Consider the following 72089-nt stretch of genomic DNA (forward strand, 5'->3'; position numbering starts at 1 on the left):
TATCTGAATGTATGAATTTTATATTTCTATACTTCTCTTGGCACCCTTTTTAGACTTATTAGTCTGCTTTCCCTTGATGCAGTCCACAAAAGTCTCAAAATCATTAAAATCTAAAGTACTGAGTACTCCATCATTTATTAATCTTTTAATTCTCTCTATGGAGATGTGTCCCAATCTCCTATGCCACAATATAGATGAATCTTCATTTATAACACATCTTTTAATACCTCTCTGAACATGCATAGTGGTGTTATTATTTTGTAAAGAAATAGAGAAAAGACCATCAACCATTGTACCATTCTCAATAAGATTTGATTTATAAAACAAATTTATTGATTTATCCAAAAACTGAAATGAATAATCAAGATGTACAAGTTTTGAAACTGAAATTAAATTCCTAGAAAAACTAGGAACATAAAATGTCTTTTCCAATTTTAAAATAAAACCACTATCCAATATAAGGCAGCAAGTCCCAATAGCTTCCACATGCGAAGACATCTTGTTTCCTGAATAGATGCTCCGTTTATTTTCTATTGGCTTCCTTAGGTTTTGCATACCCTGCAACGTATTTGTAACATAGATTGTAGAACCAGAATCAATCCACCATGTGTTATAAATTATATCAATCATATTAGATTCATAACAGACAAATGAAGTAGGAATACCTTTTTTTTCAAGCCAGTCCTTAAATTTAATGCAATCCTTCTTCATGTGTCCCGTCTTTTTACAGAAGAAACACTTGGATTCTTTCTTGATGTAAGGTTGGGGTGAAATTATTTCTTTCTATTTTCCCTTGACTTTGGCCTGCTTCTTATACTTTCCTTGTGTAGTCATAAATACATTATCACTCGTTTCTCTTAACAACCTTCCTTCCTCTTGAACACACATGATCATTAATTCATTGATTGACAATTTATCCTTATGTGTGTTGTGAAATTTTGAAGGGTCCATATTGTTGTGGAAGAGTGCATAAACTGTAGTGCACAAGAAAAGTTTCAGACATTTCCACTTCAAGTGTCTTTAGTCGAGCCGCTATGTCCCGCATTTTCATTATGTGCTCTCGCACACCTCTCACACTGATGAGCCTTAATGAAGAGAATTCCATAATTAGGGTGCTAGCAAGTTCCTTATCTGAAGACTGAAATTGTTCATCAATAGCCTTCAGTAATTCTTTGACATTATTATGCTGATCGACAGAACCACGCATACCAGCAGAGATTTTGGTCTTTATGAACATTACGCAGAGTCGATTAGATCGCTCCCATTTTTCATAAAGATCAACATCATCCAGAATGTTGTTTTCAGTAATAGTAGATGGTTCGTCTTTCCGTATAGCATAATCAATATCCATCCACACCAATTGAAGAAGAATTCTTTCTTTCAATATTTTATAGTTATCGCCCTTTAGTTCAAGAATGTTACATTTCATATCAGAAAAACTCGCAGGTTGCATAACTGCACAAAATATCAGATGCTTAAAATTTTGAGACAATATCATGTTTTACCAATTTAATTCATGTTTTAAAAATCTAGAGACATAAAATTTGCATGTGGGTTAAAATTTTAATTCAATAAGATTTTTCTGTAACTTTATGATAAAACTATCAAAATATATTTTCCTTAACTCCTGTGGGTAAATTAAGAAAAATATAATTTGATATTTTAACCTAATTAGTTATATAAATATAATAAAAATCCATGTGAGTAAAATTTATTATGTTTATATAATTAATTACAATTGATGTCCATTATGTGATCCAAATCCAGTTAATGCATAATTTTCCATAATTAAAGATGTTGTGACTATTCCTCAATTATTTAAAATTATATGGTTCACTGGACAAAATTTTGGCTTTACTTTAATAATTTATATAATAATTATTTAGTAACATAATCAACATTTTTCAAGAGTGCTCCCAAGAAAGATAGGTAGTGCTAAGACCCTTTAAATATCTAACTCCTAGTCAGAGCAACATTCCTCGGGAGACCAGTGGCAAGTCAAGTCAATTTAAACTGATCTATGAAGAACTCCCCCAGATCATGTTTTCTCATGTCACCTTATAATTATTAGTCAACTTAATTATCCACATTTATGTGAATCTTTATAAGCCAAAATTTTTCAATAAATAACTTTATATTCACATTTTTACTTAATATAAACAAATACGTTCCCCGTCAGTTTTTCTCTTCAATCAGAGTAGTGATAAAGTGAGGATCACATTTATGTGAAAATGTGGGCTCATCATCAGTTTTTCACTTTTATCAGAGTAGTGATAAAGTGATGATTATTTGTTCATTTGTGAACATCTGAAATATTTTATAATATTATATTCACATCTTATTTGATATGTTCATTTCAAATTATAAACAACTTAATATAATTTAATATGAACACAATGTGAATATTGATGTACAAATTATTTTTCAATATTATTTGCATTTTAAATTTCAAGAATAAATGCAAACATAATAATAAATTTGCATGTACACATCAAACATTTATCCATAATATTTGACATTATATCTAGCATGCAAAAATAATTTCTAAACATGTATTAGAAATTACGTCGAACTTAATTATTTTAATGTGTACAAATTATTTGACCAAATACTATATGTATACCGAATTATACATATAACTTAATAACACATTAATCATTATTTACTTATTTATTATTATTTTTATTTAAAAATAATAATAATAAACAACCGACAATATACACCAAATTTTTTTATTTTTTATTTTATTAAATTAGTGTGGGTCCTGCAATAATTAATTTGTTTTTTTAAAAAAGGGAAAATTTGAGTACAGTCCCTAAACCAAACCACGTATTGCCCCAACTCCCTGGTAAGAGAAAACTTTTCAAAATAAACTAAAAGTACCCTTATTCCTATTTTATTTAAATTGATCCTCGCGCTTTCGAAATAGTATCAGAGCCTAGGTAAATTTATTTCAAACACAAGATTAATTATTATAAAGTAACTAAATGTTTAAGGAGGAGAATTTTGAAAAAATTATGAATCCGAACTTATGTTCAAGAAAAATAATTTACAAGGATTATTCCAATATTTTGGAATATACACAAGAGCATCTAACTATTGTTAGATATCAGGAGCAGAAAGGGAAGTATCAGCACCCTCAGGTAAACTTATGATTCAAACAAATAAGTTTCTGTAGATAGTACCAGATTCATCTAAGCTCTCTCTAGACCTTAGAGAAATCCCAAAAACGGTACAAAATTATGGCAATAAGCTATACTTTGTACCCCAACAAGTTGAAAAATCCCTTGAAAACCAAGAAGAAACTCTTGGAATATTAAAGATATTCAAACAAGAATTCAAAAATTAGAACAACAACAAAATTCTAGTAAAAGAACTTCAGGAGGATGGTTACCACCATCATTCGGTACTGAACCCTTGTTACATCAACAAAGAAAGGCCAGAGTGGTGTCAAAACCTTTGACTGAAGAAAAAAAGATGATCAATCTAATTAAATCTGTCTCAGAAAAGAAATTAATCTGATGACAACTTTAGAAATGATTGGTCTGGAGGATCTACAAGAACTTGCGGAATCTTTCGCAAATCTCAAAATTGTAGATCTGAAGATGAACACGACAGGAGATGATCCACCTGCTATCACCTGGTCATCTTCTCAGGAACCACCAAGGAAAAGTGTGGGATCTCAGAATGTAAACATGAGAGAATCCCAATCTAATTTCCATACTGGTGGAGGATAACACACAGCGGGAACAAGGACAAGGAGAAATCAAATTCCCTTGCACCAAACACCTTATGGAAAAACTGTTTTAGATCATATGCATCCTTAAGGGGTTATGCTTAACCTTGATGTATTAGATTTCAAAAACAGAGAAGACCTCATAGATAACTGGACATCTGCTATGAGAATCGCAGCAGGAACACTTGATCTCAACAAAGAAGGATTCATTAAACTCTTAGAAATGAGTCTTATGGGATCAGTGAAAATTGCTTGGGACATAACTTCATTGGAAATGAAAGAGTCAGTCCTAGCTAGTGAATCTCTCAGTGAGATCGCTGGAAAAATGGCTACCCTATTTAAAGCACAATTTATAGGGGCAGACTATTTTAACAGTCAAGATACAGAGAAGAGGAAGAAATATTCTCAAGCTCTGTATAGTCTTGAATTACATGACATATGTTTGGTGGATGAATACATTATGTAATTCAGGAGTGGAAGAAGATATAGCTATGCAGCTTTTCTTTGCAAAAATGCCAAGTCCCTGGAGGGAAATGCTCATAAGGGAATACATACCTGGAAATTCAGATACGTTGGCACGAAAAGCCTCTTTTCTCAAAGGAAAATTGGCAGAATGGTGTCATATGGCAGCATTACAAAAGAATTACAAACGCTTAAGGGGTATCAACAAAAGAACTCATTTGTGTTGTAAGGAAAATGATCTTCCAACAATTATTGGAAGTAAACCACAGAAGCATAAGAGGAAAGGTTTCAGGACGCATCCTTATGCCCGAAGTGGAAGAAGTTCTTGGAAACCAAGAACAATATGGTCTAGACAGAAAGCCAGATCTTATAAATCTGGACAAAGAAGCGGACCATCAAGAAGTAGGATATCATCCCAAGCATCGAGTACATCTCAAAGCACAAGAAGAACACCTACGAAGAAAACTTTCAGAAGAGCTCATACTCGAGCAAATGAAAGTTTCAAGGATTGTAATTGCTGGACATGTGGAGCAAGGGGTCATATTTCGACCAACTGTCCAGAAAATGAAAAAAGAGGTATTAAATGCTTCGATCCAACCCCAGACATTGAAGAAGCAGTTTATTACCAAGATCTTATTCAGGTATACAGATTCGAGGACATTGCCTCAGATGAAAGTATATATGAAGAAGAAGAAGTCTTCAGTCAGGGAGAATCTGATGGATCAGAATCGGAATCTGACTGAGGATGAGGTGTTTCGACACGAAACACATGAAGATTTGTCTGGATTTTTTAGTCAGACAACATTATCTCATAACATGGTCGAAAGGATCATGAGAGAAAATCCTAGTCTACAAAGATATCAAGGATTCTCTGCAGGACATGTAGAAAAGTTCTTAGGAAGTCTTGGCCTAAGAAACATAAAGCATCATCTAATCTATAAAGTTTCTAGAAGGGAAATGGCAATCCCAATGGAACTTACATGAAATAGAATGGAGATGCAGCTAATTCCTTCCGAAGAAATTAAGGAGGAATGACAAAAAATCAAGATAGAAGTAGCAAGAACCATGCCCTGGATTCATATCGGGCAATCCAGATTATGATAAAAACTACTTTCAAAGAAGGAATAGATTCACCCATCGATATTGCTATATGCGATAAAAGAATGGAGAACCTTCAAGATTCAGTACTGGGAAATATCTCAGGAAATCTCTGTGCAGGAAAGATTGTTGGAGTAATATATCCAAGGATAGCCTACAACTAGGCAGATCGAGATTTTAGCCGAGTTTTGACATTGCATCAAAATTTCAAGGAAAAAGTCTGATGAAAGAAGGTAATAGACATATTCTATTACTTACCAGATTTCATATGCTCTATCTAATACACATCATTCCGAGTTACTTATTAGAAACGAGTTTATTGAAATACCTGAGATATTTGGAAAAGTTGCCCAGGCAATTTATCCAAAACGAGTTGAGTTTCCTTTAATACAGGAAACAGATATCCAAATACAAGACAAACCGATTCTACAAAGGAATCAAAGTCTTAGATTGGAATCAAGAAGACTATCTTTTCATGGAGATAGAATTACAAGTTACAGGTGAGGAAAAACACCTATCCAAGAAACCCAACAGGAGCCGAAAAGTTTTTCAACCATGGGAAAGCTTAGATGCCCAGAAGGATGGAAGGAAGTAGAAATAGTATTTGATATTACGAAGCAAATGAATCAATTTCCTTGTAATACAATATACTATTTGGAACAACCTATGATAGGAACTTAACAAGGACTGATTAATATCGGAGAATTGGAAGTTCATATTCAAGGAATTCCAGGGAAAGAATCAGATCGACTGATTCTTGGACTAGAGTTTCTCGAGGAACACAAATCTTGGAAACGACTAGAGTATGGAATAGAGTTTATGGCCGAAGATAGAATGTGGAAAATCCAATGACCACAAGTCCATTCTCCATATACATTCTAGTAGGAATGTTATATGAACAATATAAGGCAGGATATTTTGCCGCTTATATTGATTCAGGTGCTGGAATCTGTACAACAAAACGAGGAGTTTCTCCAAATAATTTGGAAGAAAAACAACCAAAGATTGCTGGAAGAGATTTTTCCAGAAGAATCTTAATCTTATGCAAAGAGATTAAGATGACTGAAATCATGATTGGCGGTGCTGGACAAACCCCTTGGTACAAGGTAAAAACACCACCAAATTATTTTCATGAGACAGGAGCTGACATATTGTTATGAAATAATTTCCTTCAAATGTTCAAATCCTATACTCAAGAAAATGAGACTAGAAGATTAGTGTTCAGCACACTGTGTGACCACAAAATCATAGTCCAGAGACTAAGAGAGGCATTTTACAGAAAATTACCGATCCAGTTTCGCAGCAAGCGTGGTGATGAAGGAAAAATTCTGAACCAAAAAATGAAAATTTCTAGACAGTTTGGAGAAACAATGCTCCAGTTAAGAGCAGATAAAGAACTCCAACCAGAAGATATAGAATGCCTTATGATAACTCTACATAGAAATGAAATAGAGTTTGAATCTAAGGTATCATATGAAGATGTCAAGAAGAGGATGAAAGAAAATTACAATGAAGATCCCTTGGCATGGTGGGACAGAAATCAACTCAAAGCTTGCCTTAAAATTAAGGAAGTCAAAGAGTATGAATTTGTCCGTTGCAGGTCTTTCCCAATGAATATCATTGATAAAAGGGATATGCAGATTATAATCAAGGAACATTTGGACCTTGGACTAATCAAAGCAAGAATGTCACCATATAGCAGTCCAGGCTTTCTGGTAAGAAATCATCGTGAGATAAAACGACGAAAACTCAAATTGGTTATTAATTATCAAGAAATTAATAAGATTCTGGAATTTGATAGGTATTTTATACTTAGTAGAGAACACTTGATTAGTTACATACGCAACGCCAAGATATTCTCTAAGTTTGACTGCAAGTCCGGATTTTATCAAATTTGGATGCATGAAGAAAGCAAGAAATTCACAGCTTTCTCCACACCTCAAGGACATTATATCTGGAAAGTATTACCAATGGGATTGGCTAATTCACCTAAGATATTTCAAAAAAAGATGGATAATATTTTTAAAGATTATTTTAAATTTATGTTTCTCTATATTGATGATGTTTTAATAGCATCTAAAAATATGTAAGAACATATCAAGTATTTAGAAATTGTAATGCCCGAGATTTTATTCTGTTAATCTGAGATTATTGATTATGAATTGATGTAATTATAGAAGGACCACTCCGAGGCACGATTTGAGATAGCATGTGATATTGTGTTGTGCGAGGACAGAAGGTCTCGCGCATATGCGCGACACGAGCCGCGCATATGCGCGAGCGAGGCAGAAAACCTCGCTCATATGTGCGGGAAGATACGCGCATATGCACGAGCATGTGAAAAAGCCAAGTGCCAAGACAGTAGGTCTCGCGCATATGCGCGGGGATAGGGCGCGCATATGCGCGAGCTGATGAATTCAGAATTGTCGAGACAGAGAGTCTCGCGCATATGCGTCGGTGATGGTCGCGCATATGCGCGAGACGTGCAGCATGAAGAAATGAGCCACATGTCTTTGCCATGCATATAAGATATAAAAATTCTTCATTTCCCCTTCAGATTCAGCAGCAAAAACCGAGAGAGCTCCAGGGAAGCTTTAAGTTTCTTCATGTGCTAGAATTGTGATTTTGCAAGATCCGACCGTCAGAATTTCAATCCGAGTTGAGTGCTGTGTTTCTCTCGTCAAAGACGTAAGTTTTACTACTTTCTTTTATGATTTTAAAAATTGATGTTGGGGAATCATAATTTGATCTATATTATGTGTTCATGAGATTGTGATAATCGTATAATCGAAACCAGATCGAAGAACGGATACCGTATGAAATTGTTATCACTTTCCAGATTTGAATTGATTGAGAATATACATATTTGGTATGGGAATTGTTTTTATCGATTGATTATCAATTGTTGAGATTGGTATCTATTGATATTGTATTGTCGGTATCTCGAGATTGTGCCGTTATGCCGTCGAGAGTTGATTAGATTGAGAATTCTTGTGTTGGGTTGTATATTGATATTGTACTTCTCGATACTATTATTCCAGAGTTGGTATTGAAGACTTCGAAGATTGAACAGAGCCAGATTGATATTTGATTTCGTTGACCAGAATGATCTACGAATAGAAATGTATAAATCAATGTTAAACCGGGAAGATACAACTCGAGTAAGAGATAGCTTGAGTTTCCCAAAACTACATACTTTATTGTAATTGCTTTGATGTTTGCAATTCATGAGATTGATATGCTTAGTCTATTGATTTATAGCAAAGCATGAGTTAGAGTCTTTGGCAGATGTGCCATGTCTTTGGCAGAGGTGCCAAGTCACTGGACATTTGGTTTATATCAATGTTGCTTAGGAGTAGATCGACTCCTATTGTAGAGATTCGATATAGAAGGCCAAAGTCTGGGAATAAGAACGTACGACCATCTAGCTGAGAAGAGTAGGTGGGAGACTGTTGCGTTCTTATTCGAATCGGGATCCCTAGATAAGAGTCGAGTCAGAGATTAAGAGTCAAAGAGTTTGATTTACAGTTTTATATTGATTCATGTTTTTCAGATTATGATACATGTTATTGATAACTGTTCTATGCTTTTATATATGTTTATATGAAATGCATGTATACGTTGTTTATACTGAGAATATATTTCTCATCGGAGTTATCCGGCTGTTGTTGTGTTTCCATGTGTGCATGACAATAGGTGGGACATGATCAGGGTCGAGAAGAGGATAGAAGATCGAGATTAGAGTGGAGATTCGGACCTAGATGTAGAATTGGTTTTCAACACTTGATATGTAGTTGTTGAACCTTAGTTTGTTATGATTTACTTTTGTACAAGACTTGTACTTTGGATCACGTTGAAGATATTAACTTGATCTTGTGTTTGAATGAGATGGGACCTAATTGTTGTAGAAATTGTACACTTGTTATAAGATGTTCATCAATTAAAAAAAAAATTACGACCCAGTTTATTTAATTGATCCATTTAATCCTTATGATGATTAAGAAGATGAATTAGCGTCCGGGTCCCCACAGAAATTTTCTCTAATGTGCAAAAAAGAACGACTGGTTTTATCTGAAAAGAAAGCAGTCATTGCTACAAGAAATATCGAATTTCTAGGAATAGAAATCTATGAGTTTGGAATAATTTTTCAAGATCATATTGTAGAAAAAAGTGCAAAATTTTCCAAACGAGCTAAAAAAAATAAACAACTTCAAAGTTTTCTGGGAGTTGTTAATTTTGCTGGGATGTTTATAAAAAACCTAGCAAAACACAGGAAAGTGTTTAGTCCATTATTGAAAAAAGATGCAAGATTTATATGGACAAAAGAATACACAGAAGGACTTGTCTATTTAAAAAAGATTTGTAAGAATCTTCAAAAAATGGCTATTCCTCAAGATGAAGATGATCTGGTATTGTATACCGATGCCAGTGATCATTCGTAGGTTGCAGTTTTAACAAAGCTCACACCAGATGGAGAACAATCATGCAGGTATTGTAGTGGTTTATTCTCAGATGCAGAAGCCATCAGATGACATATCAACGAGAAGGAATTTTATGCAGTAAAAAAAGCTTTTGAAAAATGGCCATTATTTTTACTTGCAAAAAAATTCACTTTGAAAGTTGATAACACACAGGTGAAAGCTTTTTTAAGGAATAGATTAGAATCTAAACCTGAGAAGGCAAGATTATTAAGATGGCAAGCTTTATGTCAAAATTATATTTTTGATATAATTATTATAAAATCTCATGAAAACATTCTTGCAGATTTTTTAACAAGAGATGGACAACATTGATATTGATGCTATTATCAAGATGCAGAGGCATTTAAGGGAACACCTTGAAATGCTTCAAACCGAGTTCAACAAGTTAGCACTAAACGCAGAGATTGCAGGAAGGCTTCAACAAGCGGATAAGAGAATTGTCTCTGACCGAATTACAGGATGTTTACAGGCATATACTCAGTTATGGTCTGTGACACAAAGGCCTATCCTCCAAGATATCGAGATGCCATTGGTTTCCCGTATGGAGAGTTTTCGAGTACAGGACTCTATACCTGGAGCAGGGGATTCAAATACCTTTGGCACAAGTGTTAAGACGGGATCATCTTCTAATGAGTTGTCCAAAACAAAAATTGAAACTCCAGATTTTAATCTGAGTCTTCAAGTTAACCCTTCACCTCGGAGATTGAAGAGGGAGAGATCAACCTTAGACCCAATACTGACAGGGGCAAAACTAAGGTTGGTACTAATGAAGCTACAATTTCTCCATTTCAGGTTTACCAATGGACTTGGGAGAAATTAAACACAAGAATTGGAATCAACCCAGTCATGATTCGAGTTGATGTTGCAGGAAAATATCCTAGGGTATGGATGAAACAAAATTCATATCCCAAGGAGGTTAAAGCCTGGTATGAATTTGGGGCTCTTGCCTTAGTTTATACTACCTCACCTAGCTTCCCGGAGATTTCAGCCTTACCAAAATGGATACAGGAAGCACTACATGAAACTTGGACAAATAATGATCATTTGTCCAGAGGAAATATTTTGGAGCTGTATTTTTTTAGTACAGCACCAGAACCAGCAGGGAAAGGCTCGCACGAAGCCTTTCATTTTATCAAGCTAAGGAGGCCAGACATGAATGTCCAGAAATTTATCAAGGATCCTCCTACAAATGAAACACCCCTGATCTCTTCATTTAATGAAGATGATATAGCTACCAGAAGAGCATGGGGAATTTGGGTCTGTCTAACCGAGATGGACAAAGTCAAGTATCCATTTAAATTCTATAAGAATTCTGTAAATGGATCTTTCTTGTTAAATGCTATGACAGAAAAACAACAAGCTTTGCAGAAGACCTGTTCGAAAAGAAAAGAAATCTTCTGTGGAACAGCAAGCTGCCGGCAAGTAAAGAGACTCGCCGAAAATTCTGTAATATGGCACATGTAGGAAGATGGTCGGAGAACATCTGTCCAGAATGCCAGAACCAGAAAGAGCCAGAGTTTGGTAAAGGGTTCAAGCCGAGATCATTTTCGTCTCCTATTTTTTCTTTCCGAAAGGTTTGTTCTCATATATCAAATTTCGGAAACTTCATACTCCGATCAAGAAGAAAATTCTCCGAAGAAATTTTTAGGTAAATTTCTTATGATATCTAAACTTCAATTTTTACGTAAAATTTCAGAAATAAATTTTTTTAAAAAAAATTATCATGATATCGGATTTTAAGAAAATTAAAACAAATTTTCAAGGTAGAGGTATCACTGCTCTGATACCAAATGTTAGAATTTTTTCTAAAAATCATGTTTCTGTATGAACATGATAAACAATATGCGGAAGCGAAACGAGAATTACTTCCTGCCATTGAAAATTTTTTGATTTCTCTGCTTTTCCTCCGATTGATGCCTTCTAAGCACTCCACCCTCTCGATAGATGGTGTATAATTTTCTTATGAGGTGTGTGCTTAGGGACCTCAATCGCTTCTATTTATAGACGTTTCTCGTACCATCAACGAGAAAAATCGGGAGTCTGAATGTCAAAAGAAGAGGCGCATGCCATTTCAATTGTCAAAAATTTGAGGCTGCATGTTCGTAAAAAATGGTAGGTTTCTTGGCCATCGCCAATTCCTACACGCTACGTCTTTTAACATGTATGTGTCATATTTCTTACATTTTGAGCATGTTTTTGGGCATTGGTATTTGCATCAAAAGTGTGGCTGCTCTGAACGCTTCTGTAATTTTTTTTACCGTCATTAAACATTAATTTTTGTCTGCGTATCCTTGTCATTCTCGTATTGTTATAAAAAAAAATAAATTAGTTTTTTCGTATATATAAATAATCTTTTAATAATTTATTTTATAAATAAATTCTTGCCTAGTAACGCTAGCTTTAATTATTACTATGTTCACAAAATAATCAAAATAAGTCTATTTACCCACGTCTTCAAGCTCACAAAATTTGGTGAATCTCAAGTTCGAGATTCATGTGCACGTAGATTCAAATATAGGAAAATTATAATAGTAATAATAATTCTATTTTAAAAGGAAAACTCCTTTTGTTTTTTCCCTCCCGTAGGGTTCCTCCTGCCGCCTGTAGGTTTTTCGTTTGATCAATGCAGCACCCATTGATCTGAACGCCATTACAGAGTTTTCTCATCTATGGACCCGAATGATATCATTCGACTGGTGGAAGAAATCAAAATATCAGATAAAGAGAAACCAAATATCACTTTGGATGACGAAAATATACGGATTGGAAAACAGCGAATTGCCAATTGCTTGGCTGTCAAGATTATTTCTACCAAATCGGTGGACAGGGAGACTTTCAAAAACAAATTGCTCGAATCTTACAAGCAACCCGCAATATCGAGACGAAATCATTGGGAGAAAATACCTTTGTGCTTGAATTTTCCTCTGTTCTAGATCGGCGTAGGGCTCTGGTGGATGGCCCTTGGAACTTCTTTTAGGACCTCATGATTTTTAAGTAAATCCAAGGTATGCAAAACCCTAGAATGCTTGAATTTAAAGAGATTTCAATATGGGTGCAATGTCACAATCTACCAATTGAACTTATGCAACGAAAGATTCTAGAGAAAATTGGCGCTCAGATTGGTCAAATTGAGGAATTGGATGGTGATGAGAACGGGAACTTTCTGGGCAGTTTTGTCAGGATCAAAGTGAGAATTGACATTACACAACCCTAAAAAAATTCGTTCGTATTGGTATGGAGGCACCAGAGGAGGACATGTTCATTATCCTTGTCTATGAAAGGCTACCAGACTTTTGCTATGCATGTGGTCGTATTGGCCACACATTCCGACATTGTGACATGGTACCAGTACAGGGGGAGAAAATGGAATATGGACCTTGGCTACGTTCATCCTTAACTAATGGAGCGAGGAAGAATAAACCAAATATCTCCCAAAACATGAATGGCGACTATCGTGATACTACTCACCTCGAAGAGCATGATCAGGATGGACTACCAAGGAAAACACCTGTCCACATTGAGGAAGAGAGGAAAGATAGCACAACCATGATTCAGGAGCAAAGAGACATATCACAAGATCAATATGAACTTATAAGTTGTGACATGCCTCTAACCAACCAGTATCTGAATATGGAGGTAGTAAAATCACCATCGATCATATTAAATCCTACCACTTTGACCTCAGTGGAAGGGAAGCAGAAAAGTAACCCAATGACATGGAAGAGGAGGGCACGAGGTAGTCCGAATAAAAAAAGATCTGAGACACTGGATAAATATCAAGTTGCGGGGAAGAAGAGGAAAGGCGGTGATGATGAAACAGGACTTTACTCAATTGATACCAGTTCCCCTAAAAAGCTGCTGATGTCAAAAACAAATCCAACGGCGGTGGTTGCTCAGCAACCCCGCCGACAACAATGAATTGCGTAGTATGGAATACCCGATGTCTTGGGAACCCATGGGCATTCCGAGAACTAAAGCGGCTGGTAGCCGAAAAAAAGCCCACCATTCTCTTCCTAAGCGAAACAAGGAGGAGAAATATAAATGCCACACAATAGAGATTTCTGCTTGACTTCTTTGGATGCTTTACAGTGGATTGTGAGGGACGCAGAGGAGGGTTGTGTCTATTATGGAAGGAGTCGGTGAATATTTCAATCACTTCGTGGTCTTCTGGTCATATACATTGCACAGTTTTGGATGGGGATAAACATTGGAGCTTTACGGGCTTCTATGGTCACCCTGATCATTCTTGTCGTTCTCAATCTTGGGCCTTACTGCGCTGTCTTGCTGGAATTCCAGAACTTAAAAGCTTGCCTTGGTTAATAGGGGGTGATTTTAATGAGATTTGTTTTGAAAATGAAAGATGGGGGGGCAACATTCGACCCCCACAACAGATGCATGATTTCCGGAATGCTCAATCTGATTGTTATCTACAAGACATACATTGCACAGGTGAATTATTTACATGGGCAAATCGAAGAGCTGGAGACAAACTAATCCTGGAACATCTAGATTGCTTTGTTGGAACGTTTGAGTGGAGGTTACTATACCCAACTGCTTCAGTTCATGCTTTGGAATTTTTCCACTCAGATCATAGAGCCCTCTACATCCAACTGAGTGACCCAAAGATCCAAGAGCAACAGGTTGGTTCCAAATCGGGTTTCATCCCTCGATTTAAATTAGTTTGGTTACGGGAACCAGAGTGCACTGCGGCAGTGAATGAAGGATGGAGACCTTTTGATGAAACAATGAGTTTAACAGAAAATATTGCAAATTGTTCACGGACACTTCATCAATGGGCAAGGCACAAGCTACGTGCACTGCCAAGAAAAATTAAAGAGACAAGATCCAAACTCAATGCACTAAAGCAGTCTCATAATTGGGCCTACTCTACAGTGCAAATCAATGAATTTGAATCTGAACTGGAGAAACTATGCACACAAGAGGAAGAATACTGGAGGCAGCGCAGTCGTGTAACTTGGCTCCAATCGAGAGATAGAAATTCCAAGTTTTTCCATATGCAAGCGTCTTCCCGAAAGCAGAGAAATATGATGCGGGGACTGGTGACGGCTCATGGGGATTTCTATACGGAGCCCCAAGGTATGTCTGAAATTATTATTGATTATTTTGCTAAGCTGTCTGAATCTACCAATCCATCTCTAGAAGATCTAACCCCAATTGTAAGCTGTGTAGAGCCTAAAGTTACTAATCAGATGAATATGTTACTTTGTGCTCCTTTTACGGCGGGCGAGGTGAAGAAAGCATTATTTGACCTGCCCCCGGAAAAATCATCGGGGTCAGATGGAATGTCAGCCATATTTTATCAAAAATTTTGGTCCATCGTTGAAAAAGATGTTACTAATGCAGCTTTAGGTGTCCTAAATGAGGGAGCTCCCCTCAATTATTGGAACAAAATAGTGATTACTCTCATTCCTAAAGTTGCAAATCCGTTAACGGTGAAGGAGTTTAGACCAATTAGTCTATGTAATGTCTGCTACAAAATTATTGCCAGAGCCTTGACAAACAGAATGCGTCCTATTATGGGTAGGGTCATTGATGATTCCCAAAGCGCCTTTGTTCTGAAACAGCTGATTTCTGACAATATAATTTTGGGCTTTGAGGCAATCCACTGGATGCGGAGTAGGAAAGTGGGAAAATTATTGGTATGCTGCATTGAAACTGGATATGAGCAAGGCTTATGATAGGGTTGAATGGCAATTTCTGGAGACAATGATGCAAAAATTGGGCTTTGATTCGATAGGGATTGAAAAAATCATGCGATGTATCACTTTTGTTTCTTATTCTTTCCGAGTTGATCAAGACACTTTTAGGCCAGTTGATTCCTAAGAGAGGAATCAGACAGGGTGACCCACTTTCCCTATATTTATTTGTGCTTTGTGCGCATGGGTTCTCGTCAATTCTATCTGCATTCCAAGAGAGAAATTTTTTCAGAGGTATTAGAATTGCCACAACGAGCCCAGTTCTAACTCACTTGTTCTTTGCGGATGACAGTTTAATTTTCTTTAAAGCAACTGAAGAGGATGGATCACCGGTCAAACTATGCATCGAACTCTATGAAAAGGCCTCGGGGCAACTGATCAACTTTGAAAAATCAGCTCTATCTTTCAACCCGAACACATGACAAGATGTGGTGAACTGCATTAAATCAGTTCTTACAATTCCGGTAGTTCAAGGAAATGATATTTTTATCTTGGAATGCCAACTTTCTCTCATCGCAATAAAAGAATACAATTTGCATACCTTCTGGAAAGAGTTGTGGGGAAGATTAATGGCTGGGGTAATAAATTCTTCTCAATGGGGGGAAAAGAGGTTCTCATAAAATCAGTCATTCAAGCAATTCCAACTTATGCAAAGTCATGCTTCCGGATTCCTCACTCCATATGAGAAAGTATTGAAAGAGAATGTGCGAAATTTTGGTGAGGATCGGATTCGAGAAACAGAAAGCTGTATTGGAAGAAATGGGATTAATTGTGTAAGCCGAAATTTCAAGGAGGGATGGGATTTAGGAAACATGAAATATTCAATAAATCGCTACTCGCGAAACAAATTTGGAGAATTATCTGAAATCCCCAATCCCTAGTCGCCTGGGTCCTAAAATCTCGCTACTTCAAAGATGTAGACGTAATGAGTGCAACTATGGGAAACAATCCATCTTATATCTGGCGCTCCCTCTTGTGGAGCTGAAGTATGTTGGATGAAGGATTATGCTAGAGGGTAGGTAACAGTACTTCAATAAAAATATTTCAAGACAAGTGGGTGCCAAAATTTCGTAGTCATGTAGATAACCACGGGGATCCGGAACTAAACCAGCTCATTGTTAGTAATTTGATTAAGGATGGGAAATGGGATGACCAGAAGGTGAAAGAAACTGTCCTTCCGTATGTGGCGGATGGGGTGCTCTGTATTCTTCTACCGCTGTGGGGACCCGGACGCTAACTCATTCTTTTCAGTCATCATTAGGATTTATTGGATCAATTAAATAAACTGGGTCATAGAATTTTTTTTTAATGTTGAACACCTTATAAATAAGTATACAAATTTCTACAATAAATTAGGTCCCATCTTATTCAAATCACAAGATCAAGTTAAATATCTACAACAAGATCTAAAGTACAAGTCTTGTACAAAAGAAAGTTGTAACAAACTAATGTTCATCCACTACATATCAAGTGCTGAAAATCAGTTCTACATCTAGGCCCGGATCTCCACTCTAATCTCTATATATAAAGCTCTTCTTGACCCTGATCTTGTCCCACCTGTTGTCATGCACACATACAAACACAACAACAGCCGGATAACTCCGGTGAGAAATATATTCCCAGTATAAACAACGTATACATGTATTTCATATAAACATATACAAAAGCATATAACATTTTTAATACAATATCTATCGTAATCTATGAAAGCATAAATTGATAAAATGCTGTAAATCAAACTCTTAAACTCTTAATCTTTGACTCGACTCTTATCTAGAGATCCCGGTTGAATAAGAACGCAACAGTCTCTCACCTACTCTCTCAGCTAGATGGTGGTACGTTCTTATTCCCAGACATTGGCTCTCTATATCGAATCTCTACAATAGGAGTCGATATACTCCTAAGCACATCGATCTACACCAAATGTCCAGTGACTTGGCACCTCTGCCACAAACTCAAATAACATTCTTTGCTATAACTCAATAGACTAAGCATATCAATCTCATGAATTGCAAATATCAAAGCAATAACAATAAAGTATGTGGTTTTGGGAAACTCAAGCTATCTCTTACTCGAGTTGTATCTTCCCGGTTTAACATTGATTTATACCTTTCTTTTCGTAGTTTTGGTTGAATCAAACCTCAAACTGGATTTGTTCAGTCTTCAATACCAAATGTCCTTTTGAAGTCTTTGACGAGAGAAACACAGGTACTAAACCCAGATTGAAAATCGGACAGTCAGATCTTGCGCAAATCAAATTCTAAAATGTAAAGAAGCTTGAGAATTCTGAAATGGAGTCTCGGTTCCTTTCTCCTCTGAAATCTGAGTGAATTAGGAAGTTATCTTCATATATCAAGCATGGCAAAGACATGTGGCTCAATCTTCATGCTGCACGTCTCGCGCATATGCGCGTCCATCACCGGCGCATATGCGCGAGACTCTCTGTCTCGAGAATCAAGAATTCACCATCTCGCGCATATGCGCGTCCCCTTTTCGCGCATATGCGCGAGACCTACTGTCTCAGCGCTTGAACATTGCATCTGCTCGCGCATATGCACGAGACCTACTGTCTCGGCACTCGGGCAAGTCACATGCGCGCCTAGTCTCGCGCATATGCGCGAGGTCTTCTGCCTCGGCACTTGCTTCACGCGCATATGCGCGCCTTATCTCCGCGCATGTGCGTGATACCTACTGGATTCTAAAAATACAATACTCATGCTTTACCAATTTTAGTCTCGGAGTGGTCCTTCTATAATCATATCAATTTATCAATTAATAATCTCGAATGAACATAATAAAATCTCGGGCATTACAATTCTCCCCCTCTGAGACATAATTTCGTCCCCGAAATCACAGGCAATCAAAGCATATAAGATAAGCAATTAAAACAGAAGCTAAATAAGAAACTTACATCAATGAAATAACTCTGGAAATTTCTGTCTTATATCTGATTCAGTTTCTCAAGTAGCTTCTTCAATGCCATGACGACTCCACTGAAATTTCACAAGCGGAATAGTCTTTGTTCTGAGCTGCTTTTCTTTACGATCTAGAATCTGGATCGGTTTCTCAAAATAACTCGGAGTTTCATCAAATTCTGCCTCGTCTGGCTGAAGAACATGAGAAGCATCAGGAAGATATTTCCGCAGCATAGACACATGAAAGACATCATGTATACCAGATAGAGAAGGTAGAATAGCAAGTCGATAGGCACGAGTACCTATCTTCTCAAGAATCTCATACGGACCAATATAGCGTGGAGACAACTTTCCTCTTTTTCCAAATCTGACAATGCTTCTGAAAGGAGAAATCTTCAGAAATACTCTGTCTCCTTGTTCAAACTCTAACGGTCGACGTCGAATATCTGCATATTTGGCCTATCTATCCTGAGCTGTCTTTATTCTCCGTTGAATCAGCTTCACTTTCTCAGTCATATCTCGAATCATATCAGGTCCAAGTTTAGGTACCTCAGATATCTCATCCCAATAGAGAGGGGATCTGCACTTCTTGCCATGCAACGCTTCAAATGGAGCCATCTCTTTACTCGTCTGATAGCTGTTGTTGTAGGAAAATTCACAATTTGGTAATGAATCTTGCCAACTAGTGTCAAAATCTAGTACTACAGCTCTAAGCATATCCTCTAATGTCTAGATAGTCTTCTCTGACTGTCCGTCTGTCTGAGGATGATATGCAGTACTCAGATGTAATTTCGTACCTAGAGCTTGTTGCAGACTGTGCCAAAAGTGTGAAGTAAATCGAGGATCACAATCTGATACAATATACTTAGGCATACCATGCAATCTGACCACTTCTCTGACATAAATCTCTACCATCTGGTCATGTCTGTACGTCATTCTGTAAGGAATAAAACATGCTGATTTGGTTAATCTGTCAATAACAACCCAAATCGCATCACAACCTTGGGAGGATCGTGGTAGCTTCATAACAAAATCCATGGAAATGTGATCTCATTTCCATTCTGGAATAGATAAGCTATGCAACAAACCTCCTGGTTTCTTCCTTTCTGTTTTTACCTGTTGGCAATTCAAACATTTGGATACAAACTCTGCAATGTCTGATTTCATCTGTTTCCACCAAAATTGTTTCTTCATATCATTGTACATCTTTCTACCACCAGGATGAATACTGAAACAACTACAGTGTGCTTCTGTCAAAATCTGTTGTTTCAAGTCTGAAACATCTGGCACAACAAGTCGATTATTCACATATAACACATCATCACGAACCTGATATTCTGATTGATGCCCTGATCTGACCATCAAAATCGAGTTCTGAACCTTCTGATCAACTTTCTGTGCCTCTTTAATTCGTAAAATCAACTCTGGTTCAACTTGTATGGCATACAATCTCAGAGGTTGGTAATCTGTCTCAAATACTAATCAAGAAAGACATCAATCTTCAATCAAATTCGAAATACCAATCGTCGATAGGGATAAAGAACATACCTTTCGACTCAGTGTATCAGCTGCTGCATTAGATTTCCCGGGATAATATTTGATTTCACAATCAAAATCTTTCAATAAATCAAGCCATCTATGTTGCCTCATATTCAGCTCTGACTGTGAACATAGATATTTCAAACTCTTGTGATCAGAATAGATTTCAAATTTCTCACCATATAGGTAGTGTCGCCAAATCTTCAATGCAAATACGATGGCAGCCAATTCTAGATCATGAATCGGGTTGCGAGTCTCATGTGGTTTCAATTGTCTCGAAGCATAAGCAATAACATGTCCTCGCTGCATCAAAACACAACCCATTCCTTTGTGTGAAGCATCACAATAAACAACAAAATCACCAGTACCTGACGGAATAGTCAACACAGGAGCACTGGTTAATCTTTTTTTCAGTTCTAGAAAACTAGATTCACATGCCTATGACCAAACAAAAGGTGCATTCTTCTGAGTCAACTGAGTAATTGGCTTAGCAATGCTGGAGAAATCTCTGATAAATCGACGATAGTATCTTGCTAAACCCATAAAACTGCGTATCTCTGGCACTGATGTCGGTCTAGGCCAACTGATCACAGCCTCAACTTTGCTAGGATCAACAGAAATACCATCTCCAGATATAATGTGTCCCAAAAATATCACTTGTTACAGCCAAAACTCGCATTTAGACAGCTTACCATACAATTTCTCAGTTCTCGGAATTTTCAATACAGTTCTAAGATGCTCAGCATGATCAATCATATTCTTGGAATAAATCAGAATATCATCAATAAAGATAATCACAAAATCATCAAGATATCTCTGAAATATACGGTTCATCAAACCCATAAATACAGCTGGAGCATTTGTTAAACCAAACGGCATGACTATAAACTCATAATGGCAATACTTGGTTCTGAAAACTGTCTTTGATATATCAGACTCTCTGACTCTCAGCTGATGATATCCATATCTCATATCGATCTTGGAATAAATAGAAGAACCCTGCAACTGATCAAATAAATCATCAATACGAGGCAAATGATATTTATTCTTTATCGTAGCCTTGTTCAATTGCCAATAATCAATTCAGAGTCTCATTGAACCGTCTTTCTTTCTGACAAACAGTACTGGAGCACCCCAAGGAGAAACACTTGGTCTGATGTAACCCTTGGCCAGTAAATCTTCTAGCTGATCTTTCAATTCTTTCAATTCAATCGGTGCCATTCTGTATGGAGTTTTAGAAATAGGAACAGTACCTGGTATCAATTCAATACTGAAGTCTATTTCTCAGACTGGAGGCAAACCCGGAATCTCATCTGGAAAGACATCAGCAAACTCACATACCACTGGCAAATCTGCAAATGACGGGCTCGATTTCAGTACGTCTACTGAATACACAAGGAATCCCTTTGCTCCTTTCTGTAATAATCGAGTCATAGACAAAACATATATCAAATGAATTCGAGCTCTGGAACCCTTACCGTAAACTTTCCATTCATCAGCCATCTCAGGTCTGAATCTTACATTTTTCTGGAAACAATCTACGGTAGCTATGTACTTGGTCGGCATATCAATGCCGATTATGCAGTCAAAATCAAACAAACCGAGTACAATACAATCTAACTCAATCTCATTGCCATCATACTGCAGTATACAATGTTTAACAGACTTCATTGATATAAGACCTCTCCCCAAAGGTAAAGAGACAGATACTACAGCAGATAATGACTCAACAGGCAAATCATGTATCAATGCAAATCGCTCAGATATAAAAGTATGGGATGCACCCGTATCAATCAATACATAAGCAGAGTAACCACAAAGAGAACAGTTACCTGCAACAACATCATCAGGTGCTTCCTGAGCCTGTTCTTCCGTCAATGCAAATAATCTGGCCTGCTGTCTCGGAGGCTGGCTAACAGTGTGGCTTCCTCCTGGCCTCTGCTGTGACTGAGTAGTAGGAGGTGGCTGGAAAGAATGAACAATAGATGATCGTCTATCAGTCTGAGCCACTGATCCAGATGATTCTGCTCCCTGGGATCGTTGAGAACCTCGCTGTGGACAGACTATGGCAAAATGTCCCTGCTGTCGACAGATATTGCAACTACCAAACACTCTTTGGCATTGCTCTGTGGGATGTTTTTCTCCACAAGTTCTGCAATAGACCCCGGTATAACTCTGGCTCTGTCGTGAACCACTGGAGCTAGATAAACTGCTACCAGACTTCTTAAACTGTTTCCCTCGGGCTTTCAAATTATCTTTCTTTCCACTGCTGCTACCACCACTATCAAATCTGGGAGGGGGTTGGTGGAATGGGACTGGGAGTTGTTGCTGTTTCTGTGCTGGAGCAACATACGAAGTTCATTTCTACCTGATCAGGCCCGCTTCCGCTCCTTTTACTCTATTCAAAGCATCAACAAAGTTATTTGGTCGCCCTGCAATTACCAGCGTAAAGTTTTCGGGATTCAAACCATTAATAAACTGATCAGCCACTGCTTCGTCATTCTCGGCAACATGAGGAGCAAATCGTAGCAAAGTAGAGAATTTGGCCACATATTCCTCAATATTCAAATGACCATGTCTCAGATTAGCAAACTCTGCTCCCTTGTCTTTTCTGTACGATACTGGGAAGAATCGTTGATAGAACTCAGCTTTAAAGATCTTCCAAGTAATAACTGTACCTCGATGCTCCAACGCTCTCCTAGTCGTGAGCCACCAGCTTTTTGCAACATCATGCAATTGATGCCCAATCAGTCTAACTCCTCGCTCATCTGTGTAGTCAAGGGAATCAAAAAGCATCTCAATATCATCAAGCCAACTATCGCAATCAATAGAATTCTCAGTGCCCTTCAAGGTCGGCCGTTTGAATGACTGAAATCTCTTCAGCAGTGTTTCCATGGGTGTCGCTGTAACATCCATCAGATTATTGGAGGTACTACCCTGTTCTGAGATTCTTCGAGAAGGCATATCTGATTATCAAAAGGATTAGTAACCAAATATAACAAATCTGTCTCAGTCCTCCTCTGATCATCATACCTCTGATCAAGAATCGGTTCTGATTCATTCTTTCAATAATACACATTTTCAATCAAATCAGATAATCAGGTAAACATGTATTTTCTAAAGCAATAAAACATGATGTGATGCTAGCATGAAATAAAACTCAATCTACCCCGCTCACTCGCTTCTATCCCAGTCTAAGGAAAGTACAGCTACAGCTCTGATACCACCTGCTGTGGGGACCCGGACGCTAACTCATTCTTTTCAATCATCATTAGGATTTATTGCATCAATTAAATAAACTGGGTCATAAATTTTATTTATTTTTTTAATGTTGAACACCTTATAAACAAGTGTAGAAATTTCTATAATAAATTAGGTCCCATCTTATTCAAATCACAAGATCAAGTTAAATATCTACAACAAGATCTAAAGTACTAGTCTTGTACAAAAGAAAGTTGTAACGAACTAATGTTCATCCACTACATATCAAGTGCTGAAAATCAGTTCTACATTTAGGCCCGGATCTCTACTCTAATCTCGATCTATCAAGCTCTTCTTGACCCTGATCCTATCCCACCTGTTGTCATGCACACATACAAACACAACAACAGCCGGATAACTCCGGTGAGAAATATATTCCCAGTATAAACAACGTATACATGTATTTCATATAAACATATACAAAAGCATATAACATTTTTAATACAATATCTATCGTAATCTATGAAAGCATAAATTGATAAAATGCTGTAAATCAAACTCTTAAACTCTTAATCTTTGACTCGACTCTTATCTAGAGATCCCGGTTGAATAAGAACGCAACAGTCTCTCACCTACTCTCTCAGCTAGATGGTGGTACGTTCTTATTCCCAGACATTGGCTCTCTATATCGAATCTCTACAATAGGAGTCGATATACTCCTAAGCACATCGATCTACACCAAATGTCCAGTGACTTGGCACCTCTGCCACAAACTCAAATAACATTCTTTGCTATAACTCAATAGACTAAGCATATCAATCTCATGAATTGCAAATATCAAAGCAATAACAATAAAGTATGTGGTTTTGGGAAACTCAAGCTATCTCTTACTCGAGTTGTATCTTCCCGGTTTAACATTGATTTATACCTTTCTTTTCGTAGTTTTGGTTGAATCAAACCTCAAACTGGATTTGTTCAGTCTTCAATACCAAATGTCCTTTTGAAGTCTTTGACGAGAGAAACACAGTACTAAACCCAGATTGAAAATCGGACAGTCAGATCTTGCGCAAATCAAATTCTAAAATGTAAAGAAGCTTGAGAATTCTGAAATGGAGTCTCGGTTCCTTTCTCCTCTGAAATCTGAGTGAATTAGGAAGTTATCTTCATATATCAAGCATGGCAAAGACATGTGGCTCAATCTTCATGCTGCACGTCTCGCGCATATGCGCGTCCATCACCGGCGCATATGCGCGAGACTCTCTGTCTCGAGAATCAAGAATTCACCATCTCGCGCATATGCGCGTTCCCTTTTCGCGCATATGCGCGAGACCTACTGTCTCAGCGCTTGAACATTGCATCTGCTCGCGCATATGCACGAGACCTACTGTCTCGGCACTCGGGCAAGTCACATGCTCGCGCATATGCGCGCCTAGTCTCGCGCATATGCGCGAGGTCTTCTGCCTCGGCACTTGCTTCTCGCGCATATGCGCGCCTCATCTCCGCGCATGTGCGCGATACCTACTGGATTCCAAAAATACAATACTCATGCTTTACCAATTCTGGTCTCGGAGTGGTCCTTCTATAATCATATCAATTTATCAATTAATAATCTCGAATTAACAGAATAAAATCTCGGGCATTACAACCGCATATCCCACAACCAGATTCTAGGTTCTGGAAATATGAAGCTAAAGACAAGTTCTCTGTTAGAGAGGGATATAGAGCTGGTATCGGACTTCAATATCCACCCGAAAGCCAAATAGGAAACTCAATGTTGAAATGGTGGCGATTCCTTTGGTCCTTAACTATCCCGCAAAAAATTAGAATTTTTTGGTGGAGGGTTGCGCACGATATTATCCCAACCGAGATGAATCTTTTAACACATCATGTACCGGTTGCAGGTGTATGCCCACTATGCGGGTGTGGCAGGGACACAACGGATCATGCACTATTTTTCTGCCCAGAAACCTGAGGATTTTGGAAGGGCCAGATTTTTAAACAATTACTGAAACAAGTTCGAGGGCGCACTACTTTTGACATTTGTTTTTGGATGATGGAGCAATTAAGTAAATCTGAATTTGAAAGGTTTGCATGCAGAACCTGGGGTACGTGGCAAGATCGTCTTCGGATTACACATTGCACAGATGGTACAAGCAAATCTTTATTGCAGCAATGGGATGATAGGTACATTGAAGAATTCTGGGCTGCACAACGTGATGTTCATATTGGCAATCTCGACCCTGTATATAACTCACCAGGGGTCTGGCGCCCACCCCCGATAGGACAATTCCGACTTGATGTGGATGCCGCCTTCAGGGATCAACAAAATGCCTTCGGTGTTGCAGGAGTACTCAGGAACTCCAACGGAAACTTAATACTTGCTTTTGGGCGTCGAATTGAGAAACCACTGTCTGTGGTACATGCGAAACTTATAGCTTTGAAGATGGGTTTAGATCAGTTGAGGGAAAGGGGATTTTCCAACGTCCAAGTTTTCTCTGAATCTCAGATGGCCGTGCAAGCAGTCATGGATCCATCACTAGATTTTGGTTATATTGGCTTGTGTGCTCAGGAGATCAAAAATATGTTCGTGGAACAAAGAGTTTTTAGCCTCAAGCACATGAGACGCTCGGCTAATCTTGTTGCACACACTTTAACGCAATTTGTTTTTTCTTCTCCTACACCTTTCTGTTGGATTAATGGAGATTTTCCTTCTTGGTTGGTTAATATTATATCCATGAATGCTTATTCTTAACAAAAGTGATACGAGTTTTTCAGTCAAAAATAATAATAATTCTATTTTAAAAATAATTTAATTAATTATAAAATATTTTTCCTAGAAATTCTCAAAATTCATTATATTCTCTAAGATTTTTATCATTCAAACTAGAAATTCTCAAATTCATTATAGTTACCAATACTTTTTTTAAAATCATTTAATTTCCAAAATTGGTCATTATAATTATTTTATATTGTTTAAATAAGAAAACCTAATAATATTGAGAAAAAAATGACAGAATCATATGAAGTAAACAAATTATAATAGTGATGTTAAAAAAATTATAAGCAATAAAAAATTTAATCAAAATTAGAGATGTATAAAATTTTGGTTAATGCAAAATGATATGTGAAAACCGATTTAATTCAAAAATTCAGTCTGAATAATTTAGAAATATGATTTTTTAAAAAAATAAATAATTTAAATCGGTTTATTAAGTTCTGATTTTAATTATTTGTTAATGTTAAAAATTGATTTCAATTGTTAATTTTAAAATTTTAACATTATTATTATCATTATTAATTTATTTCATATGATTTTGTTTAATTTTTTGTTATTTCATATGATTATATTGTGTTCTTTATCAATATCATTATATTTTTTATTTAATAATAAAAATGATCATTTTCATCAAAATATAGAGGAACGTTTTTTAATTTATTAAAAGAAAAATGTATATAATATTTTTGGTAAAAAAACACCCATAATATTACCAGGTTAATTGTAGAGCCTACGATCAAAGTTGCGATTTTAACCTAATTCTCCGATAAATTCCGATCGTAATTCTCCCCCATTCCTCTAAATTGGATGAATTGAATGTCGAACCCTAATTCCACCATATCAAGGCAAAATGTAACCGATCCTCCCTTTGCAATCCAAATTGAGAAGGATTCCAGATGGTACAGCTCTGGATGCGGCGGGTTCTGGCGCGATGCAGCTCTGGTTGTACCATCCGCTTTGTTGGTGCTGTACCTTGGGTTTCAGGCGAATCGCAGTGTGAAGAAGCTCAGGCACCGGAAGTCTTACGTTATGATTGCGTTCTACGCTCTCCTTTGGTTCGCAGCTGTTCTCAATTTGGCGTGGTCCATTCTTCAGGTAGATTTTCGATTTTTGTTTGTTTGTGCTCCTATTCATTGGGCTTGGTGTGAATCATTAGTGCTGAATTGTGTATAGAGTAAAAAAAGTTGTCTTTTTTTTTTTTTTTTGCTTTTTCGTACTTAAATGTTTCCACTTTTGAGGCAATGGAAACCTAAAGGCATGGATTTTTTGTGTGATTACTTTGGTGTATGTAGTTTATGTATTTTGAAAATCCTTTCTGTAGCTTCATTTCTCGGGAAATTGAATTCCACCGGTATGAAGATTGTCATAGTACTACGTATCCAGCTTTTGCGTTCTTTCTGAGTGAATGGTGTTTGGTTTATTATTTCGCTCGTAGTTATTAATATACTGTACCGAAAGCTTTACTTTTAGAAGCTACATTCCTTTCCGAGTTTCACTTGTTTCATAGAATATAACCTGCTAAAAAAGAACTCGCCTTTGATAAAATTATACTTCTTGTTCCCAAGGAAAGTTTTCTTGTACAACCCAGCCAATGAAATTGTTGATAGACTATAGGCACCAAATCTCTAGTTTTTATGGTATTAACTTGTGTGAATTGTGATGGAACAGGCATGGCAGTGTGCTCCTAGGAAGACAATTGCTTGGAACCTGTTATCCTTGTCCACAGAATGTGGAATGCTATCTTTAGAAATTAGCCTACTTCCTTTTCTTCTCCAGGAAAATTATTCTAGTGGATTGGAGGCCCTAGCCCACACTTTCATGGTTTCAGGTTCAATCGTAGCGGTTGATATACTTATTCAGGTAACATCTGTCTTTTTGTATGCCTACTAACTTGTTAAATAGATATATACATTAGTCAGTTTCCTAGCTCACTCCTTGTTAACTTAGTTTCCCCCTTATTTTTCTCCTTATTATCCTTGATCCAAGCTTTTGGAATGAGTTCAATTCATGCACAATTCTATAGTATTGTACTAGCTTACCACGTCTTAGCTCAATTTATTTTTGTTCCTCTTAATATCATAATTCAAGAATTTGAAAATTCTGTTAGGTTTCGTTTGGATTGAAGCATTTTTTAGTAATAAATTTGGAATCATGGATTTCAGTTTCATGCGACTCCAATAACCAAATTCATTGTTTTGACTGAAAAAAAGCTTAATCTAGAAGTTATGGAAATCTATTGATTGGTACATGACTCAAACAATTTGATAGGATTTATTGCCACAAAATACTTCTAGCCAAAGACAACCTTCTGGTAGTGACCATCACTTCTAAAGTGGTTGATGGCTTTGAGAGTCTAAGAATCTTAATATAGTTCCTTGTTAGAAATTCCTATCTTATACATATACCTCTATAGATAAAGTGAAAGAGTAGAAGAAAAAATATCTTATTATACCATAAAACCCTTTGGAAATCATATTTGATTACTTAAGCCAATCAGGTCCCTAAAATTGGATTATTACATAATGGAGCAATATTGAACCTAAAATTCCTATTTTGAGTTAGGGTGTAATGACCTTTTATATTCCGTTATATCATTTCTAGTGTTGAAACAATGATTAAAATTTGAAACCAGCCTAACATAATCATATTCCTAGTTTATCAAAGGATCCTCTGGTTTTACTTTGTCTGTGAATGTCCTTCCTGAAAGTTAAAACCTAAACGTTCAAATCTCATATGGTTGCCACATTCCATCGCAGCCCATTATTTTTTCCTGACTGTTTCATTTTGTCAACTTTATTCATCTGTCAGGACCATTCTATTCTGGACCATTCTCGTCACATTTCCATATGCATCTTCACTCATATTTTGCCTTTATTTTTTCATTTTTTTACACACCGCATTCATATAAATTTTACCAACTATAATTTTATTAATTTTGGTTTTAAATAACCCAACAGTATATCACATGTGACGGATTTCCAAATAAATGGGAATTTATTGTTTGCATAAAACTGAAAGCATCTCCTACGGCAAGCAGATCAACCTTTTAATTTTGAACAATATCTCTTTTGTCTCCTACCAATGGATTATCGAGTTAATGTTTTACTTCTAGCTCAAGCCCATTCAAAAGAGATAACATGTGTGGTGACAAGAAATCCGTATAACTATTTGAATACTTGAAAATTTTAGCAATACCAATTTCCATTGAAAAACAACACATCTCATACATAACCTAAAAATGATCTCATAAAGTTCATCAAAGAAAATTCAACAATTTCCTGTACTTTTGACATCTTGTTGTAGGCAATATACTGAATGACACTTATTTCTAGCAATGTTAACTTTAATGTGTGGTGGCACTGAAAATGTCGTCAGATTCATGCAACCAAAGTATCTACCGATTTGTGATATGAAATGGCAGAAACATCCATGTATCATGTTGGAGATGTCAGATATCAGTTTTCTTCTCTAATTTCTTAAGCTTTCACCTGAACAAAGTTTACAAGGTTTCATTTTTATCCTGAGGAGAAAAGACGAAAAGAATGCAGAATGTATGGAAAATTTGAACTGGCGTTGAGGAGAATAATGGAAATAGCATGTTCCCAATCATGTATAGAAAGTTCTGATAGATTCTGTCTTCTGACTTGGATTTAAATAATACTATCAAACGCATCAACAAAATGCAAAATATGATTCCACATTTTATCTTATTATCTTATGAGCTTAAAATATTTATTTCGAAACGCTTTCTGTTGATTATTTTCCCTGATGGTATGTGATCATTTTTGTCAATGGACAGGCAATAGTTGTCTTTGGATTTGAGGTGCCACTTTTCAATAATGCTGATGCTTCACAGTGGGGGAAATGGAGCGTTCTGTTTGTTCACACTTTGATGCTTACAGCTGTCTATAGTTACATACTCTTTGTGCACTATTCCAAGTGGAAAGATAGGTTGCCACGTGAGTCTAAATAACTTCAAGATTGGGTTATTTCCTATGTTGCATGGATACGGGTATCGTATCGTAGATATGAATACGGAGATATGGCAAATTTCAAAAATATCCGACACGATACAGCTAAGTTGCGGAGATTATAAAATATATATAAATAATATATATATTTTTTATATAAATTTAGTATTAAAAATTATAGTGGATGTCATAGAGCTTGGAGGTTGAGAGGCAGGTCTAGGGTTCACCGCAGCTAGGGAATGCGGCTAGGGTTCGTCTTTGGCTAGGGTCACGAGGCTAGGTCTAGGTTCGCTGGACAGGGTTTATGACTGGCTAGGGTTTGCCTTTGGAATCGCCCGCGTTGCCAGGGTTCGCTGGTTGGAGTCGCGCGCGGCTAGGTTTCATTGCGAGACTAGGGTCACGAGGCTGGCTAGGTCAGAGCAGGCAAGTTCAATTCCATTTTTTGCAATTTAACCCCTAAAACTTATAACTATTTGAAAATTTGCCAAAATGTCTACAGAAAACGTATCCACGCCGTGTTCATGTTGTATCTTAGCTGTGTCCAAGAAGTATCCGATTAGTCAAACATAAAAGTCAACGGCACGGATTTTTCCGTATTCGCCTCGCGTATCAGCGTGTCATATCTGTATTCGTGTCGTATCGGTGTCCGATATTTCAGAATTATTTTTTTTGGAGTGTCCATGGTACATAAGTTATTTTCCATAATTTTGTTTCTTTCCTCGGACTAACTTTTTAGCCTATTCTGTATCCTAAAATAATGGGAACAAAATGCAGCAAGGCCGTCATTCTACAACTACGTGGTTGTCATGTTCATAACAGACGTTATAGGATTGTTTGCAAATGGACTCAGTGGAATTGGTTTTGGCTTTGGACTTTGGTACGTAGCATGCTCGCAACCAATACCCCTTGACAGACATCTGTCATTGCATTCTTTTATCATTGTCCTTTCTGTTTATGAAATTGCGGCTCTTTTTCCAGGTTGTATAATATAATAGTAATCTGTCGCCATTCCCTCTATCTTCCTTTCCTGTACGCTACTTTTCTGGCCGACTTTTTCCAGGTAACCGTGCACTTGTTTGTATCTGATCCATAGTGTAGCGTGGTGTTTCGACAGATGAAAATGATATTAAAAGCAAATTAATCTATTTCCAGGAGGAAGATTGGCTTTTGGATAGTGCATACTACTCGGAGATGAAAGATGCAGGTTTTTTCGATACCGACTGGGAATAGATAGTGTGTTCATACTATGCTACGTTGAGCATCTTTCGTATGGCCTGACTATCTTCGAATCATAAAAAAAAAATCACGTGGATACTATGCAATCTTATGTATATTTCATGATTCTAACAATATTTAAGCCCCCGTGTATAGCATGTAGGGTAGTGTCTCTCAACCAATGTATATATATCATTTGATCAGATGTTCAAAGAGTTTAGCTAACTTTGTGAACGTCATTGTTTGAATAAAATCAAGGGTCTCTCTATAGCGTATATTATGATTTTTTTTAACCCATGCACATAATAATCATGTACGATTATTACAAGATACTAAAATAGAAATCAGTGTTAATTATAAAAATAGGAATGTGTCCGTTCAAGTCTTTTTTTTTTTTATGTATATAAAATAATGGTTGTGACGATGATGGAATACCATTTTGATGTTGGTATGAACTAATTATGGTCAGCCTTCAAAAAATGCGAATAAAAAGTGTTCAAGGAAATTTTTTTGATTCGGACCAAAACGAAAGAAAATGGAGTTAGATCGCGAAAAAGTACTATTAATTGTAAGTTTTTTGATAGAATTTTAAGGCAGTTTTTATTTTATTTTCAAATTTGAGTCATCTTTTTTATTTTTTGATAAAAGCTAATTTTTATATTTGATAATATAAAAGTTTTAAATAAAAAAACCTTTTGACATCGAAATATTTTTCAATGATTTATTTTGATAATACAAAAATATAAGTTTTTTTGATTTTTTTTAAAAAATTTTGATATATTTATAAGTTATGGAATCTATTGATTCATTTAATATAATTGAAACTTAAAGTAATTTATGAAATAAAAATTTATAATAACTATTTTTAAGAATTTGTAAACACTCCATAAAAACTAAAATCACTTTTTTTTTAATATTTAATCTTGTACTAAATTCACGTAATGAAAGCTTGGCCACAACATTTTCACACTCGGGCGTCTTAGAACATTGATTATAGTAACCAAATTGATGACAGTAACTGATTCTTTTGACATTATTTTTAAAATAAATTCTCTTGTGAGACGAATCAACCCTACCGATATTCACACTAAAAAGTAATACTCTTAACATGAAAAATAATATTTTTTCATAGATGACCCAAATAAAATATCTGTCTCACAAAATATGACCCGTGAGATCGTCTCACACAAGTTTTTACCTTATTTTTATTATAACAAAATGATAAAATGAAATATTTTGAGGATAAATTACATAATCTCTATCAGTTTTTTAGTAATTATCTATATATGTTATAATATCAAACTAAATAATGAGTAGTTATATGATGAAGACAACAATAACAAAATAACTTGTTTACCATGTCGGAGATCAACTATAAAGAACAACAAAATTACACTTCATACCTCTAGGACCAACTCAGCAAATGATAAGAAACTTAGTAGCACGGCGTCGAGGACCACCTTGCCGTTTCTTTATATTTCCCCAACTCTGCAGAACTCCCACTTTACCGCGAGTCGCCGGCTCTTTCAGAATGGAGCTCATTGGTTTCTTGACGTTTGAAGGACATGATCTGGAGTGGGTTTTGGGTCTTTCGCTCGAATTCTTTCCTACGTTTCTCTTCGATGAACATGTTCTCTGGAATGGTTTAACCGTGTGATGGTCTTTAGCTGCACGGCCCTTCACAGATCTACAGGACAAAGTAACCCTTTCTTTTTCTTTATTGACATCGTGAGAGAGATTTAGGGCCCTTTCCTGATATAGCCTCAGTGTCGTATCCTTAAACTCATCATCAATCCCATCCGACGAAAGCATGCATCCATCCTTGTTGGTTGTGCCGTTTTGCAGTTTCATAACCGTGTTTTCTTGCTCCTCGGCATTACTAGTAGCTATTTCAGCAAACCAATACAGACAGTTACTTAAGTTAAAGTCTTGCATTATAGCTGAGGATATCGAGACTAAAGTCTCGGCGGCAATCCCGTCAGGTTCAATCTCAGGTTCAGATTCTCCTCGTTCAAATAAAAGACTAGGAGTACCAAGTAGCATATCCTTGGATTTTCCTCTTGGCGGAAAACCTTCCTTGTTCTCTGGACTCACAGGAGCCTCCATGTCTGTCTCTCCAGCAGATTTAGTCCCAACATTGTTACTTGACAGAGATGGAAATGTCTCATCGGCGGTTACGCCAATGTTTAGGTCTATGTGAGTTTCAAACTCCATTAACTTTTCACCCATACTTGTGTCAGGTTCGACTTTGACACACTTTTCTTTACTCGGTTCATGATGAACAGACCTAGTATTCAAAATTAAAGCTTTCTCAACACCAGAAGCAGGTAATATTTTACTTTTGAAAGAGCAAGGAACCCCACTACTATAATCTGATTTTTCTACCAAGGAAAGCAAATATTCTTTTGGATCTTCTACTTTGTATTCCTGATTCGGATTAAGAAGGTTTACTTGAGTAATTACTGTCTCCGATGAACAACCGAGAGGCATAGAATTCAAATCGATCCCCACGGATGAATTCCTATCAGCATAGTCCCTACCATAGCTAACATGTCCGCAGAGTTTAGGAACAACACATCCTGTTTCTACCTCGGCCGAAACATGAGGATCTTGGTGTGAAAACTCCAAGTTGCATGGATAAGGTTCCAAAGGACTAGTTGAACTTGAAGCCACAGATTCAAGTTGTATGGGTTCATTTAAGTCGATCAAATTTTTTTTATTCAGGCATCTTGCATCAAAAGAATTAGAATCTCCTGTCTTAAAAGGACAAAGTGCTGAATCCCTTTTAGAAACACTTGCCTCATCAAACCGCTCCCTCTCTTCTTTATCACGGTACACAGAATCTGGAAGTCGAAGATTCAAAATTCTCATTTCATGTCCTTTACTTATGAATGACGGAGCTTGTCTGTTATAACAGTTTCTTGCCAGCAGAAAACCAGGATGTGCAGTTGTGGTTTCTTGAAAATTCTCTGCAACAAAATCTGAAGGTCCTCGAAGATTATCTGTGCTCAGCACAGACAGCTTATTATCGAATCGATCTCCCAGGATCCAGCAAGTTGTATGTGATGTTTGAGAAATTTCAGACCGGGTTTGAGACAAACAGTTATTAGATTGTGATGTGGGCAGTTGTATGTGCCGAGCATACATTTCTCTCACCTTGATTTCATCCATTAACTCCCTCTGTCTTCGATACAATCTGTGTAGTTCCTGGAGCTGAAAGAACAACATAAAAGATCAACTGTGAAATCTATTCTATAGGGACATTCAGACAATGTACCAAGCCTGTCAAAAAGATTGAATGCAAAAAAATCAAATAGAAATACACGTTGAAAAAACAAAATGAAGGTCAATAATGATTTCAAAAGATAGCACAGTCACCAGTACAAAAATGATAGGGATTAAATCCTCAGACGGTATACGTACCTGATATCTAAATGTAGCTTCATGCTTCTGCATTATCTGGCTCAATAACACCTTGTCATAACCCAAGTGTTGATCCATATTAACCGGTAGCAAAGAAATTCTGTTCCCTTGTTCTTCTCCATTCTTACCATCAAAGACAAATGGGTGTGAAGAAAAACCACTTTCACACTTATTAAGATCCCGCAGTTGGTAACATGAAGGAACGTAGCTTGTACAATTCATAGTTCCTCCTACTTGCCCAAAAAGAAAACTTTAAGTCCTTACGTGCAACCAGGAACTCAAATCATTTTACTATCTATCATATAACCATGAACAAATAATAGCGCATTCCTTGTAATTTTGGGGTGTAAAAAAATATGTATAATACTGAAGAAACGAGGAGTTGAAATGATGAACCGACTATTCAAGGAAACATGGTCAGCCTCTGAAATTCAATGTCAATGAATACAACAGGAAAACAGGATAGTAACATACGAAATCAAAAGCACCGAAAGATCAAAACAAGAGAAAAGTACATATAGATAAAAAAATCAATTGATTACGCAAATGCATAGAGCCCAAAAGGCCATAAAGAATATAACTTTACGATACTAACACTAAAGAAAGGGAATCTTTCAAATGTAAACAACAAATCTGCAAAAACAAATAGTCATCCACACATTCAGGATCAGAATCTCTTATTCCTGTTGTCCCCTGATTACCAAGTCCGCATTTTCCAGCTATGACCAAAAAAGAAGTTTAAAGCAAGAAGCAACCAATATTGAGAAAATAAAAGAGAAGATAAAACATCAGCAAGCTAAGAACATAGAAATTATTACATAAAAATGGAATGAAATGGGAAAAAGTTAAATAAGAAGTTAGCATAAATTTTATTTCCATCATGGGGAAATTTTCTGTCACAACGGATGGATCCTATCATCAAAACGACAGCCGACCATCAAATTCAAAATGGAAAGGAAGAAAAGCTTCAAGCTTTCCCACAAACACGCTGTCTACAAATCCCAATAGAAAAACTATTCTATTCCAGATGAGAACAAACAAACAAACAGATCGAAACACACGATTCATTAACTCGAGAAACGAAGAGACTTTGGAGAATTACCAAAAAGTCCAAGTCCAAAAATCTCACCTGAATACACAACCACCAGCAGAAACAAGAACTTCTTTTCACTGGGAATTCAAGAAACCTCGAACATTAAAAGCTAGACCAACAAAAAGACAAAAAGGGTGGCCTTCTCAGAGGTAAACTAAAAAAGAAGTTAAACGGCGAGAGCCCACTACAAACAAAACCTGAGAAATTGAGCTCACAAGCTTCGAGAAAGCTGACATACAACGAGAGAAAAAGAAGCCGGGCTTTGGTTGGTGCAAGAAAAGGGGAAGAAGGCCATGAAAGAAGGCATGAATTGGTGAACACGCAAATGCCAATGGAAAAGTGTAGCTTAGTGAGAAGAAAAAATGGAGATTTTAGATCTGATGGGGTCAGAGGATCGGAACACAGTTTACTAAGAAAGTGGGGAGGAAGAGCATAGACACTTGAATGAGAAGAGACATGGGATTTGTCAATTACGTGAGCCCCACAAGTGGTGTGGTGGTGTGTGGTGTGATAACAGGGGAATCTTGTTTGCACTTTAACGAGTGTTATTTTTAGGATGATCTTCAGATTATCTTCTTTGTTGTAATATCTTCATTTGTCCACAAATTTGGATTTATTTAGGAATTGATTTAAAAAAGAATTGGAAAGTCCAAATTCGGATTTATTTACGATTTGATTTTTTAAAAAAGAAATGGAATGTCGTGATTAAAAATTGTATACCGATCATTATTATGTCATCCGACACAAAAATCCAAAATTTATGACGAAATCCGAGGTTCACAATATTAAATCATAACATATATTTTCAAATGACACAAACATCTCAAGTTTGTGAAGAAGTTTCAGGTTGTCATGTTATTAAATATTTATTTCGAGATACAAGATTCAATTATAACAAACATCCGAAAAATAAATACCAAGATTTATTCAGGTCCGCATAAGTTTTCAAATCTAAAAACTGAAGATTCCATTTTCATGATTTCTCACCTCGAGCGTAGAAGAATTCGACGGATACTCATACTCTCGAGAAGAAGGGAGTTTTTTTCAAAATCCGAGTTAGCTTTCCCAGCTTCGAATTCTATGTTTGTCTTTGTAATTTTATGCCTTTTTTTTACTCCCTTGATGGATATATGTCCGATGGTCTAGTTCTATTTTATTCTATTGCTGTAATATATGTTCAATGGTGTAGTTCTATTTTTGTTCTTCTTTGTTTATTTTCTTGTTTTGTGCTGATGGTAGGAGTTGGTTCTATGCGAATATCTACTGGTTTACAAGATTTAGTCTAATTTTTTTAATTTTTCTATTAACTATATTATTTTGTTTGTGTAAAATTTTTAATGTTATTTTATTTTTCTTGTGATATAGGAGCAAACATATGTACTTTTCATTAGGCATAAACCTGTTGTATATCTGACTTGGGAAGAGATACAAAAACAAATCAATAAATTTAACGGTGCATCTCACAGGTCATTCTCTTCTAGGGATGATGCATTAAAAGCTTTTGGTTCGTATATGGACAATCAAGTTGCTTCCTCTACGCCTATGTTGAAGAAACGCCGTGCGCACCTTCTAGTGTAAATGCAAGTGCAAGTGTCACTCAAGCTGAAAAGATAGTTAAATGGGAAGTTGCACTTGCAAATTTAGTAGAGATGACGGGAGAGATAAAAAAATAAATTGAATCTCTGAAAATTAATAGTGATGATTAGATGTTTTATGGCATAATTATATGCCATAGACTTTTAATAGATTTATGTATCTTCTAGAATTTTAATGGATTTATCTTGTAACTTTTTAATTGATTCATCAAAGATATTTTTTTCTCATTACATTCTCCCATTTACATCCTACAGCATATCTTCAGTAGTGCTCAAATCATTTCTAGAAAAAGACATGTATTCAAAAGAACAATGTCTGCATAATATCAATACTTGTACTATAAATGAAAATAAAATAAATATGATCTAACAAGCAAATAAATTAACCGACTGCTCAATATCAGGGAAATTAACTAGCAAGCACAGTTTCAAACAGTAACCTTGGATACAAACTCATTCATTTCACAATCTCGACCACTAGCACAAACAAACTTTGTAGAATACAAATGACAGCACACCAAAAGTCTGCATAAATATTCAGAAACATTGTCTTGGTGTGCAATTACAGAGACATGAGAATACAGAAAACAATACATGGCCATGAGTTGCAAATGGTACTATTGAAACTATTGTCTTGTCTTGGTGTACAATTACATAAACAAAAAAACATGAGACTACTGAAACATTGTGCAAGCACAAAGGGTCTTCCTTCAATTATCATTACCACGTCCCTGAACAATATTAAAAAAATAATGAGAATCAATTTATAAAAAAGTTCAATTTTTTTTAGACAAAATTCCTTACTGGTGATGAATGAGGACCACCAAACTAATAAGAAAATAAATTCATCTGATCACCTAAATAGAAGTTTGCATTACCCTCATGCATCTTAAACAGAAAAAATATATAACATATAAACATATTTTTCTTCAATAGTGAAATTTTTTAAAAAATAAGTTACCATTTGTTTTGGCGACTGAAAAAAAATGTTGAGTGTGTCCAAACATAGAAGGAAATTGCGATAATGTGAATTTGAGTGTTGTTTGATGAAATTACATAGTTCATTTCTCGTGTGGTTGTGGTATTTTGTGAACTTTGTCCCTTTTTTTTTTGCTCATTTAGCACCTAGAAAGTCATACAAAGTTACAAACTTGGTACAATATGCAAATTCAATAAGAAAAACACTTCAGACACTATGCAACTTAATTCAATTAAACCACATAATAAGTATAGTATGCAGCTTCAGTACATCATGAATCAACCAGATTATGCAACGTATTTTTGGCAGTAAGTATGAAACTTCAACAAATGAAACTTCAATGCAACAATTAATTCAATTAATCTATACACTCGACCATCCACACTTAGCTGAAAATATGAAAACTTACTTGAAACTTCTGTTTTCTTCTTTCCTTTACCTTTTCTTTTTTTGCTCTTAGTATCCCAGTGTCGTGTAATATTAGTATTAGTAACTCCTTTGGCTTTAGCAGTAAATGGGTTGCGTATGCATACTCCATAACTTTGAATATAATCACATTGTGTCTCATCATCTACACTTAAATTCGATAAAAGGTTGGAGATTTCATCTTTTGCAGTGTCATTAATCCATATAATATTTTTCTTGCCTTCTCATGAGATTTGCTCAATTGAGTTAGATAATAGGTTGATCTCATTATTTCGTTGATAAACACCATTTCAGATACATGACCAGCACCACCCCTGCCACTTTCGTCAAAATCATATGTAACTCTATTTCTTACATTCTTCATCCACATCTTCAAAATATAACATTCGGGTATAACAGTGACATCCATACAATTAAACAACATCAAAGCATGCTTACACAAAATCTCCATTGTCTCAAACTTATGACAACTTGTACTTTATTTCATCATTCTGCTTATTGAACACCACATGCTGAACCTTTGAGTTTTCATCATGAGATTTTACTTTGATTTGAATCCAATTCCAATCATTACCAAAACAAGATGGTGGTTCAACCGATTTGCAATTCAATGAATTAACCAATTCAACTTCGAATAGCTAGTATATAGACATCGTATAAACATTAGTAGCATGAATCAACAATGGATGGTTTTTCAAAATCTGTGCAGGATTACCATGGCGAAAATGAGTATCTTCAGTCTTCTCCTTTTCCCGCCATTTATTTTGAATTTTTGCATAATTCAGCACAAAGTCATACAAAGAACTCATTTTTTTACCTGCCTTTCTAAAAACAATATTCGTGACTTCATTTCTCGAAGTAGCCAAAAGTCCTGCACTAAACTTTCCATTCATAAAGGTAGTAGGCCATTTCTCCTTAAACTTGTACATCCCATTCAACAATTTATGACCATCCAAATAATTGTTTTGATCATATATTTCCATGTGCTCTCAAATTCATCTTCAGATTCACAATGATTCATGCATTTATACCACATTCCTTTAAAAGCAGAATTACCATTTAAACTCCTAAAGTGTGAAGGAGCATTTTGATTTATATGCCATGACATAACCGATGATGTGAAAGTGGAAAAATTGTTTCAATGATATTCATCATGGCTTGACATTTGTCTAAAAAGATAATTTGTGGTTGTCGTCTATTCATAGAATCAAGAAATGTTGCGAACAACTATTCAAAAGAACTTTGAGTTTCATCTGACATAAAGGCCAAGCCAAATAACACTTTGTGCATATGGTGATTTATACCAACAAATGGAGCACATATCATCATCCAATTGAACATTCCAGTAAAAATAATTCTCCTTATTCGCTTTATTTATAAAATTTTGAATAAGTGCAGTGACATCTCCATTCTCAACTTTGGTATGTTTTTTCAACCAACTCATATGAGAGGATTGAATGGAGAAAATTAAGGAGAATAAAAATAGTAGTCTTTCACCAATACACTAATAAGAGGTTTAACTTTAGCATATAACATCGATAAAAATTACGTTGTATTATAATATTTTCATTCTATTATTAAATTTACATTGTTTTTTTTCTATTTAAGCTATTATTATTAATTTAATTTCGATCGCAACATAAAAACTCACACGGCGTAAAATTATATTTATAAATATATTATTATTATTATTTTTTTTAATAATTAATTTAATTCGAATGAAAAAATATATATATAAATATTTATAATATATGTTAATTATTAAATAATTTGTATTATTTGGTTGAGTGATTGAAAAATTAGAGACATGAGAGGAATTGAAGGGAGAAAATTAAGGAGAATAAAAATAGTAGTCTTTCATCAATACACCGATAAGATGTTTAACTTTAGCATATATTATCAATAAAACTTACGCTGAATTACAATATTTTCATTCTATTCCTAAATGTACATTGTTTATTTTCTATTTAAGCTATTATTATTAATTGAATTTCAATCACAACATTAAAATAAAATATTAATCACAACATAAAAATACAATATTAATATATTATACAAGTAATTATTAATGCTTACTTGCTTCCTTCACTGTTGGCCTTCTCATTTTTATAGATTGATTTATTTAATAAATCTATTAATAATAATAAACCCATTATATATAATTATATGTTTTACAATTAATTTTTTTTAATGAAATATGTGTTTATATAATTTTGAGAGAATTTGAAATGAGTCTTCCTAAAATATCCTTTTGACCAATTGATTTTATGTACGTTTTCTTGGAACAATAATTTAAAAATAAAAAATATTTTTCAATCCTCTCATATCTCTCATATTTTTAATCCTCTCATATTTTTAAAATGGAACAATAAATATTTTTTCAATCCTCTCATATTTTTAAAATGGAACAATAAATATTTTTCCAGTCCTCTAATATTTTTAAAATATTGATTTATGTACGTTTTCCTTCAATCCTCTCATATCTCTAATTTTTCAATCACCCAATCAAATAATACAAAATATTTAATAATTAACATATATTATAAATATTTATATTTTATATTTTTCATTCGAATTAAATTAATTATAAAAAATTATAATAAATAATAATAATAATATATTCGAATTAAATAATTATTAAAAATTATAATAAATAATAATAATAATAATAATAATAATAATAATATACAGTGCTTACGTGTAAGCGCGGACGCTCATCCATTTGGAGCTCCTTGCTTTGTAAGCGCGGATTAAAGTAATTTTGCAAAATAATTTTTTTAATTATTTTTGAAATATTTTTTATTTTTAAATTAATTATAAAAAACCCCTTTTTTCCCTTGTAATCTTCAATTTGGGTTTACATTGTGTTCTAATGATCGGCTTTTGATAAATTAGAATCCTTTTACTAGAACATTTCTCATCTTTCAAACCTTCACATGAACAATGAAATTATTTTAATTGAAGTTCATTGGTATGAGAAAATTATCTTTGATCACTCTTCCTCACACTAAATCCCTTGGCATGCGTATATTGACGATATAATAAATAAGCATCTTTTTGATGTTCACAATCTGCCTCACTTCCAGTTTACTCTCCAAAACATGAACATAAGAGTTTTCATTTTGTACCTCAACATTTCCAGCTTCTTGATTATAGTCTCCTTCCAGCTCTTCAAGTGAACAGTTGATTGTCATCTTCTATTTTCAAGCAAGAAATCAACTGGATCAATTAAAAAAAAAAACTAGATGAATTTAAATATTTACTATAACACAAGGCAAATCTGTTGGACTTATAAAGGCTTATTGGGCTTGTTCTTTGAATGAGAAATTGGACAAGGCCTAGTAGATGGCAAGTGGGAAATATCCAACATTGGAAAATGAACATAGCATTGGTGAGTTTATATAGTGTTACACTTTATGGAGGTGTAACAATGATTAGTCAAGAGGCTCTCTCTCGCGCGCACAGGCGCAGGGGGGGTGCAAATCATTGGCCCGATTTGCAGTGGAAAAAGGCTTGACTTGTGTGCAAGCGTACGAGCGCGACCTGGGTGCGTCGAATGTCGGACCGATCAAGGCAAAATTTCCCACCAAGGTTCACCTGGCTTTTGCTATTTTTATTTTCGAAAATTGGAATTATGGACCAAGACCTTTGGTATTTCAGCTGACCCTTGGTGTTGTAACTGAAATGACCTTTGGTGCTCCAGCTGCTGACTTTTGGTGCTCCAACTGCTGACCTTTGGCCTTTCAGATGGCAAGCCGTAACTGTCCATATGAGTGCCTATAAATAGAGACAGCCTCGAGTCTTTCAGATATACCAACACACGCTCCTACATTCTGTTATTTCGACGCTTTGCTTGTTCTGTTGTCTCGGCTGCTGCTCCTTCCACCGGCTGCTGCTCCTTTTCTCGTTCTGTCTCGTGATAAAGTTCAGGTACATTTCAGTTCGCCTTTGTGGTATCTCGTGCTAAGGTACTGCTGGTTGTTCCGTTGTATCCTGGGAAACAGACGTCCAAGTTCATCCTCGAAGCACATCAGGAGGGGACGAATCTGTTTTAAGGACACTGTATTACATACAGACCTCGGTTTGCTTTATTTTATGCATTGTGCTACTGTTTAGTTCACTGTACTAGCTCGCTGGTTTTGTATACCTTTCTGTTTCAGCATACATTACTTATAACAATCTTAAAACAGATGACTTATAACGAGTTTTGTTTCAGATATGGCTACTGAAACTAACGTGCAAAGGGAAACTGTTCATGTTGTCCCTCCTCAAGTTGTCCCTCATGGTACCCCACGTGCTGCTGCGGTTGCTGTTCCAGCAAGTCACGGTGAAAAACCCGAGAAGTTTACTGGTGTGGACTTCAAAATGTGGCAGCAGAAGATGCTGTTTTATTTGACGATGCTGAACTTGGCCAGATTCCTCACTGAGGATACTCCTAAACTCAACGAGGGTGAGGGAGATGTTGAATCTGTTAGTGCGGTTGAGGCATGGAATCATTCTGATTTCTTGTGCCGAAACTATGTACTAAACGGATTGGCAGATTCGCTCTACAACGTGTTTTGCGAAAAGAAAACGGCTAAAGAGCTGTGCGAATCCCTAGACAGAAAGTACAAAACCGAGGATGCCGGGGCCAAGAAGTTTCTTGTTGGTCGCTTTCTGGACTTTAAAATGGTGGATTCTAAGCCGGTTATCAGCCAAGTTCAAGAACTCTAAGTGATTCTTCACGAGATTCACGGTGAGGGGATGACTTTGAGCGAATCATTCCAAGTGGCTGCTATTGTTGAGAAGCTACCACCAGCTTGGAAGGATTTCAAAAACTACTTAAAGCACAAGCGAAAGGAGATGAATGTTGAAGAGCTCATTGTTCGACTTCGCATCGAGGAAGACAACAAGAGTTCGGAAGACGATTATTTTCTCCTGTTGCCGCTAAGGCAAATGTTGTCGAGCATGGCCAAAGCTCGAAAAAGAGAACATTTTCCTCCTCCAGCAAAAGGTTGAACATGGGACCCAAAGGAGGCGTGTCAAAGAAGAAGTTCTCGGGAAAATGCTATAATTGTGATGGCATGGGTCACAAGGCATCTGATTGTAAGAAGCCGAAGACAAACTGAGAGGCGAATGTGGTGGAGAACATATCTCAAGAGGTTTCGAATATGAATATATGTGCTGTAATATCAGAAGTTAATCTGGTGTGTTCTAACCCAAGGGAGTGGTGGATCAACACTGGTGCCACTCGCCATGTTTGCTCGGACAAGGAGATGTTTGTTACTCTTGAGGAATCTGAGAATGGTGAAAAACTATTCATGGGAAATTCCGCTACCTCTGAAATCAAGGGTCAAGGGAAAGTTGTTCTAAAGATGACATCTGGGAAAGAACCGACGTTGAACAATGTGTTGTATGTACCTGACATCCGCAAGAACTTGGTGTCCGGGTCGCTTCTTAACAAGCATGGTTTCCGCATTGTATTCGAGTCAGATAAAGTGGTTTTGTCTAAGAGTGGAATGTTTTTTGGCAAAGGTTATGTTTGTAATGGTTTGTTCAAACTAAATGTAATGGCTATTAAGCCCGTGATGAATAAAGTTAATACTTTTGCTTACTTGCTTGAGTCTTCTTGTTTTTGGCATGGTAGACTTGGACACGTTAATTACGATACAATTCGTAGATTAATAAACATGAAAAGCATTCCTGCATTCCAAATTGATAAACAACACAAATGTGAAACTTGTGTTGAGGCAAAACTAACGAGATCATCTTTTCGTACTATTGAAAGAAATAGTGAACCACTTGATATAATTCACAGTGATGTATGTGATTTAAAAGGTGTACAAACTCGCGGTGGAAATAAATACTTCATTACTTTTGTTGACGATAGCACAAAATTTTGTTATGTGTATCTCCTTAAAAGTAAGGATGAAGCGATTGACAAATTTGTCCAATACAAGAGTGAAGTTGAAAATCAACTTAGTAAGAAAATTAAGGTGCTAAGAAATGATCGTGGAGGTGAATATGAATCACCATTTGCTGAGTTTTGTGCTCAACACGGTATCAAACACGAAAGAACTGCACCTTATTCTCCACAGCAAAATGGCATTGCAGAGAGAAAGAATCGCACATTGAAAGTAATGATGAATGCGTTGTTATTAAGTTCTGGTTTACCACAGAACATGTGGGGGGAAGCTATTCTAACAGCAAATTACCTTTTAAATAAGGTTCTCCGAAAGAAGCAAGATAAAAGTCCATATGAGTTATGGAAAGGTAGAAGTCCTTCCTACCAATATCTGCGAGTGTGGGGGTGTCTTGCCAAAGTAGCAGTACCCACTCCAAATAAAGTAAAGATAGGACCAAAAACTATTGATTGCATTTTCATTGGATATGCTCAAAACAGTAGCGCTTATCGTTTTCTTGTACACGAATCTCAAATTCCTGATATTCCCAAGAATACGATAATGGAATCAAGAAATGCTTCGTTCTTTGAACACATGTTTCCATGCAAATCTAAGGAAGAACCAAGTTCATCCAAAAGATTATATGAAACAATGGATGAAGAACAAGAGCTTGATCAAGACATTGAACCTAGACGTAGCAAGAGAGCTAGGACTGAGAAATCCTTTGGTCCGGATTTCATCACTTTCATGATGGAAAGTGAACCTCAAAGCTTCAAGGAAGCAATTAGTTCATCTGAGGGACCTCTATGGAAAGAGGCTATCAATTCCGAAATGGAATCCATTTTACAAAACCATACGTGGGAATTAGTAGATCTTCCTCCGGGAAGCAAACCACTAGGCTGTAAATGGGTTTTCAAAAGGAAAATGAAATCAGATGGAACCATAGATAAGTATAAAGCCAGATTGGTAATTAAAGGTTACCATCAACGTGAAGAGCTTGATTAATTTGACACATATTCTCCTGTATCGAGAATAACCTCTATTCGTGTGATACTTGCGATTGCCGCATTGCGGAATCTTGAAGTACACCAAATGGACGTAAAGACAGCCTTTCTAAATGGAGATTTAGAAGAGGAAATTTACATGGAACAACCTGAGGGATTTTCTGCGACTGGCCGCATTGCGGAATCTTGAAGTACACCAAATGGACGTAAAGACAGCCTTTCTAAATGGAGATTTAGAAGAGGAAATTTACATGGAACAACCTGAGGGATTTTCTGCGACTGGGCAAGAAAATAAGGTATGTAAACTGGTGAAGTCTCTGTATGGCTTAAAACAAGCACCAAAGCAATGGCACGAAAAATTTGATAAGGCCATGATGGAAACTGGATTTAAATTCAGTGAATGTGACAAATGTGTATACATAAAGAACACTGAAATGGTATATGTCATTTTATGTCTTTACGTAGATGACATACTTATTATTGGAAGTAATGATAAGATGATCAAATCCACCAAGAAGTTATTGAACTCAAGATTTGATATGAAAGATTTGGGCTTAGCTGATGTAATCCTTGGAATTAAAGTCCATAGAACATCAGAAGGGCTAGTCCTAAGTCAGTCACATTATGTTGACAAAATACTTGAGAAATTCAATAACGATGACTCTGCATTGGCTAGAACCCCGATAGATACCAGTCAACATCTATCAAAGAATCGAGGTGAGGGTATGTCTCAATTAGAATACTCTCGAGTCATTGGAAGTCTGATGTACTTAATGAGTTGTACAAGACCAGACATAGCCTATGCAGTAAGCAAATTGAGTAGGTTCACGAGTAATCCAGGAGTTGAACACTGGAAAGAAATTATCAGATTGCTAAGATACTTAAGGTACACTCGTGATCATGGGCTGCACTATACCAGATATCCTGCTGTTATTGAAGGATACAGTGACGCAAATTGGATATCTGATATGAAAGATTCAAAATCTACAAGTGGATTTGTATTTACTTTAGGAGGTGCAGCAATTGCGTGGAAGTCTTCTAAACAAGCTGTAATAGCCAGATCCACGATGGAATCTGAGTTCATAGCCCTTGACAAGTGTGGTGAAGAGGCTGAATGGCTGCGTCATTTTTTAGAAGATGTTCCAGGATGGGAAAAACCTGTGCCGACTATATGCATACATTGTGACAGCCAATCTGCGATTGGTAGAGCACAAAATAATATGTATAATAGTAAGTCTAGGCATATACGTCGTAGACATAATACCATTAGACAACTACTCTCAACTGGAGTTATCTCTGTTGACTATGTAAAATCAAAGGATAATATAGCTGATCCGCTAACCAAAGGGTTAAACAGAGAGTTAGTTGCGAAAATGTCAAGGGGAATGGGGCTCAAGCCTATAGAATAAATTGGTGTGAAGGAAAACCCAACCTAAGCTGACTGGAGATCCCAAGAACTAGGTTCAATGGGACAACCTAATCGCACTAATTTGGAGAATCACTGTGGGGGTTATCCCTAATCCATTTCCTATCATGAAACAGTGAATGTTGAGGATAAGCTTACGGCTTTTAATGATTCTGATGAGAAGCAATATAGAATCACCTATGTGAGAGAGAAGTGGGGCCGCTTCGAAGGAATTGCAGGGCTCAATTCTAGACCCTCTTGCAGAACCAGGAGTGTGTTCATGGCCAAAACGAACACAATCATGAGAACTGAATAGTATTAGGAAGAGTCTTGTGTGAAGTATATCTTAACTCACACAAACGACTGTACAGTTCAAAGACATCATGTCTACTGTCAACCAGTGAATTATTATACTTTCACAAGGGAAGGTTCAAAGGGTAATACCTACCTATCCTATGCAAGATTCAACTGTTGAACTTTATCACGAAAAATCGTTGAATATCTTTCAATTTTCATTCATGTGGGGGATTGTTGGACTTATAAAGGCTTATTGGGCTTTTTCTTTGAATGAGAAATTGGACAAGGCCTAGTAGATGGCAAGTGAAAAATGTCCCACATTGGAAAATGAACATAGCATTGGTGAGTTTATATAGTGTTACACTTTATGGAGGTGTAACAATGATTGGTCAAGAGGCTCTCTCTCGCGCGCACAGGCGCAGGGGGGGGGTGCAAATCATGGGCCCGATTTGCAGTGGAAAAAGGCTTGACTTGTGTGCAGTGCTCCAGCTGCTGACCTTTTGGCCTTTCAGATGGCCAGCCGTAACTGTCCATATGAGTGCCTATAAATAGAGGCAGCCTCGAGTCTTTCAGATATACCAACACACTCTCCTACATTCTGTTATTTCGACGCTTTGCTTGTTCTGTTGTCTCGGCTGCTGCTCCTTCCACCGGCTGCTGCTCCTTTTCTTGTTCTGTCTCGTGATAAAGTTCAGGTACATTTCAGTTCGCCTTTGTGGTATCTCGTGCTAAGGTACTGCTGGTTGTTTCGTTGTATCCTGGGAAACAGACGTCCAAGTTCATCCTCGAAGCACACCGGAGGGGACGAATCTGTTTTAAGGACACTGTATTACATACAGGCCTCGGTTTGCTTTATTTTATGCATTGTGCTACTGTTTAGTTCGCTGGTTTTGTATACCTTTCTGTTTCAGCATACATTATTTTTAAAAAGTCAAATTTTTGTTTTTATTAGATGAATAAATTTTGATTAAAATTTTTTTAGAACAAATTTAAAAATATTTATATTGAAATAATAATAATAGCAATTTATGGATAATAAAAAAAACCAAAATTCAAGAAACACTTTTGTAAAAGTTGAAAAATGTAATATTATATAAAAATTTTATATTTATTTAATATGATAGAGAATAGTGATAACAAAATATATAAAAATAACACAAAATTCAAAACCATAATCAAAATTAAATGAAATGACACAATAAATATAAACACTTAAATATAATTTATATTTTCAAGTGACATCAAATTCAAATGTGAAGTCTTTCGAAGTTTTAAAAAAAAAATTGAAAAAACTTCACATTTAATTACACATTTATTTTATATTTGTTTTCAAATATTTAATGTGATCGGTAAATATATTAATAACAATAAATAATTTTTCATAATATGACAAAAACTTTGTTTATATATATAAATTTCGATATGATTATAATAATTATGATCATATACAGCGTAATCCTATATGAAATATATCAAAATCAAAGGCTATCAAAATATCATAAATCTTTGAAGCAAATGCACAACTCGCTTAGCTTAACTCAAACAAGAGCCCAAGAATTTCTATCTAAAATAAACTAATGGGTTCATTCGATGATAGCTGGGGTAATACCTCGACTGGATCCGACGACACAAAAGGGACCCAAATCATTTTTTACATGTGGTTCCACAAGTTGGCACATGTTGAAAAGTATGTTTGGCTCATTATGACCACTGGATCAAGACCAACACTCCAGGAAATCGAACTTAAGCTAACCTGAATTGATTTTTTTTATCTGAATTCAGAGATCTCGAACACTCTAGCAGTTCCATCGATTGAAACAGCTACCAAGAACTCTCCATTAGAAGATGCGTCAATAGACTGAATTGGACCTGTGTGTCCACATAATATTCTTGCACAGTTTCCGGAGAGACTATCCCATATTCGAACTTTCCCATCGACGCAGCCTGTGGCCATAAATTTAGAACCAGCTAGCCAAAGCAAACAAGTGACTCCATCCTGCCAAAAAGGACTAAGATAAGCCCTTGCAACGATGATCACCAACGAAAGATCATGGGGAGATTCGATCCAAATACATAGGAATATGCTTGTTAAAGATGGATGTGATTAGTGTGGGATCAAGGCTAGATCTAACCAAATTTCACTGCCTCAAAGGCACCTCAAGAAACCCCCTCCAAAATAAAAGGACTGCCAAAATCCACCTTATATTCTACTTGAATGCTCCTTATTCTGTGAATGCTTCATCACCAAGAAAAGAACTTTTTACTGATAATTTCTTATCTATTACAGTATCATCACCCTGAGAAACTATAACCCAATCTGCGACTGAACATTACACGACGCTGAGAAAAATGACACAATACGAACATAAAATACCAAATCGACGCCTTCTTATTAAATGCAGACTTCAAACTTACAACGTTAATCTTAATTGCTTCCCATCTATGTCCTGATACTTGGATGCTCTCAACTCCATGAAATTGATTTCACTTTATGAGTAAATGAATTGTCTGATATGAGTAAATGAATTGTCTGAATCTGGTAATAGGCATGTAGTTTAAACTTACAAGGTGAGGACTTACAGCCCCCATCTTCGGATGTCAATGTTTATCCCACCCCCACAGCCCCCAAAAAACAAAATTCAATAAAAAAATAGCTCAAGAAAAGAAAGGAATCCAACAAACCTCATGGTCAAATGTGCACCTAGGAGATGAATGCTGTAGATCCCATACTATAAGCTTATTATCCATGCCTCCTGTCGCGGCCATTGGATAGCCTCCTCGAGTACTTCAATTAAGTTTAAGGAAAACATGTGAAAGAAACTTGAATATATATTCTACTTCACGAAAAACAGCATGAAAAATTTGCTGAGACACAGAATAGTTTACTTAAGTTAGATGTAAGTATCTGTATCTGTTTCTTTTGATTTTACAGGATGAAGATGACAAAGTAGCAAGTCACACCTTACTTCAAAAGCTGCACACTCGACTGATTCGGAATGGGCACTTAAAGAACTTACCACCTGAGAATTGAAAATTGCAAGATCAATCAATACAATCACCTAAAAAGCCAATTTTGTCAGAAGTGGAACCACTCCAACGCATGTTAGTGGCATTGAAGATTGAAAAGAAAGAAAACAAAGCCAAAGCACCTTCCCAGTTGATATGTTGACAATATGAACTGAACCATCGTTTGAACCAGTGAGCACAAGACTAGAGTCAGAGTTGATCGTCAAGCATGTGAGTCCTTCAGTATGATAAGGATGACCTTTACAATAAGATATACAATAATCAGCAGTGCCAGCAAATCCTGAGGCTAGAAAGCATCCAATAACGGCAAAACTAAAATAACAAAGCAATGATAGACAAGCACGACATTTCGACTTTTGTATTGCATGGATGTTGTTAGAAGTAATTTCCAATGCTGTTTGTGCAGAATGTTCAGCAGGGGAGAGTGAGAAGGACGTAGAGTGGCAGCAAGCTAGAAACATGGAAATCTAAATTCTTCCAATGTCACATGCTCTTCCCATGCTATTCATCAAGAGTAAGGACCAGTTGCACAAAGAACTTCACACTTATTGAAGCAAAAGTTATGTATTGTCCTGTACTAGCTTATTTTGTCTCTTCGAGCAAAAGGTACAATGTGATAAAATTCAGAACTCACAAAGGTCGTTTGGCTGCTGCTTTGACTCAAAAATAAGTCACATGTGCATTAGAGTCCACTCTCCTATTTTCACTAGTAAAACAAAAAACTTTAGCGACTAATTTTGCCATTGCTTGGCATAAAAAAAAATTTCGGCAATTGACACTACTGTTTGCTTAACTCGGAATTCTTATGTAAATTAGTACTTTCATAATATTCAAGAATGAGTTGTTTCAAGCAGAAAAACCTCAGTCTCACCTTGATTTTGCTTCAAGCAAATATAAAAGTATTTGAAAATCATGGACGGATCTTTTTACAATATTGCACATTTAGGAGTTTCTGAAGAATGGATCATGACTTGAACATGCATGAAGCTCAACCAAACAGCTTACAACATAATATTAGAGATATTTGCAAAGACAAACTCAGTGCCATACCTCGGACAACATGGATGATTTCACCTGTTCTAGGGTTCCAAACTCTCAGTGTTGCATCATCGGAACCACTACATATTACTTTACCTTAAGAAAGTAAGTGTTGGTTATAAATAAGGATTTTTGAAATAATATAATAGTCACCAAAAGAAAGCACTAAAGATCAGTACCATCAGGAGTAAAATCACCACAAGTCACACTACTCCCATGCCCGGTGAAAACATTCAAAAAAGCAGCCTTGTCAGCATTCCACATCCACACAGAAGAATCTTCAGAACCAGCTAAGATCAAATGTCCTTTTGGATGCCACCTGACCCACTGAACAATTTCCAGTTCAGACAACAGATACAAAGAAATAATTCACAAGTTGAATATCACCTCAATGTTCCCTGTAGGACCTTCAAGTGTGCATCTTAAGTCTCCGCTAGCTGTGTCCCATATTTTAACAACTCCATCCAAGCCTCCGGATGCAAGCAACTTTCCATCTACACTAAAAGCTAAAGAAGATACAGAGTCCTGGTGACCTGCACAAGGACGTTTGGGATCCTCAAACACAAGGGACTAGAATGCAATCAACTGGCAGGGGTCATGATAACTTATTAATTAATGATGCCGTATTGCCGTTGTATTCATTTGAGAAGAAACAAGTAATATTGATCTTATTCATGCTTTTTCTTTCAATGTTCAAGCAATTTACACAAGTTATCTGTTTATCATAAGCCTTCATTAGACTTCAAGTTTGCAAACCAAGGATTTTTATAGTGATACACTTAAAATTCTTGGAATTCATAAGTCGTTATTAGATTGTTTGACACCATACACAAATTTGGAAATATCCCATGAACCAACAAATGTTCAAAAACACTTTATTTTTCGATTTCAGAAACTCTCGATTACATACCTTCTAATGAAAAAATCCAGTCTCCTTGATTGATCTTCCATAAGAATCCTTTATCATCGCCACCGCCAGTAGCAACCAATGTAGGATCCGTTGGACTGCATGCAGCGGTGTATAGTTCACCTAGAAGCAAAGGAACAAATATCTAAATCTCCGTTAGAAGAATTAATACAAAGAAACTAACACATTATATTGGCTTCATTAACTGAAATAGCATTCAAAACCAGAAAACATAGTGCATCTGCATGACAATTAAATATGTGGAATTAATAAAAGAAATATGATACACTATTGGTGAGCAGAAAAAGACACACCTGTATGACCCGTAAATATGTGTATTGAATCATCAACAGCATCTGCAACCATAATTGCACAACAAGGTAAGATAAAAGACAAATGTACTAGAAAATAATTTGAGATATAAACTCATTTATATATATATAAAAAGTTCTATAAATTTACCACAAAGAGCGCTCTCATGCCATCACACTATTTAGCAGCAGTCCCTAAAGTTGTCATTTTACGAAATGAATTCATAGTCCGACTAGAACTGTTTACAATTATTTTTTTTTCCTAATTCGGTGCTTGAAACAGATTATCACTGAATTGACATTGTAAGTAGGAAATACACAGCTCTTCAGTGTTTCTATTCCACCTTGTGCACTCTTTCATTCACTCAATAAATCAGAAAAACAAGTTCGCATTAAACAGATTACGAATATCTTGTATGCATATTGGGGACAAATAAAAAAAAGTATTAGTGATATATTATTTAATATCAAATATGGACACCTTCTTCTCCATCAGAGCCTCCTTCATCATCCTCATCTGGAAGTTCATCATCTGCATCTGGAAGTTCTGAAATCGCAAGCAATTCAATTACGCATAAAATGAAGTAGAAATTTAGGAACAAATACATGGTGGCATGATGAACACGTGGGACTGTTAAAAAAGAAGCCGACTTCAAAGAAAAAGGCAAACTGCGATACTCTTTTTGGTAAAAGAAAAAAAGACATTCATTCAACATACACAATTTTTATATGAAAATCATTCACCAACTTAAATATACTCTACATAGGATGGCCACCAATTACTACAAGCAAAAACTTTTAACCAAAGGGCTTCTAACACCCATTCCTAAAAAATTTCATCAGAACATTAAACTATTAGAATCACCAATGTAATTAAATCTGACTACCCCATTATTTTGTAAAAAGTGGATGACAGCAACAATTAACAATATACCTTCTTCATCGACATCATATTCATTAATGATATCCCTTTCATCCAGAAAGTCCTCTCCTCCTTGACCTTCGTCGTGGACCGGAGAAGCCACATTCATTTCTGAAACATACAGAAAAGGAAACTTCAGTCCAAGTGATAACCAAAATTTGATAATATTACCAATGAATGCCACCATATATCAAAGAAGTAGCAATAAGTTTGACGAAAACAATATCTTTATCAGTCGAATTTACTTCAACTAAATGTAATCCAACAGAATCGAATGCGTTTGATGGGATCTAAAATCTAAATCATGAAAGAAAAATAAATTACTGTTATGCATTATTTTCCCAGCTCGTTTCAGCTCAACTGAGAAAATGTCAAGCAAAATGAAAAGGTGGAACTTTTAAGCTCAAGCAGTCGAGCTTGAATCAAAATCGACCTTTCAAATGAGCCCAACCAGCTCCAAAATCATATAAAAGCTGAAAAATCGAATCGAGCCTAGGAAAGCAGATCAAGTAACAAATAAACAATATGAAATTGATCTTGTATTATAACACAAACTAAAGTAATACATAAAAAAAACTGAACTTTGATGTACCCGAAAATAGATGAAGTACAAGGAGGCGGCTTATACGGGGTGATGGTCGGCCGGTGGTGTGAGCGGTGGTCAAGGGTTTTCGCCGCCGGCTGGGTTTAAGGGATTGTTGATTTTGGAAATTAATAATTTGTCCAATGAATAATAATAATAATAATATAATACTTCTGAAAAAATATTAATAATCTTCTTCATATTATTTATTTAATACCCATGCATCTTACACAATTTTTCTTGATATATATGTTTAAACTTTTCAAAAGCAACAACAAAACCTTATGGAAATTGACTACTATAATAATTATTATATTAGAATAACTACTCATAATTTTAATAGTACGAATAAATAATTTTATCATTATTATTATTGAATTTATCTAATAATACTGAGCAATTTTTTCTTATGCTTAATATCTTAAATAAAAGTAGATCTTTTGTGAGATCATTTCACATATTTAAATATGTGAGATAGTCAATATAAATAAATAAAAAAACTGTTATTTTTAGGTCCAAAGCACTAGACGTTATCTATCCAACCAAATCTTGCCACGTAGCTTATGTAATTTTTGCTTGTTTGCTTTGACTTTCTTTCACCTTAAGCTTTTGTGGAAGCTTCTTTTGATCACAACACTACATTCGTCAGGTGTCACAAAGTCCACAAATCTCTCCTTTTTGGACGTAATCTACTTGAAGAATTTATGTTATCCATGTATCTATCGGGGGAGTTCAACAAAGAGAATATCGATATGAATTTTTGTGAAAAATTTTAAGACCTTGGAAAACTGAAAATCCAATCCTTTCTTTTGGAAGCGCCGTGGAAAAGACATGTGGACTTTGAGAATATATGGTGTTCCACTAAATATATATGATTTTGTCGTCAGGTTTTTTCGACTAATCGTCTAGAACCATTACTACCTCTCTTTTATTCTCCTCCCTCGATTCTTTAGTGGCTTGACCAAATTCAGTGACATCTCTATCATATTAGCATCAATGTGCTCCTCTCAGTGTTGTTGGGGATTGTTCCTCTCTGCTGATTGGTTATGACACTCGCACTTGACCAATTTGGACTTCAAGGGATTTTATAGTGGCACCCATATTGGTCATATGTGTTGCAAGGTTTTCTATCCTATTTTAGGTCTTCTCCATCCTCTTTGAAGATTTAGACACAAAAGTGTTAACCAAATCTTCCAAAGATAGTCTACTTTAACTCTTTTGATTGTTGAATCTTGGAGGATGATTCAACACATTCTTATTATTAGAATACAAGAAATTTTCATGATTATGAAGGCTTGGATGATACTGATTAGGTATAGGTTTATCTCGATCGCCACCATAATTTCTGTTGTTGACATATTGAGCCTCCTTAGCGCTAGGCCCTTCTTCTGTGGAAAATACTGCTGCTTCAGAGATTGATGATGTTCCTTTGTTCCTTACCGCTATTTGTGTGGTAAGTGCAGGTACTCGAGCAGTGAGCGACGTGATCGGATCCACCCCATGAACTCCACCAAATTATTTAACCAAAGATCTCTCATAGGGCCATTGAAAACTATTGATGGTCATTTGCTCCAACATATCATAAGCTTGATCCAACGTTTTAACAAAGATCGTTTCTGCAATTGCTGCATCAACTGAAATATTTGTCTATGTGTTCAACCTATTGGAGAACAATTCAGTCTAAACCCAATCTTCATAATTATGTGTTGGAAAATTAATTTCGGTGTTTGACAAATTAAGCATGAAAAGATTGAACAACTGATCAAGAAGACTGAAAGTAACTGAATGGAAGATTCGTAAACTGACAGTTGCCCGAAATGAAAATTAATGCGTATATAATTCAAGGCAACTGAACTGAGCAGAGCTAAATGAACTGTGTTGCCAACTGAACGATCAGTTGAGACTGATCATTTACACTACAATCGGTTGAGAATGATCAGTTAGTCCTATCGGCTAAAGAAGTCAACTGATCAGCTTTACACGTCATCAGTTAAAGAACGTAGCTATCAGCCGACAATTGTACAAAAGTAGACAGTAACGCATAGTGGGAACGCTGCATTTTAGAAAAGTTACATTGTACGATTTTCAGAAGAATGTTGACATGGCCATACAATGGATATAACGATTCAAAATGCATTCATTATTATCGTTGGAAGCAAAGCCTATAAATATCCGAGAAGATCAGCTGAAGCAAGGTAATCAAGTTACGAAGTTGCCCAACTTATCTAGCAATATAGTCAAGAACTCTGTGCATATTCTCAAAAGCTATAAAAGCTCATGCTTAGCATACATATTAATAGCTTTCAAACTATACTTTGATCTTAAAGCACAAACACTCATTGTTGTATTATTCGATCTTGTAGAGATCAGTTGTTCTAAGAAGTTACACATCAATTGAGTACTCATAAATTGTATTGATACTAAGAATTTCAATCTTGGCAGTGTTAAATCCAAACTGAAGTGAGTTTGTACAAATCTTTGTATATATCAAAGTCTTTTAATAAATATCATATCTTCGAGATAGAAGGGGTGACGTAGGAGTTATTGAATATTTGTACATCCACAAATCTTGTGTTCTTTCTTATCAGTTATATTATATTTGTCTTTTATTTATTTCCGCACTTTCATTAAGTTAACTGATTGGCATTGATAACAAGATTCTTGAATTAAGTTTATTACTAAACTGATTCATCCATAGAAAAGTTTTGAAAACTGTCAAATATTTATTCAACTCCCCCTTCTAAACACTTTTTCACTTCCAACCGATCCCAACAAGTGGTATCAAAGCTAGTGTACATAGTCCTTGAAATTAGCCATGCCTGAATATTTCCATCTTTACATCTGAATACCATGTCTTCCTTTAATAAAATTCCAATGTTCTCTAGAGAAGATTTTGATGATTGGAAGATAAGAATGCAGACTCATCTAGCTATACAAGATGATGATATGTGGTACATTATTACTGATGGACCCATGACAATATTGAAAGCAAACAATGTTGTTGCCATAACTGATGATGCACTACACAGCATTGAAAAGTCCAAAGAAGAATGGACAGCAGAAAACAAAAAAAAAAGCCAATTTGGACAATGTGGCTAATGACATCATGTACAAAACACTGGATAAAATTACTTTCAGCAAGACAAAGATATGCAAGACTGCAAAAGAAATCTGGGAGAAGTTGATTCAGCTCTGCGAGGGAAATGAACAGACTAAAGAAAACAAACTCTCAGCCGCTGTTTAGAAATTAGACAATATTAAAGTAAAGACTGGAGAATCTATGAACGAATATGACGAGAGAGTAAGCAGCATCATAAATGAACTGAATGCACTTGAAAAAGTGTATTCAAACAAAGAAGTCACGCTAAAGGTGGTTCGAAGTCTTCCCAAGGAGTGTGATGTTAAGACCATGGCCATGAGAGAATCAAAGAACCTGAAGAAGGTCGAACTACACGATTTATTTGCTGATCTAAAAGCCTATGAGTTTGAGTTGCAAACAAGAGAACGAGAACCTTCTACACCAGCAGCTACAACCGCTCTTAGTGCTCATAAACTGGAACCAACTGGTTCAGCTGAGAAAACTACAGATCAGTTAAGTAATGACACAATGTCATTATTTGTGAAGAAGTTTGGAAAGTTCATGAGGAGAAATCGAGGTTCTTACCAACGAAACTATCAGAAGAACAATTCCCAGGAAGAACCAAATTCTTGCTTTAACTGTGGAAAGCAAGGTCACTTCATTGCGGACTGTCCAAAACCAAAGAAGGACAATAGACATTCAATTGATAAAGGCAATATATCAGTTGAATACAAGAGAAGAGACATGAATGATAAAAGATCATTCAAAAAGAAACATGAAGTACTACTAGCTGAAGAGAGCAAATATAAATGGGCAGAGTCTGACAGTGAAAAGTCATTTAGAAATCTCAGTCAGTTCTAGTGATGATGAAGAAGAGGTAAAAGTGCTTAATGGCAAACGATGCAAAATTGGAGTCAACAAGTGAAAAAGTATTTGATTTCAGCTCTACTAATTTTACACGAGAAGAACTCATTATCACTCTGTATGATATGATAAATGAGTATCACAAACTTGCTCGCTCATTTGAAAAAGCCAAAGCTGAGCAAAATGACTTGATTCAGGCTTGGAATAAGTCATCAGTCATTCTGACTGAAATGAAGAGTTTGCAAAAATCAGTTGATGATAAAACTGGTTTAGGCTTCAATAGCATTGATGAAACCTCTGCTAGTGATACATTGTCAAAGTTGAATGAGTACAAAGGAAAGTACATTACTTTTGTGAAATCAATTGTGGCACATGAAATCTTTGAACCAAATAAATCTATTGTTCAACCGATTGAAAATATGAACAAAGCTAAACGGTTTGGAATTGGTTATAGTCCGAAGAGCTCAACTGATTCAAAGAGCTGGTCACCTAAAAGGTTCAACTACAAAAGTCAGCACTCTAGGAATAGCTATTACAATTACTATAACCATTAAGCCAGTTCAACAGAGATATCGGGTAAACAAGAAGTTGAAGAAGGTTAACAATCATACTGTTTCATCCACTCATCACGCACCTAACACACACAAGCCGGGAAAAATAATTTGGAACACATCAACTGGTAAGTCAGTTAGACTGATCCAAGTTTGGGTTCCTAAAGGACTAATCAGTTCAGGACACAAATAAATGTGGGTACCAAGATTATATATTGTGTGTGATTGCAGGAAACAGGTAAAACAAAAGAATCAATTTGGTACTTGGATAGTGGTTGCTCGCGATGTATGACATGGGTTGCTGAATTGCTATCCCAACTGATCAAATACAATGGTCCAAACATCAGTTTTGGAGACAACTCTAAAAGTAAAACTGCGGGTAAGGGTAAGCTTATCCATGGTAAATTCATTATTAAAGATTTCTTACTAGTTGAGAATTTGAAGTATAAATTGATTAGCATCAGTCAGTTATACGACAATAATTTTCTGTACAATTCAACAAACACACGTGCACAGTTAATGTCACACCCTTACTCTATACTTGACATGATTACCATAATCAAAATAGGGTTTAAATGATATATCTGTATTAATGAAGCAATTCCAAACAAGGGGCATCAATTTGACGGTTTATAAAAATTTTGACATGATGTCCCTACATTTTGTTTAAACCAAAAACCCAAGCAATACCATATATACAACAACATCAAGCATATTTTCATACACAACCATACACCATATTGTTATACATATACATATTCTCATATACAAGCATACTTTGTATCATCATAAACTTCGTAAAACCTGTTCAAACCCTGACATATTTTAGTACAATACATATGCGGAAGCTATACAATAATAAAGCCCGGTTCTTGTCGAGGTGAGGCACGTCACAAGCATCCATTGGTGAACCGACATCCTACGTCTCTTCACTACCTGATCCTATAATACATGAGCTACGTGAGTTCATAAAACTCAATAAGTTGACACTTGTACGTATCAATATGCGTCGAAGGAACATACATATCAAGTCGTGACAACAATGAATCTTTAAACCATGTCATATGATATCATATATTCATGTTCATTTTTGTACTTGAGCCTCATTAGTTGACCTGTACTACCGTGCTTGCTTTATTATATAGCTACTACTGTGTTGGACGTCAGGGAGCAACCTTTGGCAACCCACGCCCCATGAACATATATTGGCCAATAGGTTTGATGGACTTAAAACCACCCATGATGTCAACAAGCTCTATATCATGTAAAAATCAGTCCTTTTCCTTTCATGTTCATGTTCATGTTCATGTTCATGACATAACACCTATCATCAATATTCATGAGTTTCTTACATATTTAATACATAACAATGGAATATGGTGCTATGTTTTCATCAATAAGATACTAACAATGTACATATAGCAATAATCAATGGGAATTATTTGAAATCATAATATTACTCATGTATTACTTCAAGAACATGCCAACTTACAGTCCAAGTGTAAGAACACTGGTTTGAGACGATGTTACTTGTTCCTATGCTGTCAAACATATCAATAATTCAATTACTATGTCTATTCTAGGTGAAGTTTGCTCCTCTACATTAATAATAACCAAAAGAGATGAAAACTTACACCCTTATGAAGTTCTTGTGATGGAGAACTAATTCCTACTTCAAAATGATGAAAGGAATGAAGAAGAGAGCTTTTGGAGGAAGGGTTTCTTGGTTTACTTCGAGTTTTTGCTGATAAAGGAAGGAAGGTACTGAAGAAATGGCTTAGAAAGTCAAAACTTATGCTTTCTTATACTCAGCGGCGCTCGGGCGGTCATTTTCTACCGCCTCTGCCCGAGCGCGGAATGTTCTGTAAAAATACTGAGCTTGAAATGCACCGGCGCTCGGGCGGTAAAATCTTACCGCTCGGGCGCTTCATCAAAGATCGCTCTAGAAACGGCTCTTCCGTTCATAATCTGAAAACATGGTAAACATGAAAGTTGTAGCTCTATGTCTTGGCTTCAATCTCTAATTAATTTCATGTCATTTGGAGGTCTGAGGAAAACGTTATGCTCAATCTACTAAGATGTGTCATTGTAGGAGTAACGATACACACGACACACTTCGAGGCGCTTTTGGCTTGACTTCCACAATGATTTGAACAAAACCCAAAATATGAAAGTTGTAGCATTATATCTTAGCTTTCTAATGGTTATAGTCTCACACAATTTGGATCAATATTCAAATGATTATGCTAAAACTCGTAAGAACTACCATATTTTCATCTCATTTCCTACCAACTTCATTACACTACTTCTACCTACACATCTTACCATCAGTATTTAGACATATATTTGTTGCGTGTTTTCACTACCGCAAGTGTACGATGTCAAGTTTTAGTACTGGTTAGAGTACAGATATCGATCCCACGAGGAGTGTGTATAAAAAATGTATATCAGTGCTCGTAATTAAAATAGTCTCAAATTTATTTAGAAGAATCAAATAAAAGGTTGGGTTGTTTGAACGAATTAATTGAAAACAATGAATTAATTAAATCACCGAATTGAGAAATAATAATGAGAGAAAATATCTAGAGAAATGATTTCACAAAGTTTCCACGATAAATATTCACAGTTGAATTTATATTCCCGAATTCCAATTATTTAATGGCCAAGAACACTTAGGTTATGTTATTCCCCCTTTCCCAAGTGACGAATAACTGTATCTATCAACTTCGATTCAATTATTCCTAATTAGAATCTAAGTTTCATAGATAAATGCAAACAATGTTCTTACTAAGCCTCGCTAAAGTTATACGCCTTCCGAACGCTATAAACATTTAACGATGTGTTCTAATGATCTATAATCCTAGTCCCTCTCCCGAGTTGTAGAATTAATCAAACAACAAAAAATTTATGACCAGTAAATTGCAGTGCAATAAACACAGAGAAACACAAGTAAACATGAAATGGAATTCAATCTTATAAAATAACCATGTCAAATCATCGTGTCCACTAAGCTACATCATTCTCTAGAATGGGAGATTAGTTCATCACGAAATCGAAATAAAAACGATGCATATTCAAAGTTTTAGACATTGACATATGAGAAAATAGAAACGCAAAAGACAGATAACAAATCCGAAGTGTCGTCTCTATCCCCAGATTCGTCGCTCTTCGTCTTTGTAATCGATCTTCGCGTGTCTCGCCTTCGTCTCGCCTTCGCTCCGAGTCTTCTCCCTGTATTTTCGTCCAAAACGGCGTGTCTCCCCGAGTATGAACTAATTCGCGCAATTTATAATAATCTGGACGCGGCGCGCGCGCGGTGGCGCGCGAGTTGCTGTGTCTGGCCGTGCATGTGTGCGCACGGGTAGCGCGAGAGCTGGCGCGATGGCACGTAGGCGTCTGCTTGTTGGCTCGTACTTGCGTGCGCGCGGTTGCGCGTGAATTCGCGCTGACGCGCGCTGCTCTCGGGTCTTCCTGCTGCATCTGTTCGCGCGGTAGCTCGAGAAGTGGCGCTGCAGCGCGCTAGCTTCTGTCGATCCTCTTGCTTTCATGTGCACGCGGTAGCGCGAGATGCTGCGTGGTGGCGCGCGCTTCTCTGGTCATGGTAATGGCTGAACTCGCGGCTCGGTTCTATTTTCTCGGTTCACTAGGTTGCGCATCCACTATTTTCTCCATTCCTGAAATGACAACAAAAACAACCAAAAACGCATAATTCTGTTCGAAACCAGCATAATTCAAAATGGATTCTAATATAAATTAAGTGCAAATCTTGCACTTATCAATATTCATTCTCATTTTCAATCTCAATATTGATACCTCAATCATCACGTGAAATCTAATGAGCTAAATAACTACATAATAAACGACATAAACACATTATTATCATTTGTACGAGTAACCAGGCATTACAATTCTCCCCTCCTTCAAAGAATTTTGTCCTCGAAATTTTACATACCATATAGTTCAGGATATCTCTGTTGAATCTCGTCTTCTCGCTCCCAAGTTGCTTGTTCAATTGCATGATTGCGCCACCACAATTTTACCAAGGGTATTTCCTTGCCTCGTAAAACTTTTGATTTTCTATCGAGGATTTGGATTGGTCGTTCTTCATACGAGAGATTCGATGCAAGCTCCAATGGTTCGTAATGAAGAACGTGAGAAGGATTGGCCAAATATTTCCATAGCAAGGAAACATGAAAAACGTTATGAACATTTGACAAGTTCGGTGGTAAAGCAACTCGGTAGGCCCTGTCTCCTATTCTTTCCAAAATTTCAAATGGATCGATATATCTTGGACTCAATTTTCCCTTCTTACCAAAACGTAAAATGCCCTTCAATGGTGATATCTTTATAAATACATGGTCACCAACCTGAAATTCCAGTCGACGACGTCGCACATCAGCATAGCTTTTCTGTCGGCTTTGGGCAGTATGCATTCTTTCTCTGATTTTGGTTACTAATTCGGTTGTCTGTTGTACCAATTTAGGGCCTAATAATTTTCTTTCTCCTACTTCATCCCAATGTACCGGAGAGCGACATTTTCTACCATATAATACAGTGTATGGTGCCATTCCAATACTTGACTGGTAGCTATTATTATATGTAAACTCAGCCAATGATAGTTTACTATTCCAACTACCTGGGAAGTCAATAGTACAGGCCCACAACATATCTTCTAAGATCTGATTCACTCGTTCTGATTGTCCATCAGTTTGAGGGTGGAATGCTGTACTAAATGCCAATCGAGTTCCCATAGCATGATGTAAACTCTTCCAAAATGCAGACGTAAATTTGGGATATCTATCAGATACAATGGACACTGGGATACCATGAAGTCTCACTATCTCTTTGATGTATTCTTCAGCATATTGATTCATCGTGTATGTGGTTTTCACCGGAAGAAAGTGAGCTGATTTCGTAAGTCGATCCACAATAACCCATATATCATTGAATCCTCTTTGTGTTCTTGGCAAACCAAGAATGAAATCCATCGTGATATGCTCCCATTTCCATTCAGGAATAGGCAATGGTTTCAGGAGTCCTGCTGGTCTTTGATGTTCAGTCTTGACATGTTGACAAGTTAGACATTGTGCAACAAATTGAGCAATGTCCTTTTTCATACCTAGCCAGCAAAATAATGGTTTCAAATCCTTGTACATTTTTGTGCCTCCTGAATGGATCGAGTAAGGTGTAGCATGAGCATCGGTAAGAATGTCAGTTCTGATCGTTCTTTGTTTTGGCACGCACAATCTACCTCGATATGTCCATATTCCTTCCCCATTCAATTCAAATTTCGAATGTCCTTTATCCTCATCTCGTTGCCTCAGTTGTTGTAATTCAATATCTGTATTTTGTTCGGCCTTGATTATGTCTGCAAACATTGGTCGAACCATGAGGAATGATAATTGGATTGCAGTTCCCTTTGGCATAACATCAATCTTCAAATTCTGTAAATCCCATAGGATTTGTTCTTGTACTTGCATTGCAGCAATAGAACTGGACTTTCGACTTAATGCATCTGCAACAACATTGGCTTTACATGGATGATAATTAATAACACAATCATAATCTTTCACTAATTTCAACCAACATCTTTGACACATATTCAATTCTTTTTGTGTGAATAAATATTTCAAACTCTTGTGGTCCGTATATTTTTCACACCGTTCGCCATACAGATAATGGCGCCATATTTTCAATGCAAATACCACTGCTGCCAATTCTAAATCATGTGTGAGATAATTCTTTTCATATTCCTTCAATTGTCTTGAGGCATAAGCGATCACCTTCCCGTGCTGCATTAAAACTGCTCCTAAACCTTGTTTCGAAGCATCACTGTATACCACAAAATCTCCTGGTCCTTCTGGTATAGCAAGGACTGGTGCTGATGTCAATTTTGCCTTTAATTCTTGGAAACTGTGATCACATGCTTCGTTCCATACAAATTTCACATTCTTTCGTGTTAAAGCAGTCAAAGACAATGCTATCTTAGAAAATCCCGCTATAAACCGACGGTAATAACCAGCTAACCCAAGAAAACTACGTACCTCGGTAACAGTGGTAGGTCGTAGCCAATTATTAACAGCTTCAATCTTGCTTGGATCCACTGATATGCCTTCTTTTGAAATGATATGACCCAAGAATGCTACTTGTTCAAGCCAAAATTCACATTTCTTCCATTTGGCATATAAATGTTTATCTTTCAAAGTTTGCAAAACTAATTCCAGATGTTCTTGATGATCCTCTACAGTTCGTGAGTAGATGATGATATCATCTATAAACACAATCACGAACTTGTCTAGAAATGGTTTGAAAATTCTATTAATTAAATCCATGAAAGCAGCTGGTGCATTCGTTAGTCCAAATGGCATTACAAGAAATTCATAATTCCCGTACCTGGTTCGAAAGACAGTCTTTGAGATATCATCTGATTTCACTTTTAGTTGATGATAGCCTGATCGTAAATCAATTTTTGAAAAGATGGCAGCTCCTTGTAATTGATCAAACAAATCATCAATTCTGGGGAGTGAATACTTATTTTTTATTGTCACTTTGTTCAACTCCCGATAATCAATACATAAACGAAGAGTACCGTCTTTCTTCTTCACAAATAAAACAGGTGCGCCCCACGTGAAAAACTCGGTCTAATAAACCCTTTATCAAGTAACTCTTGCAACTGTTCTTTCAATTCTTTCATTTCTGTAGGAGCTAATCGATAAGGAGCTTTTGAGATCGGATGAGTTCCTGCCACAACATCAACTACAAATTCGATCTCTCTATCTGGGAGTAAGCCTGTAACATCATCGGGAAATACGTCTGGAAATTCATAAACAACATCTGTATCTTTTAATTCACGAATCGGTGAGTCAATAGTTAACACAGATGCTAAATATCCTTAACACCCCTTCTGTAGTAATTTACAAGCCTTCATACAAGAGATTATCCGAAGAGGTAAGGATATACCTGCACTTGCTACTGTGAATGGTTCAGCTCCTACTGGTGCAAACTTAATCATTTTCATGCCACAGTCAATAGTAACTTTGTACTTCGAGAGCCAATCCATTCCTAATATCACATCAAAATCAGTCATGTTCAGAACTATCAAATTGGCATACATCTGATGGCCTTGGGCATATATTGGACACCCTCGTATAATCTGATATGTCTGTAATTCTTGCCCGGAAGGTAAGGCTATGGCGAGTTGTGTCTCTGTTGTACTTGCTGTAAAGCCCAGTCTCCTTACAAACGATTCCGAAATAAAGGAATGCGTGGCTCCTGAATCTAGTAAAACAATAGCAGTGATACCAGAAATCAAGAACATACCAGTGATCATCGATGTATCCGCATCCACTTCCTCTTTAGTCATGGAAAAAAGGCATCCCTGTACTTTCTCAGAACTCCCTGGACAATTCCTGGCGAGATGCCCTGGCTTTTTGCAACGATAACAAACATTGGAACCTTGCATACATTCCCCACCATGAAGTTTGCCACATTTAGGACAAGGTGGTCTGTCTTTTTCAATACTTTGAGGGGGACCCTTACCAAGAGGTTCCTCTGGTCGAGTACCTTTACTATCGGCCTTTTGCCTTGTCCTGTTCCTTGGCTCTTTTGAAAGTACTGCTGTCTTCGCTGTTGTCTGTCTCTGTCAATGTCTTGTTCATCCTGTTCAGCCATAAGTGCTCTTTCCACTATCTCCCCATACATAGCAACTTTCGACATCCGTACATCTCTTTTAATTTCAGAGCGAAGTCCCCGCATGAAGTGTTCGCCCTTACTGGTGTCATCTTGTGCAATATATGATACATATTGGACTCCAGCCTCGAATTGTTGTATATACTCAGTCATTGACATGGTTCCTTGTTTTAGATTGAGGAAATCACTAGCTTTTGTGGCTCGTACATCTTTTCTAAAATATGTGTTGTAAAACACGGTTTTGAAAGTTTCCCATATCAATGGTATCGTAGGTAATGTCACCCTTGCACTCTCCCACCATATTCTTGCATGCTTTGTTAATAAAAATATGGCACACGTTACTTTGTCTGCATCTTCCATATGAAGGTAGGAGAAGATGGACTCCAACGACTTAATCCATTCTTCTGCTAATGCTGGATCGGTGCTTCCCGTGAATTCCGGAGGACTCAGACGTCGAAAATGATCATACACATCTGTTTGAATAGGTCCTTGTCTGGGTAGCATGGCTTGTGCGTGTGCCTGCTCATGAGTGGTCCTTTGCATCTCAAGTAATTGTTGTATCTGCTCTCCATGGACTTTCGCTTGTTGTTGGAGCAATTGAGCAAAGTCATCTACAGGTCGTGGCGCACTGCCCTCACCTTCGACTGCTGGGGTCTTGCCCTTAGATGACTCTCCTTCATGTACTTTACGTTTGGGTGGCATCGTCGCTTATCTTAACTTACATGTAGGATACATAGACACATAACTTAGCATAAACTACGGGCTACAAAGATACTTACTTGCCGAGTTCCCCATGTATGGATGAAGTGCAGTGTCTTCCCCGTCGAAGAACCGTGGGCTCTGATACCACTAAAATATCACACCCTTACTCTATACTTGACATGATTACCATAATCAAAATAGGGTTTGAATGATATATCTGTATTAATGAAGCAATTCCAAACAAGGGGCATCAATTTGACGGTTTATAAAAATTTTGACATGATGTCCCTACATTTTGTTTAAACAAAAAACCCAAGCAATACCATATATACAACAACATCAAGCATATTTTCATACACAACCATACACCATATTATTATACATATATATATTCTCATATACAAGCATACTTTGTATCATCATAAACGTCGTAAAACCTGTTCAAACCCTGACATATTTTAGTACAATACATATGCGGAAGCTATACAATAATAAAGCCCGGTTCTTGTCGAGGTGAGGCACGTCACAAGCATCCATTGGCGAACCGACATCCTACGTCTCTTCACTACCTGATCTTATAATACATGAGCTACGTGAGTTCATAAAACTCAATAAGTTGACACTTGTACGTATCAATATGCGTCGAAGGAACATACATATCAAGTCGTGACAACAATGAATCTTTAAACCATGTCATATGATATCATATATTCATGTTCATTTTTGTACTTGAGCCCTATTAGTTGACCTGTACTACCGTGCTTGCTTTATTATATAGCTACTACTGTGTTGGACGTCAGGGAGCAACCTTTGGCAACCCACGCCCTATGAACATATATTGGCCAATAGGTTTGATGGACTTAAAACCACCCATGATGTCAACAAGCTCTATATCATGTAAAAATCAGTCCTTTTTCTTTCATGTTCATGTTCATGTTAATGTTCATGACATAGCATCCATCATCAATAATCATGAGTTTCTTACATATTTAATACATAACAATGGAATATGGTGCTATGTTTTCATCAATAAGATACTAACAATGTACATATAGCAATAATCAATGGGAATTATTTGAAATCATAATATTACTCATGTATTACTTCAAGAACATGCCAACTTACAGTCCAAGTGTAAGAACACTGGTTTGAGACGAAGTTCCTTGTTCCTATGCTGTCAAACATATCAATAAATCAATTACTATGTCTATTCTAGGTGAAGTTTGCTCCTCTACATTGATAATAACCAAAAGAGATGAAAATTTACACTCTTATGAAGTTCTTGTGATTTACATTCTTATGAAGTTCTTGTGATGGAGAACTATGTTCCTACTTCAAAATGATGAAAGGAATGAAGAAGAGAGCTTTTGGAGGAAGGGTTTCTTGGTTTACTTCGAGTTTTTGCTGATAAAGGAAGGAAGGTACTGAAGAAATGGCTTAGAAAGTCGAAACTTATGCTTTCTTATACTCAGCGGCGCTCGGGCGGTCATTTTCTACCGCCCGAGCGCGGAATGTTCTGTCAAAATACTGAGCTTGAAATGCACCGGCACTCGGGCGCCACATGTTCTGCCTCTGCGCACTGCTTCATCAAAGATCGCTCCAGAAACGGCTCTTCCATTCATAATCTGAAAACATGTAAGCATGAAAGTTGTAGCTCTATGTCTTGGCTTGAATCTCCAATTTGTTTCATGTCATTTGGAGGTTTGAGGAAAAAGTGATGCTCAATCTACTAAGATGTGTCATTGTAGGAGTAACGATACACACGACACAATTCGAGGCGCTTTTGGCTTGAATTCCACAATGATTTGGACAAAACCCAACACATGAAAGTTGTAGCATTATATCTTACCTTTCTAATGTTTATGACCTCACACAATTTGGATCAATATTCAAATGATTATGCTAAAAATCGTAAGAACTACCATATTTTCATCTCATTTCCTACCAACTTCATTACACTACTTCTACCTACACATCTTACCATCACTATTTAGACATATATTCATTCTCAATACACCATGAACAATATAAAAATCATTTTCAATCTCAATATTGATACCTCAATCATCACGTGAAATCTAATGAGCTAAATAACTACATAATAAATGACATAAACACAATATTATCATTTGTACGAGTAACCGGGCATTATGGTTAAAGACTCAACTGATGAGATCATTTTAACTGGAAATCGTTGTGGAAATACTTACAAAGTCAGTTGGACTTTATGTTTTGTAGCATCAAAATCTTCTAAAAACTGGTTGTGACATAAAATGTTGAACCACTTAAACTTTAAGTCTATTGCTTATCTGAGTAACCATGATCTTGTAGCTGGTCCACCTAAATTAGATTTGTCAAAAGATAAAATTTGTCCATCATGTCAGTTTGGTAACACAAGTAAGATACTCATTTAAAAACAAGGGTATTAAATCTTCCTCTAGATGCTTAGAACTGTTGCATATGGATATTTTTGGACCAATACCAGTCATGAGTTTAGGGAGAATGAAATATATACCTTGGTAATTGTTGATGATTTTTCAAGATTTACTTGGGTTATTTTTCTTAAATCAAAAGACCAAATTGCTGCACAACTGATTAAACTTTTCAAAATATTATTAAAATCAGTTGGTATTGACATAATAAGGTCTGATCGAGGGACTAAATTCATCAATCAAAATATTTCACAATTTTTAGAAAATAATGGGATTAAGCATGAGCTCTCAGCAGCAAGAACTTCTCAATCAAATGGTGTAGCTGAGAAAAGAAATCGAACTTTTAACGAAGCTGCTAGAACAATGCTTGCTGATTCTGGTATTTCTCAAAGATGTTGGGCAGAAGCAGTAAATACTACATGTTACACTCAGAATAGATCAATGATTAACAAAAATCATTTAAAAACGCCATATGAGATCTGGCATGGACAAAAATGTTTGGTATCATATTTCAGAATATTCGACTGCAGCTATTTGATTCACGTAATGACAAAAATCATTTGAAAGCATTTGATGCAAAATCTGTAGAAGGAATATTTCTAGGTTATTCATCAGTTAGTAAAGCTTATAGAGTATTTAACAAATGCACTTTGAATGTAGAAGAGTCAATTCATGTTGTATTTGATGAATCTGTACTAACTGATAAGCCAACTGATCCAGTTGAGCTAGTTGATCGCTTTACAATTATAAGTTTGGAGGATGATAGTGAAGAAGTTCATATCAATCCAGATCTCCTTCAAACACCAGAACCAGAAATACTGAATCAATCAGTTGAACAAGAAAGCGTTCTTAATAATCAGTTGACGGAGCAAAATGATGAAATTCAAATACCAACTGAAGCCACAACAACTGAAATTGAAAAAAACGTTTAGTTACCAACTGAACCAATTGCTGAAATCGATCCAACCAATGATGAATACAGATAGAAGAAATCACACCCACCAAAACTGGTGATAGGTAATCCATCTGATCCGGTCAGAACTCGGAATAAAATGCTTAATTTATTTATTCATTCAGCCTTTGTTTCCCAACTGGAACCAAAGAAAACTGATGAAACTCTTGCTGATCCTACCTGGATAAAAACTATGCAAGAAAAGCTAAATTAATTTACCCATAAAAATGTCTGGAACTTAGTTCCAAGACCAATTTCTAAAACCATTATAGGTACAAAGTGGGTCTATAGGAACAAACTGAATGAAGAAGGTTCAGTTGTGTGTAATAAAGCGAGGCTTGTAGCGCAAGGATACATGCAAGAAGAAGGAATTGATTACGACGAAACATACACACAAGTTGCAAGTCTGGAAGCAATTAGAATGTTCCTTGCTTATGCCTCATTCAAAGACTTCAAAGTCTATCAAAATGGATGTCAAGAGCACATTCCTAAATGGTCAGTTGCAGCAAGAAGTATATGTTGAACAATCACCAGGTTTTGTTAATCACTCTCTTCCTGATCATGTTTATCATTTGAACAAAGCTCTATATGGTCTTAAACAAGCTACAAGAGCTTGGTATGAAACAATTTCAAAATTTCTAACTGATCACAACTTTACTGCTGGATTAGTTGATAAGACTTTGTTCAAATTTTCAAAGAATGATCATATTTTACCTGTGCAAATATATGTTGATGATATTATATTTGGGTCAACTAACCCCAAATTATGTGAGAAATTTACTAAGTTAATGCAGAAAAAATTTGAGATGAGTATGATGGGTGAATTAATGTTCTTTCCTGGTCTGCAAGTGAAGCAACTGGAAACTGATATTTTTATCAGTCAGACCAAATACACGAAGGAACTACTTAAGAAATTTGGCATGGAGACATGTTCAGCTGCAAGTACTCCCATGAGCTCATCGAGTAAATTAGATAAAGATGAATGGGGAATATCAGTTGAGACGGCACTGTACAGAGGTTTAATAGGTCCTTTATTATACCTAATTGCTAGTCGTCCTAATATTGTATTTGCTGTTTGCATGTGTGCTAGATTTCAGGTAGATCCTAAGCAATCGCATTTTTTAGCTGCCAAACGAATACTAAAATATCTTAAAGGCACACAAAATGTGTGCTTATGGTATGCTAAGGACTCATCTTTCAATTTAGTTAGCTATTCAAATGCAGATTATGCAGGTTGTAAGCTTGATCATAAAAGCACCAGTGGATCATGTCAGTTTCTAGGATACAGACTGATTTTATGGTTCAGCAAGAAGCAAACATTCATAGCAACTTCCACAACTGAATCAGAATATCTAGCTGCTGGAAGCTCTTGCGCTCAACTGCTCTGGATTCAGCAACAACTGAATGATTATGGAGTCATTGCAGAAGAATCACCAATCTTCTGTGACAATACAAGCATGATTGCAATTACATACAATCTAGTTCTTCACTCCAGAACCAAACACATCGACGTCATACATCACTTCATCAGAGATCATGCTCTAAAGAAGGCAATCAGGTTGGAGTACATTTTCAACTGAACAACAAGCAGCTGACATCTTCACCAAGCCATTACCCGAGACTAAGTTTTCTTACTTTCGTAATATTGTTGGTTTATTGGTTTAATTGATTTGTCTTAATATTAATTGCAATACTATGTCATTTAGTGGTGTAACTCAGTGTTTATTCAGCTGTTCTTTAATTATATTTCAATTAATATCAGTTAGGATACATAACTAACTAATAAGTAAAGGATACACAAACATTGACTGAAATAA

At 36.2% G+C, this 72089-nt stretch overlaps 4 protein-coding genes across 6 annotated transcripts; 2 read left to right on the forward strand and 2 right to left on the reverse strand.

Annotated features, from left to right (window-relative positions):
• The first annotated feature begins 25202 nt into the window (after positions 1 to 25202).
• On the forward strand, positions 25203 to 25901 carry LOC142528311 (uncharacterized). The gene has a single exon (XM_075633353.1). It carries the CDS (start codon positions 25203 to 25205, stop codon positions 25899 to 25901), a length of 699 nt encoding a protein of 232 aa, XP_075489468.1.
• A 733-nt stretch (positions 25902 to 26634) lies between these two features.
• On the forward strand, positions 26635 to 31381 carry LOC142529050 (protein CANDIDATE G-PROTEIN COUPLED RECEPTOR 2-like). The gene is made up of 6 exons (XM_075634426.1): positions 26635 to 27020; positions 27594 to 27785; positions 29725 to 29884; positions 30671 to 30773; positions 30875 to 30956; positions 31049 to 31381. Exons 1-6 carry the CDS (start codon positions 26742 to 26744, stop codon positions 31124 to 31126), a joined length of 894 nt encoding a protein of 297 aa, XP_075490541.1. The 5' UTR covers positions 26635 to 26741; the 3' UTR covers positions 31127 to 31381.
• A 952-nt stretch (positions 31382 to 32333) lies between these two features.
• On the reverse strand, positions 32334 to 36120 carry LOC142529033 (uncharacterized). 2 transcript variants are annotated; one of them, XM_075634394.1, is made up of 3 exons: positions 35637 to 36120; positions 34535 to 34764; positions 32334 to 34324 (listed from the first exon to the last, which is right to left on the reverse strand). In XM_075634394.1, exons 2-3 carry the CDS (start codon positions 34754 to 34756, stop codon positions 32528 to 32530), a joined length of 2019 nt encoding a protein of 672 aa, XP_075490509.1. In that variant the 5' UTR covers positions 34757 to 34764; positions 35637 to 36120; the 3' UTR covers positions 32334 to 32527. The 2 variants fall into 2 exon arrangements, with proteins under 2 accessions (XP_075490509.1, XP_075490508.1); XM_075634393.1 differs by having other exon boundaries at positions 35664 to 36119.
• Positions 36121 to 48781: 12661 nt separating this feature from the next.
• Positions 48782 to 54171, reverse strand: LOC142529692 (uncharacterized). Of its 2 annotated transcripts, none has more exons than XM_075635298.1 (12): positions 54013 to 54171; positions 53433 to 53531; positions 52980 to 53045; positions 52502 to 52543; positions 52191 to 52310; positions 51668 to 51813; positions 51460 to 51607; positions 51293 to 51376; positions 50365 to 50480; positions 50177 to 50235; positions 49898 to 50000; positions 48782 to 49211 (listed from the first exon to the last, which is right to left on the reverse strand). In XM_075635298.1, exons 2-12 carry the CDS (start codon positions 53527 to 53529, stop codon positions 48984 to 48986), a joined length of 1209 nt encoding a protein of 402 aa, XP_075491413.1. In that variant the 5' UTR covers positions 53530 to 53531; positions 54013 to 54171; the 3' UTR covers positions 48782 to 48983. The 2 variants fall into 2 exon arrangements, with proteins under 2 accessions (XP_075491413.1, XP_075491412.1); XM_075635297.1 differs by having other exon boundaries at positions 52191 to 52332.
• Positions 54172 to 72089: the final 17918 nt, after the last annotated feature.

Source organism: Primulina tabacum, chromosome 16, assembly GCF_025594145.1.
Source record: "Primulina tabacum isolate GXHZ01 chromosome 16, ASM2559414v2, whole genome shotgun sequence".
Lineage (NCBI taxonomy): Eukaryota > Viridiplantae > Streptophyta > Magnoliopsida > Lamiales > Gesneriaceae > Primulina > Primulina tabacum.

Excerpts from the sequence above, each read along its gene's own strand:
- LOC142528311 (XM_075633353.1), top strand. The coding sequence starts at position 25,203 with ATGGAGCAATTAAGTAAATCTGAATTTGAAAGGTTTGCATGCAGAACC.
- LOC142529050 (XM_075634426.1), top strand. The coding sequence starts at position 26,742 with ATGTCGAACCCTAATTCCACCATATCAAGGCAAAATGTAACCGATCCT. Across the intron at positions 29,885-30,670 it reads GTGGAAAGATAGGTTGCCAC|CAAGGCCGTCATTCTACAAC; the intron begins GTGAGTCTAAAT and ends AACAAAATGCAG. Across the intron at positions 30,957-31,048 it reads TTCTGGCCGACTTTTTCCAG|GAGGAAGATTGGCTTTTGGA; the intron begins GTAACCGTGCAC and ends ATCTATTTCCAG.
- LOC142529033 (XM_075634394.1), bottom strand. The coding sequence starts at position 34,756 with ATGAATTGTACAAGCTACGTTCCTTCATGTTACCAACTGCGGGATCTT. Across the intron at positions 34,325-34,534 it reads AAGCTACATTTAGATATCAG|CTCCAGGAACTACACAGATT; the intron begins GTACGTATACCG and ends TTGTTCTTTCAG.
- LOC142529692 (XM_075635297.1), bottom strand. The coding sequence starts at position 53,525 with ATGTGGCTTCTCCGGTCCACGACGAAGGTCAAGGAGGAGAGGACTTTC. Across the intron at positions 53,046-53,432 it reads ATATGATGTCGATGAAGAAG|AACTTCCAGATGCAGATGAT; the intron begins GTATATTGTTAA and ends TTGCGATTTCAG. Across the intron at positions 52,544-52,979 it reads AGGCTCTGATGGAGAAGAAG|ATGCTGTTGATGATTCAATA; the intron begins GTGTCCATATTT and ends TTATGGTTGCAG.